The sequence below is a fragment of the Rhineura floridana genome, chromosome 17 (genome assembly GCF_030035675.1).
Source record: "Rhineura floridana isolate rRhiFlo1 chromosome 17, rRhiFlo1.hap2, whole genome shotgun sequence".
NCBI classification, from domain to species: Eukaryota; Metazoa; Chordata; class Lepidosauria; order Squamata; family Rhineuridae; genus Rhineura; species Rhineura floridana.
The window spans coordinates 13,553,262-13,605,216 of NC_084496.1; the positions used below are offsets into that span (position 1 = coordinate 13,553,262).

At 42.5% G+C, this 51,955-nt stretch overlaps 2 protein-coding genes and 1 long non-coding RNA gene across 5 annotated transcripts in view; 1 reads left to right on the forward strand and 2 right to left on the reverse strand.

Moving 5' to 3' along the window:
• GDE1 (glycerophosphodiester phosphodiesterase 1) overlaps positions 1 to 7,939 on the reverse strand; it is a 15,799-nt gene extending 7,860 nt beyond the window's left edge. Inside the window, exons 1-3 of the mRNA XM_061600300.1 lie at positions 7,571 to 7,939; positions 1,138 to 1,313; positions 369 to 468 (exon numbers count right to left, since the gene is read on the reverse strand). Coding sequence (XP_061456284.1) covers positions 369 to 468; positions 1,138 to 1,313; positions 7,571 to 7,825 — 531 coding nt within the window. The 5' untranslated portion in view covers positions 7,826 to 7,939. The remainder of the gene's footprint in view (positions 1 to 368; positions 469 to 1,137; positions 1,314 to 7,570) is intronic.
• Positions 7,940 to 17,169: 9,230 nt separating this feature from the next.
• Positions 17,170 to 48,741, forward strand: CCP110 (centriolar coiled-coil protein 110). 3 transcript variants are annotated; one of them, XM_061599183.1, is made up of 14 exons: positions 17,170 to 17,418; positions 23,596 to 23,785; positions 24,171 to 24,299; positions 26,385 to 28,011; positions 30,806 to 30,933; positions 32,837 to 33,020; positions 33,268 to 33,395; positions 34,154 to 34,270; positions 35,574 to 35,675; positions 37,611 to 37,727; positions 40,498 to 40,577; positions 41,948 to 42,007; positions 42,152 to 42,211; positions 46,489 to 48,741. In XM_061599183.1, exons 2-14 carry the CDS (start codon positions 23,645 to 23,647, stop codon positions 46,562 to 46,564), a joined length of 2,949 nt encoding a protein of 982 aa, XP_061455167.1. In that variant the 5' UTR covers positions 17,170 to 17,418; positions 23,596 to 23,644; the 3' UTR covers positions 46,565 to 48,741. The 3 variants fall into 3 exon arrangements, with proteins under 3 accessions (XP_061455167.1, XP_061455165.1, XP_061455166.1); XM_061599181.1 differs by having other exon boundaries at positions 17,171 to 17,418; positions 40,498 to 40,592; XM_061599182.1 differs by lacking the exon at positions 17,170 to 17,418 and adding an exon at positions 17,456 to 17,593 and having other exon boundaries at positions 40,498 to 40,592.
• LOC133371631 (uncharacterized) lies at positions 44,044 to 51,488 on the reverse strand. Its single transcript, XR_009759357.1, has 3 exons — positions 51,385 to 51,488; positions 50,643 to 50,759; positions 44,044 to 46,677 (listed from the first exon to the last, which is right to left on the reverse strand). It is a non-coding gene; the product is annotated as an uncharacterized LOC133371631 (long non-coding RNA).
• Between the last annotated feature and the right edge of the window lie 467 nt (positions 51,489 to 51,955).

Consider the following 51,955-nt stretch of genomic DNA (forward strand, 5'->3'; position numbering starts at 1 on the left):
TTGGTTCATGCATCACATTAAACCATAGTTGAACAAGCTATGGTTTAATGGAGAGGTGGGGAATCTTCTTCAGCTCAGGGGCCACATTCCCTTCTGGACACTAAATGCCAGAGGCACAAGTGGGTAGAACAATGAATGAATTTCATTTTTTACAGTAGGCTAGATTCTACACATGCTGACCCACCTCTTTGTCCTCCATTCAGGCAAGCAAGAGCAGAGTTCAAGGGCACATTCCATCCAGGCAAAAACACTTCAGAGTGTGAAGCACGGCCAGTGAAGGGTGTGGCCTGGGAAGAGTGTCACAAAGGCGGAGAGAGAAGCCTGGAGCTCTCAGACTTGAGATTCCTCATCTCTGGTTTATTGTGCACAAGCAGTGTGCTAATGCGTGCTGCTGAAAAGTTCTTGCTCCACTCCTCCTCTGCTCCCGTGCCACTAGGAAATAAGCCAAAAACTGGCTTGTCAGGATGCCTGTATCCAGCAGAAGCAGGGGAGGAATGGAGCAAAAACTTTTCAGCAGCGTGTACCAATACACAGTCTGTTCACATTAAATCATAGTTTGTTTTCAACTAAGGCTTAATGCGATGTGTGAACCAGGCTACAGAAATATAAGCACACAAATTTCTCATAAAGTTTTCAAGACAAGTACACAGTTTGGTCTGTGGATTGCGACTCACTATAGCAAAGAATGAAAATAGGAAAAAGGACATGTTTTTACCAAAATACTTGAACAGGCCTAGCTTAATAAATCCAGTGGTATTCTGCTGTGTGTGCAGACTCTAAAGCTACATTGTTATAGTTCCTTATTCTGGAATTATTCCACTGAGATCAGATCTGTTTATAAGAACTTTGCTCGTTTTCTCCAAGGTTCTCTCCTTGCACCCCTTTAACTTCACAACATTGTGAGAGGGTGCTTGAAGCCACGTCTCCTCAATCCATCATACATCAAACTGGCTCCACCAGGGCTGCAATTTTATACATGCTTACTTGGGAGTAAGTCCTATTGATTTCTGTGGCATTTATTTCCACACAAACATGCATAGAATCAGGCTGTAGGAGAGCTATGAGAAAATATTTAACTGTATAGAAATAATGTATTTTTGGATGCGAGTGGAGGTGTTCCACAGACCGCTCACTTACCATAATCTATGTTTAGCAGCCGGATTAAATTTTCTAATCTCAGCAAATGTCAAATCACGTAAACTTCCAGACCCATCAGTGGTCCTGTCTACTGTGTCGTCATGCATCAGGATAGGAATGCCATCAGCAGTGAATTCAAGGTCAAGTTCCACCCCTGTAGCGCCATTGTCAGCTGCCTTAATAAACAAATAAAAAACTACTTTAAAGAGGACATCAGACAACAATGCACATTTTGCATCTTAATGTGCATTTTGCAAACATTACATTCAAAATTGGAAAACTGAAACACATCCACCAACTACAACTTGATTTCTGATGGACCTTTCCTCAGCTTTCAGTATCACTGGCCATGGGATCTTTCTGAACCACCTGGCCAGGCTGGGGGATACAATTTTGTGCTGGTTCCTGCCTTACCTAGAGGGCAGTTTTCTGAAGGCGGTGCTCGGGGATTAGTGTTCATCTTCTTGGTCACTGGCCTATGGAATTTCCACAGGGCACCATCTTTCCCTCCATGCTGTTTAACATTTATTTATTAATTACTTTAAAAATATTTGTATATTGCTATTTCATTAAAAACATCAAAGCGGTTATAACATAAAACAACCACCACAATATAGGGTTTTTTTAAAAAAAAAAACACATTAAAAATACAATTAAAACAAAGGTCAGCTGTTGCAAAAAAAGCATGTTCATAATTGCCTGCATAAGCCTGGCGAAAGAGAAAGGTTTCCAGTAGGCGCTTAAAAGTTAAAACAGAAGGTGCCTGCTGAATCTCTGTTGGCAGAGCATTCCAGAGAACTGGGCCAATGACACTGAAGGCTTCATTTTGTGTCATTGTTAAATGAGCCTCACCAACTCAGGGAATGACCAAAGCCCCTCCTGCAGATGATCTCAGTGATTGAGCTGGGATGTTCACTAATAGGCAAAAAACCCTTGCAGTTTAAGAATGTACCTATGACCAAAATATATTTCTAGCAAACTTGAAAAAGCAGGGAAATTGGGCAGCTATAGTGAATGCACCAGGGGAGCAGGAGACCTGACCTCCTCTCTGAGATATTGGACTGCCCTACAAACCTGTAAAAATGCAAACACAATTTGGATTGGCCGTTCACAGTCCAATCCACTGTCTGTGTAGCTTGGAAGAATTTGGTAATGTGTGCCTCTGAACATACGGTGAGTGGTGGCAACACCTGCAATCAGCCCAGATAACAGAAACAAGACATAAGCTATGCTGATCTTGTTTTAGCAGGGAGGAAGCAACAATATTAAGACAGTTGATATCCTTCAGATAGTCACTTTAAATATGTTTGTTTTACTTTGCAATTTTAGTGAAGTTTCCTATAGGAAATCATTTTCTTTTCACTGTTTTGGTGAATATGTGAAGTACAGCAACACTTTGCATAATTTACACTAAAAAATCCTCCAAAAACAATTGTGGATAACGGCACTGACTATTCTGCAGAACAGTCTACAGTGGCCATGAGGAGTGTCTCAGTTTGCACAAGATAAAACAGTGGGAGGTGAAATCTAGCAAATTTCTAGATGTGCTCTACGTTTTTAAATGACCATGTCCGCCCTTCCTTCAGTTGAGTGATTTAAGAATAGCAGGCTGAAAACATGCATCTTGGGCAGACCACGTTTGTTCTTTCCAACAGCTAGATTAATTGCTGAAGTAGCAACATATTGTAATCTGTCTAACTTTATATCAAACTGCAGTTTCAGATTCAACTGTTAATGCATCCAAAATAGAAATAGAATATAACCTCCAGTTTGAAACACAAAAGGCTGTCTTTACTATCATATGACATTGACCAATAAGAAGGCTTTGAAATTAATAAAAAATAAATCTGGCACAGATCTCTAGGATGGATAATGAGAGAAATATACTTTTCCAGCTTAGATTCTATGTAGAAACAGTAGTAACACAGAAAAGAAGCAAAGTAAGAAGAACAGCAACAAACATACAAAAAAGTAATTCTCCATTTTTGGAAATGCAGTCCTGATTGCATGTGTTGCCACCACTCAGAGGCATGTTACTAAATTCTTCCAAGCTACGCCAGAAGTGGATTGGACTGTGAAAGGCCACCCCAAATGGTGTTTGCATTTTGACAAATGTGCAGGGCAGTCCAATATCTCAGAGAGGAGGTCAGGTCTCCTGCTTCCCTGGTGCATTCACTATAGCTGCCCAATTTCCCTGCTTTTTCAAGTTTGCTAGAAATATCTGTTGGTTAAAATACGTTCTTAAACTGCAAAGGTTTTTTGCCTTTTAGTGAATTTCTTTGCTTTTTCATTCGGGAGGTAAGAAATGGGATATTATGCAAGTTTGCTGAGAATGGATTGATCATCTGCATGTTTACTGAGTTCAGTGGGATTTACTCCTGTGCAATCATACTTAGGATAGGTGAAACTGACCATGGGGCAGAAGGAGCAAGGGATAGGGGAGGAAGGGCATATATGTCCTTTTGTTCCATTTTTTGATCTCCCACCCATCCTACTCCTTTGCTTTTGCTTATCTCAAGTACACACTACAAGTTCTGTGCAGTTATGCCTTCTCCTGTATATAACTGAATTTTCATTCAAACTTTGGTAACTTGGAAGGAGAAAAGTCTTCAGATTGTTAGCAAGAAAGAACAAACAATGAGGCAATCTATATCCCCCTCAGAGATGAGGAAAGAAGTCAGTCAGTGATCTGATTTGTAGAACTGATTAGGAAAAAATGGAACAGTAAACAGCCTCTGTCATAATTTCCCCCCTCACTGAGCTTGCTATGGATTGTCTTGGGAAGCAGAAGGTTACTATATTTACCAATAATGATTCACAAATATTTGCACATCATGTCCCTTGTTAGTTTGCTGACTCTGTTTAGGTTTAGATGATCTACATAATCCCTGTGGTTTCTTGATGCTTTAATCATTCCCATTAGTACAGCAAGTGAGGGTTCCTTTGTTTGTCACACATTTAATTGCAACTGCTATCTTCAGAACAGGTTCTAATCCTCAAAGGTTTATTCCAGCATTCTGCACAAGAGTTGGCACTAGAACACTAGTTTTAAATTATGTCTCTTATTCCAGAACTTCATAATCATTTTTAGGCTGCTTAAATCCTGTTAAAGCTCAATCAGATATACTATTTACACTTTAGAACATAAATTTAAAAATGTAACTTGTCCCTCAGATCCACTTCCATACCCAAGGATTGGAAAGTGGTCAATGTAACACTAACTTTTAAAAAGGGACCTGGGGGGATCCTGGAAATTACAGGCTGGTTAGCTTAACATCTGTTCGAGCAAAACTGGCGGAAAATATTGTTAAAGATAAAATAACGAAGAATATAGAAGAACAAGCCTTGCTGAAGCAGAACCAGCATGGCTTCTGCAAAGGCAAATCCTGTCTCACTAGCCTATTAGAGATCTTTGAGAGTGTCAACAAGGATATAGGTGATCCACTTGACATAGTGTACTTGGACTTTCAAAAGGTTTTCAACAAAGTACCTCATCTAAGACTCCCTACTGGGAGGAAGGCCGGGATATAAATGAAATAAATAATAAACAGTCCTCCTGCGGATCAGGAACAGGTTAAGTAACAGTAAGCAGAGAGTAGGAATAAGTAGACAATTCACCCAACGGAGGAACGCAGAAAGTGGAGTCCTCCAAGGATCAGTATTGGGACCTGTGCTTTTTCACTTGTTCATAAATGATCTAGAGTTAGGAGTGAACAGCGAGGTGGCCACGTTTGCTGATGATACTAAATTATTCAGGGTTGTTAAAACAAAAAGGTATTGTGAAGAGCTCCAAAAAACCCTCTCCAAACTGAGTGAACAGGCAGCAAAATGGCAAATACAATTCAATGTAAACAAATGCAAAGTGATGCATGTCGGAGCAAAACATCTTAATTTCACATACAGGCTCATGGGGTCTGAACTGCCAGGGATGAGACCTTCGGGTCATAGCGGATAGCTCAATGAAGATGTTGACCCAGTGTGCGGCAGCTGTGGAAAAGGCAAATTTCTTGCTAGGGATCATTAGGAAAGGAATTGAAAATAAAACTGCCAATATCATGATGCCATTATACAAATATATGGTGTGACAGCATTTGAGGCTTTTTAGTTTAGAGAAAAGGAAACTAAGAGGAAACATGACAGCAGTATATATCATTATGCATGGTATGGAGAAAGTGGATAGAGAAAAGTTTTTCTCCGTCTCATATAATACTAGAACTTGTGGACTTCCAATGAAGCTGAAAGTTGGAAATTTCAGGATAGACAAAAGGAAGCACTTCTTCACACAGAGCATAGCTAAACTATGGAATTCACTCCCACTGGAGGTGGTGATGACCACCAATAGATGGCCTTGAAAGACAGATACGTGGAGGGAAAATGGCTACTAGCCATGATGGCTATGTTCTGCCTCCATGGGAGAAGGCAGTATGCTTCTGAATATCAACTGCTGAAAACCACAGGAAGGGAGAGTGCTCTTGCGCTCAGGTCCAGCTTGCAGGCTTGCCAAAGTCATCTAGCTGGCTACTGTGAGAACAGGATGATGGACTAGATGGGCCATTGGCCTGATCCAGCAGCCTCTTCTTATGTTCTTAAAGTCGCCTAAATGAACTCAGGATAACAACCCATGAGAATCTGCTAGCAGTTGCCATACTCATCAAGCAGGCCATATTCAAACCACGTGAAAGGTTCCAAGATACAATAACCTGACTTATGAACACCTTAAGAATACAAGTTTGCTTGAAACTCTTAACTGTCCTCTCCCCCCCCTCCCCACTTTGCTCGATGAAAAATTCTGTAGAATTTAACATCTTGCCTATTATTGTGTGACATTTTGGTTGGACCTAATATATTGTGTCACTGTATATTTCAGGTGTCTTTTGGTATGTTTGATAATGCCTGAAAGTTTATAGTGCTATGAATTTTCATAGGCACCACACTACTTTATCAGATGTACTGTAAAAGGTGAAGACAAATGAGGTACCTGTGGGCCTTAATTCTAAATTCCCCGCCAAGAGGCAATCCTCTAGGATGGCCAAGTCAATATCTACCCATTGAAGAGAAGGATAGTGTCTGTTACTGCTCTGGGTCAAGAGAAAATCCAACCTGTTTTCTTTTTGCATGCTCCTAACAAGAGATGGACTCAATACTGTGCCCAGTTTTGGTCAGCACAACTCAAGAAGAATAGCGGAGAGCTGGAAAAGGTGCAGAAAAGGGCAACCAAAATGTTCATGAGGCTGGAGCAACTTACCTATGCTGCAACATTTGAGGCTATTTGGTCTAGAAAAAAGAAGAGTAAGGGGGAATATGATACATAACACATTGCATAATATGGAAAAAGTAGACAGCCAGTGTGGCATAGTGGTTAAAGTGTTGGACTATGACCTGGGAGACCAGGGTTTGAATCCCCACACAGCCATGAAGCTCACTGGGTGACCTTGGGCCAGTCACTGCCTCTCAGCCTCAGAGGAAGGCAATGGTAAACCACCTCTGCATAAGTCAGGATTGACTTGAAGGCAGCCCATTTCTATTTTTATTTCAAACTAAATCCTACTAAGAGTAGACCCACTGAAATGAATTAGTCATGCCCATTAATTTCAATGGATCTATGAGTAGAACTTAACTAAAGCCCCAGATTTTAAGTGTTGCATCCATAATTTGGTATTACATTATATCTGCTCAAATATGTTGCAATTTAAGAAGAGCAAGCTTTATCACACCAGGATTTAGTAAATATTGCCCAATCCTGTCTAAATCTATTTTATTCTGCCTTCCTTCTTCCACTCCTAATTTGTATGCTTCGCTTTCACCATAAACGCCTACATATTATGATTTTATTTCCTCACGCATACTTTTTTAAAAATAAAAACTATCAAGAAATTATTTTAGCCTAACCTACCTCACAGGACTGTTGCAAGGATACAATCAGAAGGTGGAGGACCCTGTTTGTATGCCACCTTGAGCTCCTTTGGGAAAAGGTGGGATATAAATATAATAATTATTTGTTTGTTTTTCCCCTCCCGGGCCTTTCCTGCTTTTGTTTTTATTTATTTAACAAAAATTATATACCACTTGAGTGTAGAAAACCTCTAAGTGGTTCGCAAACAAAAAAAACCTTTAAGTTTATCAATAAAAACAAGTCGTTGTAAGCGTTTTTAAAACAATTGAAACAGCATAGACTAAAAAGAGATGAAAACACACCAATGCGTCTTTTTACTCCCAAGGAGTAAATTCATAACTGAATTTGTTTTTTTTTAAGTCAATTTTATTTTTTTATTGTTTAACTTATTTTCTTTTAAAAAAAAAATCTTATATTCTATCTTTTTTTCTGTTTTAAGTTTAAACTTATATCCTCCACCCGCGAAGCCTCTTTGTTCGTTCCCCTCATCCCTAGCTGAGCGGATGGGTCGCCGCTGCTGCCGCCGCCTGCGGAGCTGACCTGTCTGATGGCAGCGAGCGTGTTCTCGGGCGCATCGTGCGCGCCGCCGCGATGGGCGATGCGCGAGGAGTTCCCGCGCGGCTGCACGACGAGCTGGGCTCGCTGAGGGGCGACGGGTTCGAGGCTCAAGAGGCGCAGCACCAAGTAGAGGCCGCCGGTCAGCAGGCAGGAGACCGCCGCACTCCGGGTCAGGGCCAGCGCCGCCACCAGCAAGGCCGAGAAGGCGGCCCCTAGCCCGTCTGGGTAGCAGAACATAGCAGCCGGCCGGCGGTAGAGGGGAGCCGCCCCCCACTCTGAGTGGCAGCAAAAGGACTCTCTGGCGGCCCTCACCTTGGTCTTGATCGCATAATCGCCAGGCGGGGCGCACTGGCTCCCAGCCAATCCGCGCCCAGTTTCACCGTGCTGTCGGCCAATGAAAATCTAAACATTGAGACTGGTCCAGGGCTGATTCGTGCGCTGCGCTTAGCCTGCACCCACTTGGCCGACCTGAACTCGAACCACCCTCTTCCCCTCCGTCTAGCTAACGCTTCCAGGGCAATGCAGTCGAGTACTGTATGTGTTTGTTTCTTTAGCCATTTCAGGGCGATGCAATAGGAGTTTTTGTTTTTCTCCCTTTCTCGTAATACTAGAACCCAGGGTTATTTCATAAAGCTGAATGGTGATAGATTCACAACAGTCGAAGTATTTCACACAGTGCGTAGTTAAACTATAAAATTTGCTTCCATAAGATGTGGTGATGGCTATCAACAGAGCTTTCAAAAGGGATTAGGAGAATAAGGTGGTAATAAAATATTAACAACAATAATAATATATGAACTAGTGACAAACAGTCCTATCACATGCAAAAAAAAATCCTGTGAATTCCACGGAATCACTTCCACGAAAGTATACATAGAACTGCAACTCTACGTCGCGTGCCATAACCTGTGTCATGCCAGTAATTCCAGCAACAGTGGTGTTGCCTGATCAAATTAGTTAAAACAAACTTGCAGCTGAATTTAATCACTCAATCAAACTAAAAGGCCAAAAATTGATAGATCCATCACAGATTTCCTATAATGTGTAGTATGGCCCTTACTCCCAAGTTAAGTATGCAAAGAATTGTATTCCTAATGTTCTATTGTTGTGCAGCAATACAATAAACCACAAGAGTGGTAAGGACTAAGAAAAGAGGGACAAAACATTATTTCAACAACCAAGCCACCCCAAACTAGCAAAAAACCTTGGGTCCAGTGCCTAGAAACTGCCCACTGACAATAAGAAAACGGTTGTACCCATCCAACACTGAGTGAATCTTGGCAGTGCAGCTCCACTTCCTGCGGTCCTCAGGAAGTTCTGTTACCTGGAAGGACATGCCCAAAATATGCCACCAAACAATGTTGACAAAGGAAGATCAAGGGCACAGAACTCTGCCGAAGCAATTCTCAAAAGCCACATTATTTCTGCTCCTGATACTCTTCTTTAATGTGATTTTATTGCAAGGATTGTTTTTGTAAGTAAGTCACTTTAAGGGCCTCTTGCAATAAAATCCTTTTGGGTCTATAAAGTGGGGTATAAATGTTTTCACACATGTAGAAATAAGTGTTGATTAAAGAAATCCTAGTCAATTAACTGAATGGATTAATTGATTAGTTACCAAGTCTGAATAAATGCACATGTGAGTCAAACAAAATATATACCATCTCTGGTTTTAGGTGGGTTTAAATAATTTTAAAAAATTAAGTGTAAAGCAAATGTATAGGGCAAAGGAGGCAGAAATATGGGACTGACCTTTCATTTGAGGCTCAGATAGCCTCAGTGGCACGGAATGCTTTCTACCATCTCCGATTGGTAGCCCAGCTACGTCCCTATCTGGACAGTGACGACCTCGCCTCAGTCGTTCATGCTCTGGTAACGTCTAGATTGGACTACTGCAATGCGCTCTACGTTGGGCTGCCCTTGAAGATAGTTCGGAAACTACAGTTAGTCCAGAATGCAGCGGCCAGATTGTTGACGCGGACCAGAAGGTCCGCTCATATAACACCTGTTTTGGCCCGTCTGCACTGGCTTCCTATTTGTTTCCGGGCTAAATTCAAAGTGCTGGTTTTGACCTATAAAGCCTTATACGGCATGGGACTGCAATACCTGGTGGAGCGCCTCTCCCAATATGAAACTACCCGTACACTGCGCTCAACATCTAAGGCCCTCCTCCGAGTACCATCCCATCAAGAAGCTCGGAGGATGGTGACTAGAAATAGGGCCTTTTCGGTCGTGGCTCCCGAACTGTGGAATGGTCTCCCCGATGAGGTGCGCCTTGCGCCGACGCTGCTATCTTTTCGGCGCCAGGTGAAAACCTTTTTATACTCCCAGGCATTTTAAAGTGTATTTTTATAGTATTTTATTACTATGTTGTATTCAGGATGTTGTTTGGTTCTTGTATTGTTTGTGTGTTTTTGTTTTTTGAGTTATGGTATTTATTGTATTTATATATTGTCCTTAGTTTTACCTTTTATGTACACCGCCCAGAGAGCCTTCGGGCTTCGGGCGGTATATAAATTAAATTAAATAAATAAATAAAATTTATTTACTATATGACCATTTTGCAACAATGGATCCTGCGCAGAAAAGAATTAAGATTACTGTTTCAAATGATACATGTCTATTTTACAGCATCATTCCCCCTTCTGCCCAAGAATAATAGTGGAATGTCTCTTTCAAGATGGATTTTAACTAAGACTGATAAATGGAGCCTCCAGGTTTAGTAGCAAGCATACCTCTTAAGCAGCAATCACAGGGGACAACTACTGCCTTCAACTCCTGCTTCTGGCAAGCAGGATGGTGGGCTAAATGAAGCTTTGGTCTGGTCCAGCCAGGGCTCTTTTGTTTAATAGCCTGCCCTACATCATTTGATCTCTGGACAGGGTACGTAGTTCATTTAAAATAATTCATCATTTAATATTTAAGAAATGGATCCCGGTATTAAACAACACATAAATGCTTGAATAAGTAACCACGTCTTAATTTTGTGCCAAAATGAAGCAGGCCTCAGAGGGGAGGGTGCTCTATGGCCAGGATGTCACACCAGAGAAGGCCTTCTCCAAATAATATATCGCTCCTAACAGTGGAATGTGGAGAAGAGCCTCTCCATCAGCTCTTAATGCTTGGTACACATTCCTTCAAGTCCCAAGTCGTTTAGGGCTGTAAAAGTCATCACTTTGAAATTGGACTGAAAACATATTGGCAGCCAAGCGCAATTCTTTTAAAACCATGGCTTCTCTATGCTGTTCTGCTTAGCACCCTAGCTGCAGCTTTGACCTCATCCCCAAGGGTAGTCCCACATATGTGAGGGATTAATGTTAAAATGGCGCTTGCCAATTTGCAAATGGCTTTTAAATGTGCTTACAACTAATTTGAATTTTGTTTTTACTGTTATGGCAATTTTTGCAAGCCACCATTGCAAGGCATCATCCTGAAACATAGGGTCTAAACACATAAAATAATAATGTGCTTTATTAATCATAGGAGGAGGAGGAGCACCTTTTACATTGGACAACAAAAGAGAAAGGTATTACACTCAATTAATGTAACATCCGCCAATTCATGCTGCTATCCTTTACCTGGAGTAAAGCCCCACAGAACACAGCAAGTAGACGTAGAGTTGTATCTAATTAAGTTCTACTCAGAGCAGATACACTTAAATTAACAGACCTAAATTAGTCATATCCACTCTTTTCAGTGTGTCTTAACTCAGAAGTAATGGTGCAAGCCTTAGCGTTTCATCCAACATCAATCAGATTCATCCAACATCAATTTCATCCAACATCAATCAGGTTAGAGTGTTGGACCTTGGAGACCAGGGTTCGAATCCCCACACAGCCATGAAGCTCACTGGGTGACCTTGGGAAGGTCACTGCTTTTCAGTCTCAGAGGAACGGGCGGAGGGGTCTCACGGGAGAAGACTTCTTGGATTGACGCCCTTCCCCCTCCAGCATCACACCATTAAGGTGGATTGATGGTGCTACAGAGGGACTAGTTCTCACTTGCTGATGAAGCACTTTTTTATATTAAGCGAGAGGTCAAGCTTTCCGTATGCTTCTGCAAAGATATTTAGGATAGTTTGAAGATATTCCTCTGAATGTGCGGAGACTACATTATCATCGGCATACTGAAGTTCTACGACAGAGGTTGTAATTACCTTACTTTTTGCTTTCAGCCTACTGAGATTAAAAAGCTTTCCATCTGTTCAATATGTGATTTCCACACCAGTGGGAAGTTTCCCCTCAACAATGTGCAGAATCATGGCAATGAAAATGGCAAATAAGGTCAGAGTAATGACACATCCCTGTTTTACGCCTGATCCCACTCTGAATGGATCGCTTTGACAGCCATTGTTATCCCAAATTTTTGTTGTCATGGAGGAGTCACAAAATATTCACAAATTTATCAGAGCACCCAATTTTCAGAAGGATGGTCCAGAGAGCAGTTTGATTTACAGTATCAAAGGCCTTAGTCAGATCAATAAATGCCATATATATAGGTCAGTTTTGCTCCTGGCATTTTTCTTGAAGCTGTCATGTGGTGAAGATCATGTCCACTGTCCCCCTGGAAGGGCAGAAACCATTTTGGGATTCGGGGAGGATGTCTTCTGAGATAGGTAGGAGGTGATTTGTGAGGATCCTTGCAAGGATTTTACCTGCAGTAGCAATAAGTTCCCTCGGTAGTTCCCAAAATCTGTTCTATCACCCTTCTTAAAAAGAATGATAATTATGGTGTCCCTAAGGTCTTCCGGGATCTCTTCCCTCATCCAGATCTTTTCAATGAGCTTATGAAGTTGTTGTGTAATTCAGGCCCATCTTCTTTAAAGACTTCAGCAGGAATCCCATCAGGTCCACTTGCTTTGTTATTCATTTGTTTGACGGTTTTACTGACTTCATCCAGATTTGGGATACTACTGCAAGCTTGTTTCTGGTTTGTTGCTGAGGAATTTGTGAGAAGACCTCATAAGCCACAATAGAGTTACAATTAAGAAGGTTGTGGTAATGCTCTTTCTAATGCAGTGCAATAGACTGTTTATCCTTAAGAAGTTTGGTACCATCCTTTTAGCGTAAGGGATTCATACCATGATTTGTTCGTCCATAGATGCCTTTGTGGCATTAAAAAAGCCCCGTATATCATGAGCATCTGTAAAATGCTGGATTTCTTGAGCTTTCTTTGTCCACCAGGCGTTATTAAGTTCTCTAGTTCTTCGTTGGACCTCAGCCTTTGCACTGGCATAGATTTCCTTTTTAGATATACAGTCAGTGTCGTTCTGCTGTATCCAGAAGGCCGTCCTGTTCTCGTTGATGATACATTCGATCTCAGTATCATTCTCATCAAACCAGTCCTGACGTTTCTCAGTTTGGTATCCAATTCGTTTGTTCACATGCTGCAATAATGGAAGTCTTCAGTTTAATCCAGTGTTTCTTGATGTTTTCAGGAATTTCCATAGGTAGATGTTTCTTAAGTGTTGGTTGAAAACAAGGTCGCTTAATAAAGTCTTGAAGGGCATGGGTGTTCATTTTATGCCTTGGTTTTCTTCCTTGGAGCCTACGTTGAGGAACAATATTAATGGCCATAGTGGATTGAATTAATCGGTGTCCAGCAGTAATCAGCACTCATGGCCCTAGTGAGGAATACATCATGACGATCTCTAGCACGGACAATTACGTAATCTAGGAGATGCCAGTGTTTTGACTGAGGGTGCTTCCATTATGTTTTAAATTTATTTTTCTCGTGATACAGTGTTTGCACATATAGTTAGAAGTAGAATTCCATTTAGCTTGCTGTTGCCAACTCCTTTCCCAATGGTTTCTGGCCGTAAATCAAAATCACGCCCAACTCTTGCACTGAAATCACCAAGGAGGATAATTTTAGGTATCTCTGATAAGATGGTGTCAAGCTGGGTATAAAATATTTCCTTGATGTCTTCATCAGCATCTAATGTTGGCGCATAAGCACTTGTAATAATTGCCTGCTGGTTTTTGGCAAGTTTTAACCAGAGAGTTGACAGCCTTTCGTTAATGCCAACAGGAACTTCTGACAAGAGCTTCACAATATTATTTTTAATAGCAAAGCCTACTCCATGTATTTGGCGTTCTTGTTCAGGCAGTCCTTTCCAGAAGAAGGTATAACCTCCTTTTTCTTCCTTCAATTGTCCTTCTCCGAGTTTCTTGGAGTGCTGCCATGTTGATGTTAAAACGTCTCAACTCCCTCGCAATGATCGCAGTCCTGCATTCAGGACATTTGCTATCCGCGTTGTCCAGCAATGTCTGTATGTTCCATGTTCCAAAATTCAGTTGTCTTTTGCAACTGCTAAGTGGTGACCCCACTGGATGCGGTAATCCAGTCAGGGAGAGATTAGGCAGACTATGTTTAGGGCATCTTTTCTAGCCCCTTCTCCATATGGGGTGAGCAGGGTGGATCCTGAATAGGGCTGCTCAGTCGTGGATACAGCTGCCGAACTACTCAACTGTCCTGGTCCTTGAGCCAGGATGACTGAATCTGTAACCACTGCCCATGTGCCGGTCCATGACCAGGGGCTTCTGGATTTCACAGTCCTGCCCCCGTCACCATTCGCCAATCGCCACGGGACTTTTGTTTTGTTGGAAGATGCCTGTGCATGAATTTGATTTATGTGGGGAGATCGGCGCACTACGATCAACACACAATCTTGACAGATTTTTTTTTGTCAAGACAATAAACAAACATCAGTTTGAATTGTATAAAAGAAATGTATAAAACAGGAGGATCAGAGAGTTCAGCAGTATCATTTCAATCAGGATCAGCAAAGAGGGGCCACGGGCCCTTTTCATTCCTGAGCATTCTCTTAAGACCCTTCTAGGCTTTTGGACCTTTGGCCAGCTTCTGTACATTCAGCTGGACATTTTAGTAGTATCTGCTTCTGCTGTTGTTTAGTGCAGTGGTTCCCAAACCTTTTATCTTCACAAACCACTTGAAAATTGCTGAAGAACTTGATGGACCACTTAATGTTATTTCCGCTTGTTGTAGCAATGGTAGTGTGACATGCTAGATGCAATGATTTTTAATTGTATTTCTGTTAATTCTTCCATTTTTACAGTGTATATTCAATGGAGACACACCACAGACCACCTGAATGAAGCTCGTGGACCACTGATGGCCCAACAACTACCATTTAGGAACCCCTGCTCTCATTTATTGTAATCCTAAGAGTTACTATAATCTGAAGAATCCTCTGATCCTAAGATTTAGCACCAGTATTGCCTATTACAGCAGATCAAATGTTATTGCTTTGATTGACTGTATATTTTCTTTTGTGTTAATATTCTGTTCACTTCTTTGGGGCCCTTTGGGCCAAAGAGCAGTATATAAATAAGTCAAATAAATAAATAAAGCATGTTACTGATATGGCAGCATTGTACCAGCCTGCTTGCCAGCCTGAATGCACCTAGTGTCGCAACATGGCTTCAGCAGGCTTAGGGATAAGGTCTCTACTTAAAACTCTTGTTGAATGAGGAAGGTCTTCAGTAGGTGACAAAAAGACAACAATGTACAATCTACTTGCGAGTAAGAGTCACATCCACACCATTCATTTAAAGCACCCTTATACCACTTTTAACTATCATGGCTTCCTTCAGAGAATTCTGGGAACTGTAGTTTTTTAAGGGTGCTTAAAGGTGTAGGATTGGAAACCCCTCACAGAGCTACAGTTCCCAGTACCCGTAACAAACTACAGTTCCCAGCATTGTTTAGGGGAAGCCATGACTGTCTTGAGTGGTATAAGAGTGCTTTAAACCAGCAGTAGCCAATGTAGTGCCCTCCAGATGACGTGGGACTACAAGTCCCATCATCTCCACTTAGCATGGCAATAGACAGGGATTTTTGGGAGTTGTAGTTCCACAACATGGGCTCCTACTGGGAGAAAGGGTGGTATATAAATATAATAATAACATCTGGAGGGCACTGTGATGTTCCTATATATTAGTGTATATATGGTAAGTGCTGGTTGTTTAGAGTATACATGGTAAGTAGTGAAAGAGGAGGGGGAGTGAATGGGCAATAGAATGCTTGATGATTGGCTGAATGTTTAAAATGGCTGACAGTATAAATGAAAGGATGACAGGTAAATCTGGGGGAATGTGAGGTGGTAAATTGTGGAATCTGGGGGGGAGAAGAGAAAGAGTGGATTGCTTGGTGGGGTTTAGAGAGTTGTTTACCAGGAGGGAGATGGAGTTCGGATTAGTATTGAGTAAAACCATATGCTTATGTGCCTTAAGAAGAAATCCTGTTAATCTTGTTAGTTTTGTTATCTGTAATAAATACTTAATTTGGTTTACCAAAGGCCTGATCCTTGGCTGGGGTTTCACAGACCAGAAGGGAGGGTAAGGTAATGACCAAGGCTGAAGGGGAACTGTAACAAATGGTGGCAGCGGTGAAGAGAATAACAATACCAGTATTCAGAGTCTCTGGGAATACTAGTATTGGGACGTTACTGGTGTTTGCCTAGCAGGGGGATCTGTTGAGATCTGTGCTAGAGCGGGGAGAGAAACCATAAGAGAGAGCGGTCCGGACTGGTGGAGTCCCTGGTGGTGCCTAGTGACAGGCAGTAGCCATGTGCAGGTAGGAACCTGACAGGGAGAGCCAGGGAAGGACGCCTCACAGGCACCACCTCAGCTACCCTGCTTCACAGGCCCGGTGCCAACAGGTAGCCAGGTTGGGCCTTGGCCGAGGGCTCCTGCGGCCCAGAGAGGCCTCTCCTTAGGGTAGTAGGATGAAGTTCCCACTCAGCAATCTGCTGCAGCATCGGGTTGCGGACTCAGTAACTCAACACTGCTGTTAATTGTAAGGGAGGAGCTCACATAAGCTCTCAGGGACCCAAATGATACAGGCAGTGCGGGCTTTAAAAAGCCCACCCCACCTACCTGTCACATCACATTGCTGCATGCATGTATGCTGTCATGCAAGATTGGGGGGTGGCCCTAAAGGGTTGATGCCCTGGGCATGCACACTGGCACAACAGGTGGATGGGATGGCTTATTTAAGCCCGCGTTGCCTATATGGGGTGGGGATGTTTGGCTTTACAGCACTGCAGGCCCGGGACAAGTTGGTCCCAAGGGCCCAGTCATGCCTGGCACCAGCCCTGCTGCTTCAGACATACGGTATGCATGTGACCCTAGCGCAGGGGTTCCCAAACTGCTGTCCATGGCCCACCAGTAGTCTACACACTTCATTCAGGTAGCTTGCGTCATGTATGCAAAAAGACAATTAAAAACCACACAACATCTAGCAGAGCGCGTTACAGTTGTGGCATTAGATAGACAAATTGTTAAGCGGTCTCCTCCAGCAATTTTCACGTGGTCCGGGGGCGGGTAGTTTGGGAGCTACTGCCCTAGTGAATTCAGGAAGGCAAATCCTTCCTTCGGACTCCTAGCGCAACACGCATAAATTCCAGCTCCAGACCTGCGGCCCGCGTGGACTACAATTCCCAGCGTGCAATAGCGCATAAATCCTGGCTGTAAAAAAAAAAGAGAACCAAACCACAGTAGGCCTTAAAAACTCCAACTCCCAGCATGCTACGCACAACCTTCCTTGTACTGAACCCCAGACTTGGCCTTTTGCTTTCTGGGTTTTGTAGTTTCCTTGTCTCCTTTCCCAGCGTGGTAACCTTAGAGACGCCGGTAGTGATGGTGGCGGCGGTTGTTACGGTTTCTTTCCCTCCGAAGCCGGAAGCGCCGTGAGGGAAGCTAGAAGGTGGTCTGGTCTCGGGGCGGCAGGCGGGAGCGGCGTTGCCAGGGGCTGGGCTGCGGCGGGCAGGACCGCGCTCCGCTCGGCGGCGGCGCACCTGGCTGGAGGTGAGCGCAGAAAGCGCGTATCTTGCGCTCATTGAGAGAGAAGGAGGGAGGGGCATTCTCGGGGCTCACAAAGCGGGAGGGTTGCCAACTGACCGAAGGGAAGGGGGGGACACAGTAAATCCCTCCAGCCTGCAGGACTTGAACTGACAGCGACTTGTTCTGCAGAAATCGGCAGGTAAAGCAATTGCTCCCTCCCTTTTCTTGGTTTTTTGTTAAGCGTATATTCCCGTTTCTTTGTTCGCATCTTGCAGGTTTCACGAGTGGTTTTTTTTTTTAAGAAAAATAAATGCCTACATATTACCAGCCTTCTGTCAGGTGAAATCTTTCTCCGTTTTGCAGAACGCTTCCGAGATATTTATTTATTATTTATTTATTTATTAAATTTCTATACCGCCCCATAGCCGAAGCTCTCTGGGCGGTTCACAACAGGATAAAACATCAGTATACAATTAAAACCACATATAGAATTCAAAAACACACAGGAATACTAAATATTAAAATATTAATATACTAAAATACTAAAATTATTAAATGTAAAAGTACAAAGATGTGATAATGTTACATGATTAAAATGCCTGAGAGAAGAGGAAGGTTTTAACCTGGCTCCGAAAAGATAACAACGTTAAAGTGAGCAAAGTCCTTCTGGTGACTGCAGGTGGAGAAAAGAGGACAGGGGAGTATGCAAGCCTGACACTTTCCTTGGGCTTGTTCCAACGTGCACATAGTGCTAAACCATGCTTTACATTATATAAGAATCAGCCCAATATGGGTTGTCAAAGGATGGTCCAGGAAAAAGCATACCAGCCTCTTCCAGCAAAGGTTTTTCCACTTCCAGTTTGGCACTTAATTGCCAAAAAATGTTCAAGAAGCTGCTGCATAAATAGTATTTAATAATGACGTTGGTTTAAAACTGTCTGAAAATATTTCCTGCCGCCTTTAAAGGCAAAGCCTTCTCCGGGCGGATTCCAAAATAAAAATGTGAAACGGTGTATATTAGACCTTTTTATTTACTCGGGTTTTTAAACTGTGTGCTAAGTTTGGGCTGGGAACTATTATATGCTGCATCTATTCAAGAAAGGTGATTTTGTTTGTCTCTGTTTTTAATCACTATATATTGTGTGTTTTAAAATATTTTGTTGTCAGTAACCCAGGGAATGTTTACTGATGGGTGGCTATATAAATGTAATTATTAAATTTAAGAATAATAAATGAAATACAATGATTAACTTAAACAAGAACATTAAAATAACTTTCTGAACAAATAAAGACATTAGTTAAAATTATATGTGTATACAATATAAGTATCACACACACACACATAAAATAAATTATCAGAGGAAGCTTATAATGGTGTGCTGGAGCCATACCTGCTCATGTCTAAAGCAGATTGGATTTCTGCTCTTAAAGGCATAGCTACGGGGTCCTTGGAAGAGTTGGCAACGTATGGAGGGGAAGAGGTGTCTTTCCCTGTTGGTGAGCCCCTTATTTGCTTGAGAGGAAAATTTGAGTAGAAACGCTTTCAAATTTGCAACAAGAACCTTGCATGGAAAAGCTTTTTGAATTTTATCGCTGTTTATTAATATTACAATTGATGTTACTTGCTTTTTTACTAATTTGTTTTTAACTTTGATTTCTTTAAAAAAAACTGTTGTATCTTCTTGTTTTACTGTATGTCGCTTTATAGTTGTTACAGAAAATGTGGGATGTAAATGTTACTGCTTTTTCCTTAATTCAGTGGTTCTTGGACAGAGTTGTGTGTGTAAGTATGTGTAACACCTGAAAGGTGACTGAAAATTTCTATGGAGGGGTCAGATTCTGAAGCGGAGGGAGCCCTTTGTTTCCTCACTACCTAAGTTATAGAGTGGGTTGTGTGTCCTCTGGTAGAGGATCCTTCACTGGTTCATCATGGATTTGTGCATACAGTACATTTCCCATCATCCTAAACTGATATCCTTCTGATGGTGTTTACCTATGTGTGGTTTTTAGGAGGGGGTGAAGAGAGCTTACTCTGTTTCCCTCTTTCTAATGCCAGTGTTGGCTTAATGCCCCTGTCCACATATCCTTGCATGCTGTGGCAAGCTTATGAGGATCTCTGTTTGTTCTCCTGTGGACCAGAGATTATTCTGGTTTGGGAGGGCCCCCAGAAGAAAAATTCATTTATAAAGGTGCGTGAGAGTTAAGGTTTGAGATAAACTGCTTTAATTATAATTTTGAGGGATGGAGTGCTGTTAATCAGTGGAGAAGTAAGGGTGCTCAGGACATGCTCAGAATTAGTTTTCTTAATTATGTATTTCATTTGTTTAAAGCCTTGATTGGAAAGACCATAGAAGTATGGTAGGGTTATGGAAGATGGCTACTGTTTGAGTGGTAGGATCCTGCTTTTGGGCAAAGACTTTGGGGTGGCATACAATCTTATTCATACTCAGAGTTAGACCCACTGAAATCAATGAAGCTGTTTAAGTACACTGATTTTAACTAGTACGACTAAAGTTGGATATTGTCCTGTATTGTTGCTAGAGAATATTCTGGCTTTGCCTGCCTTTCAATTTATGGTGGTGGTTCTTTTCTCCTGGACAATTTTCTACGTGATAGTGAATAGGATTTGCAAATGTGTCTGGGTCTGAAAGCATGAATTACGTGACCAAGGGAGGAAACATCAGGCTTGGGGGTTGAATGCGATGCTCCAGGCCCTCTGCTGTGGCTTTTGGAGCTCTCCCCAGACCACACCCCTCACTGGTCCTGCTTTACGCCACAAGTGTTTTTCCTGGCTAGAATGTGTAAGTGAACTCTGGTAATGCCTCTTCCTTGTCTGGTTGGAGGGTGGAGATGGGTATGTGAGTATGCATAGAAACCAGCCTCTTGTACAAACGTAACATTTGCATCAGTTGCTCCATTCAGTTTTGCCCTAACCCCATGCACCAGTGGCATGTGGCCCTTGGAAGGTTGTCCAGAAGCTAATGTGGTCCTTGGGTTGCAAAAGTTTCTGCACTCCCATTAGACTGATTAATTATTTGCAGGCTCATTTGTGGCTTCTTAATTAGAACTATACCTTTGGAAAGGTTCTTTGAAGCACAGATGTGACTGTTGGAAGGATTCTACACATGTCTTGATCTTCCAAAAGGTATTTTATTTATAGTAGATTAATAGAACCTGTGGGAAGGAATTTAATGTTTTTATTTTTTTATACCTTATTCTGATTTTATTATTCTGTTTGATTGGCGTTATAAGCCACATTAGATTGATTTGTATCCTTAAAGAGAAAATGTAAGGCATCCTAATAAACAAATCAATTGTGTGTTAATTAGGAGAAATGATTATCTTCAGTGAACGGCTTATTTCAAGACTTCACTGTTGTAGAGGTGCTGCCATAACTGAATGGTTAACTGACCATTTAAAAACAATACAATTGGTGTCTTTAAAAAAATCCGCAAAGAGTTAATATACTTTGTTTAAATAAATCCTTTCTGAAGGGACTGTGGATACCCCTTGATTGCTTGCATTCTCCTGGTATGGATGTTAACCTTGCATTGAAATGCCATCCTGGCCTAGTATGGCATATATAATCTGTGGCTAGAATGAAGTGTCATTTTGTCACATATGCTTGCACTTCACTCTAGCCATAGGTTATATATGCCACAATAGGCCATGGTGGTTTGTGTAATGTGTGAAGCTGCCCTTGTTGTGTGGCCTTAGGAAAGTCACTGTCTCTTGGCTTTAGTTTTCTATTTGTGTACTGAAAATTACCAAGACTTGGCGTAGATTGGCTGTGTGTGACTATGAAAGACGATGCAGGTGCAAGGCACTTTCCAAGTTTTTAAAAAAATCCAACATCTTCAAATCAGCATGCTGCTTAAAGTATCATAGTTCTCTTCCTACCAATTCCCAGAAATAATCTTCTGGTTGCTACGTACCCTTGTTGATGCCCTTTCTAAGAGAGGGTCTCCCACTCAGAAACTCAAGTCTATGGCGTAAAATAATGGGCATCTATTATTTCACAACGTTCCAGTTCCTTGACGCTCTGTAGAAGCTGCAGTTCTAGAGTGTTGGCTCTCATTGGAATTATCTCATCCTCCAGTGACTGGTAGGGACTATCACAGAAGAATAGTTCTGGTTAAAGGGGCAAAGAATGGCAATATAAAAAGCTGCCTTGCATCAGGCCAGGCTACTTGTCATCTGGGCTAGTACTGTTTACGCCAACGGTGGGTCTCCAGCAGAGGTCTTTTTTTTCACCAGCTGTCTGACCCTTCTTTGACTGGAGATGCCGGGGATTGAGCAGTGGGACCTTCCACATATTAAATCTGTACTCTGCCACTGATTTACGGTCCCTCTCCTGCATCATTTGTGTCTTGGAACTACAAGAGGTTAACATTCAGAGTGCATCAGAACTTCCAGCAGCATTGATGCTTTCTCTCTCTCCCTTTTTAATTAGCATAAGCTGCTTTTGTATACTTCAGTGTTTTTGTTTGCTTTTCTGTGTACACATATTGTGAAGAGTCGGGGTGCTTATTTGTATACATTTTAACTAAACTGAATTGTCACAGACAGTACTTTATGCATCTCGTTGCCATTTAACTCGTGTTTACATTTTCCTTTACACCCATGTACTTGCCTGCTGAGTTATGTATCTGATGGACTCTAATCCACAAATGCTTTTGCCATAATGAATATGTTCAAGAGTAAGTCCTATTGAATTCATTGGGGTTTGCTCCCAGGTAGGTGGGGTTAGGGCCAGGGCTGCGGAGTGGGAGTCGGAGTTGTGGAGTTGGAGTCGGGAGCAATTTTGGGTGGAGTCGGAGTCGGTAGAAATGTTCCGACTCCGACTCCTTCATAAATGGCAAATGTATATTAACTAGTAATAACACATTTACTGAAGTAAAATGGTAGCACAAGGCATTTCATCACTATCACGTGAATCCAGAGCTTGGAAAAGTTACTTTTTTGAACTACAACTCCCACGAGCCCAATCCCTGGGGCTGATGGCAATTGTAGTTTAAAAAAGTAACTTTTCCAAGCTCTAGATTCACGTGGTAGTGATGAAATGCCTTGTGCTACCATTTTACTACAGTAAATTTGTTATTACTAGTTAATGTACATTTGCCATTTATGAAGGAGTCGGAGTCGGAGTTGGAGTTGGAGTCGGACAGTAGAAAAACAGAGGAGTCGGAGTTGAAGGTCTGGCATACCGACTCCACAGCCCTGGTTAGGGCTGCAGATTTAGTTGCTGAGATTCCACAGGACTCTATGTTTTTGCTGGCACAAACCACCTCTCTAGGAAATGTAACCTTTGTCCATTTCTGTGCTCCCACATTGATGCCTTTCTAATGTGGTTCATGGATGGATGACAGTTTTGCTTTCTCAACAGAAAATACGTTATTTAAAAGAAATGTTTCACTTAATCTTCACAACAATAATCCCTCTACATCATGCAGACTGCTCTTGCCTGCACCATACTGCATATCCTAGGACAGGGGTTCCCAAACTTTTTGTCCTATGGACCACTTGAAAATTGCTGGTGTTCTTGGCGGACCACTTAATAATTTTTCTGCCTGTTGTAGCAACTGTATTATCCTGGGGTCCAGGAACCTTTTTTTGGCCTGGGGACACATTTGGTAATGTCAACTATCATGCATATAGAACTGACAAAGTGAGTTTATGAAGCCATGAACAAAGTAGAATCCAAAATCTGTCATCCAGGTGTGTAAGTCCCCTTTTCTAATTCAGTGAGGGTATCTTCATCATTTTATTTGTATGCTGCCTTTCCCCCTAAATTGTGCTCAATGTGGCTTACAACAAAGTGAGCAGAAATACATCTCAAAGTCAACAATTTTATGAACAATTTCATAATAAAAATAATAGAACATTAACATAACAGCCAAAATAACAACAGACAAAAACAACTTTTCAATATTATAAATATTGCAACATTACATCTCTTGGCTGGCGGCATTACTATATTGTTTCATAGCTCCTTTAGCTTTAAAGAAAGAGATGATCCTGTGGGCCACACCTGGCAGCGCATGACTGCATGCTGGTAGTAATGTTGATTGGAAGACTTGGTTTCCCAGCTCATGACCTGCTTCCCAGGAAACTACACAGCAACTGTGTAGTAGAGTCGGCTTACCAGTCTGAAGCTTACTGCTGTATGTATTCTGAGGTTGTTTTTCTTTATTTTGGAAGGACGGTATTTCTCTCTCTCTCTCTCTCTTACGAGCCCACTTGGATTAAGATGGAGGACTATGAGACATTCTGCAACAAGCAGCTTGCTAAATTCCAAGGAGACCTAGAGCAGAGGGAAGCCTCTCCTCCTGTTCGACACAAAAATATTTCACTTATTCAGTTCAATGGTGTTCCTGTGCTTTCTCCGCTGGTAAGATAACCTTTGTCCCTTCAACATGTTGTATATTTAAAAGGAAAAGAGTACATCTTATTTATGTTGGTAATCTTGGTAACTGGTATGTTACAATTCTTTTTTAAATTGTTTTGCGATCAAATCACTTTTTTGTGTACTGTTAAAAATGCAGGGTGAACTTAGGGATGCCCACACTGGAAATACTTTGTTACAGGTGGCCATGACCAGTGGCCTAAAGTTAGGTGGTTTTAGACTCTGAACCTTACTTACTGGGAGGGGGGGAATAGTAATTTCATTTGCTTTAAAATGCAGTAGGTCAGTGTTGTTGTTTTTTGGGGGGTGTCTTGCTCTACATTTGTAAATATTTATCTCCTTTCTTCCCTTCCCCCCCTTTGTTTTACAGCTTAGTCTTGAGAGAAAAAAGGAACTACAGCAAGACAGACAAAAAGCTCTGGATTTAGAACTCTGGCGACAGAATTCCAGGAAAAGAATCTTGTTGAATCGTGTTCAGGAGATTCTGGAAAATGTGCAGGTGAGGTTGAGAGGACTTTTTGGAAAGACAGTTACAACAATGGAGGGACTGTCTCATTTCAAAGCAGAAAGGTTCTATGTCTTGTTTGCTTAGTACTATCATCTCTGTGGCTACTTATATATTGAATAACTGGTAATGAGGTACAGTGAATAAAATGTAACCCAGTTAACTTGGACTTCCAACAAGACACGATCAGGATTGGGCTGTTACTATAAATACTGAGCACTGGTTATTTTTGCTTCTGTGTAAGAGACACACTGCCATTAATACAATACTAGCCAGTGCTATGAATGAAATCTTCACAGCCGTGACGGGCACAATGAAAGAATGTTTGAGTTTACCACAAAACTCTATAGCACTTGAATTAGCTCACTTGCTAAATGGACACTGTTTTCAGCTTGTTTTAGAGTAATAATAGGAACCAAACATGAGCTATTCAGTTTCATACTATGTTTATCATTGTGTGCATGGCAACCATTACCTGGCTTGGGATTTCAAAAACATGGCAGGAGTATGTGTCGAGGATAAAATACTAATCAGTTAGCTTTCTTCTAAACACCCTGCAGTTAATACAAGCATTTAAAACTTTGTTCCTCGTCCCCTAGCCAGCAAAGTGTAATTTCACTAAGGTGCGCCTGGCGCCAACACTGTTATCTTTTCGGCGCCAGGTCAAGACTTCCCTCTTCTCCCAGGCATTTTATCATGTGTTTTTAAATTGTTTTAAATTTTTTAATTGTGTTTTAAAAGATGTGTTTTAAATTTGTATATTTGTTTTTAATGTTTTTAGTTACTGTAAACCGCCCAGAGAGCTTTGGCTATGGGGCGGTATATAAATATAATTAATTAATTAATTAATTAAGGCTTGCAGCAGCACGCAGTGGCACCAGTCATGCTAAGCCAGACCACAGCATAGGGTGAAGGTGCTGGCTCCAAAAGATTGGAGCCACTTTGTTCCTCCCTGGTCTTTTAGGTCAGTGCGGCGCAGCAGCTAAGCCAAGGTTTGGTTTAGTGTATCATCCAAACCAGGGATCGTGGTTAAGGTCTCTCCTCTTTAACCACAGTCAATGTTTGTCCTATAGTAACAGGTCATGGTTAAAGAGAAGACACCGTGGCCATAATCCTGGGTTTGGATGACATGCTAAGCCAAAAGGTGGCTTAGCTGCCACCTCATACTCACCTAAAAAGCCAGGGGAGGAGCAAGATGAGTGCCAGCTTCTCTCTGTGAGCCAGCACATTCACATGATCGTGGTAAACTTGTGCCTGGCTTACAGTGATATGTGAGCCAGACTAATATTAAAAATGAGGTTAGCTGATTTAACTTCAGCTTCTTCTTTTGTTATAACCTTAAGAACATAAGAAGAGTCCTGCTGGATCAGGCTAAAGGCTAGTCCAGTATCCTCTTCTCACATTGGCCAGTCAGATTCCTCTGGAAAGTGCACAAGGAGGACCTGAGCACAACAGCACACTCCTTATGTGTCATTCCCTGTACCTGACATTTGGTGGCATAAATGCCTCTGACAGTGGAGACAGCTACTAGCCACAATGGCTGTGTTCTCATGATTGCTTCATCGTCTATACTTTGGCAGATAAAAGCTAGATGCTTATGCAAAGCGCTTGAATCTAGGGTTGCAGATACGTTTAACTGTTTGTATATACATAAATGACGACGAGAAGTCTAACATATTAGGTGGTTACATCTGCCATAAAAATGGCTTTCATTTGCTAAGTGAGCAGGTCACTTCATCAGAGTATTGGGATTCACAGAGCTGTTACAGGTTTGCATAGAGTCTTCTACATAACCAGTGAGATTTTTTTCCTTTTACCATCAAATGTCTTCAAAACCTGCTTTTGAAATTCTCCTTTGTTCTAAAAGCAGTTTGCCATGCTTTGTTTTTTGGGTGGAATGGGTTAAAAACTGCTGTTCCAAAAATATGAAAGCCCCCCTCAAATGTCTGGAATTGGGTGCATGTGCTTTGGATCCTGGCCTGCCTGCTACGTACATTTTTGTATGTGTTGTAGTAACCCCTGTTCACTTTATTTTCAGTGTCTGAACAGCCTATGTCAATTATTTGTTTTCCTTCACAGATGAAGAAATTGTCCAATCAAAGTGATTTAGATCAGTCTGAGACAGAGACTATTCATTCGGATTCAGTATCCAAAGTGTTGAATGGCTTTGTAATGCAATCAAACGGTGTTTTGCCAAGTCCTGTTGCTCTTGGTGAGTTTGTGGAACCCAGAAGGGCACTGGAGGATAAGCCAGCAGACGTACATGCCGTATCAAGTGGGAACTCTCTTGGAGAAAAGGAACAGTTCGACCCCCATGAACCAAAGGACGCTTCCTCCAGCCTGTCTGAAAAGAGACCTTGCCCAGAAGGTATATTTTCCAATCCAATAAACCTCCCTTCTTCAAATGATACTGGAAAGAAAGACAGCATTGAGATGGTGTGGCCTGATGCAGAAGGGCCAGATCATTATGTAATGAGTCTTCAGAACCTCTTGAAAAAATCCAAGGAGTACATGCAGAGAGAACAGACCAGGCGTAGCGTGCGAAGTACTTCAAAGAGAAGCGGTAGCAAAAGCCATTCGGACAAAGAGAATGATGCAGTGAAAATGAGCGACTCGGTGAAAGAAAGGGGGAAGTTAGTGGGCAGAAGTGGTATGGTCACGACATCTGATAAGCCAGGTCTTACTAAATCCAACACTTCTCTGCAAAGTACCTCAGTTCCTAAAAATAGTATAGCATCATCCAGTTTTTCTAAAGTGGATATACCAATGAGATCCGGAACGCCTCCTGTTTTGGATTCGGATTCAGACGAAGACTTTAAAAACACTGTTTTCTTTGAACATGACAGCAGCATTCTCAGAAGCCTCACAGGTTCTTACTCAAAGCTACCCAGCCCAGAGCCAAGCATGAGCCCCAAAATGCACAGAAGACGTCCAAGGCCTTCTTCAATGGGACAAATTGTCATTAGCCACCCTGTAAACGCCTGTGAATTAAGCCCTAAAGAAAAGGGAAGAGCAGCGGACTTGATCACCCAGGATGCTAGTGATAGGCAAATTGCATCTGATCCTATGCCAAAACGGACTCCAGAAGTTGCTCCCATTTGCTCTAGCAAAGTCCACGCTTTCCACAGGAGCTCTTCGGACATCTATGATGATTTGGTGGTCGGCAAACGAAATCAAGTGTGCCAGGTTTCTGTTGGTCAACGAGAGAACCAAACGCTCCCAGTCAGTGCCACAGTAGAAGGAGACATCATGTTAGATGGAGCTAGAGGATCAAGTACTTGCCTTTCAAACTCAAGTCCGCAGGAAGGGCATGCCATCAGCTGTCCCGTTATAATGCAAAACACCGCAAATGTCAGTGGAGCCAAGCAATTTGGCGTGCTAGACAAAGCCAAATGTAGCGCACCCACGGAACTCAATAAATCTTACGATGTTGACACGCCATCTCCTTTACTTATGCAAACGCAGCATAAACATCAGGTGGATACCCCAAACCTGTCTCCTGGAAATGATCAGACTTTAGAAAATGGGACTGAAAAGGTGAAATGTAGGCTTGAGTTGGATGCAGACAGCATGCAGAAGGAAAACACGCCTTGTGTTGCTACTACAGAAACCAGCGTAAGAGAGAGACGATGGCCACATGATCAAAGGTGTCCTGAGGGATCTGCACCTGGTACCAGGAATGAAATGCCAGAAAGACCTGTCAGTGGTGAGAGAATGCACTCTGTCGTAAGCCTGTGTTGGGTTGGCTAAGATTCCAAAATGTTCAGAGGGTATTTTTTTATGGCCCCAGCTGTGTTTGTAGGGAAGGCCAGTTCCAGGGTTGAAGGGGCTGTCATCAAAGTTCTTTCCGGTGGACCCCTCCTATGTCAGTGCCTCCCACCCCAGCTGCAAGCTTACCTGGTGGTAGCACCAAACACCCGAGAAGATGCCATTCTAAGTGTTTCACAGTGCCTTGGAGGGATGCTTTGCCAGATGTTCTGGGGCACTGGGAGAACGTTTAAATGGTGGCTCGTAGCTGTTTGATGTGGAGAGTGCCCAGAGCAAGTGTTGGCACCTAGGAGCCTAGCGATTGCCAAGAGCCCTGATGGTAGCCTTGTTCATAGACTTGTGTGCCTTTCCACCTTGCTCCAAAGTTTTTTTGGTGACTGTGAGTCCTATTGGTTTCAGTCGGAAATATGCCGGTTGCTGTGTGAATATTAATTGCAAAATATTGGAAGAAGCAAAAGATGCCAACCATAAAAGAATGTGGACCAGCAACCTGGCATAGGTTATTAACGTATAAAACCTCTTGTTATAAAAATTTTTGGGAAGGCATAATACGTGTACAAAAAGACCAACTCCCTCCAGGGCTGTTGTTACTTTCATATTGGTATGAAACCAAATATACAAATGTTTTGGATGAAATACAAATAGACAGTGAATTTGATGAATAAGATCTAATGATTCAAGGACATTCAAGGAATTGTCAGGTTGCAAATTTTTATTCATGGTGGTTACTACAATATCTTCCAGAATGTTGTATTTATCTGTCTTCCTGTGTTGTACATACACACACGAACATATGACACATGTTAGGAATATGCATTTATCAGTTGTATATTATTTAGAAATGATTATATATGCCAGTTTTCTATTATAATTTTGAACGCTAAACAGTTAAAAAATTGTCATCCTCTCTTCAAATTTGAGTCAGTCTAAAAAAATTGGTATATATATATATATATTTTTCAATAAGATTTTATTAGAATTTTTTTACTATAACACCATGGCCCTGTAAATATCTTTGACAAAAGGGTCAGTGAACCAACATTAACAATAAACGTTAAAGGAGTACATTATATCATATCACATGGGAGACAACATACTTATTTTATCAGCCAGTATTTTGCTTTGGGAAAAAAGGGAAAGGGAGGGAGTAAATACAGATGCATGTAAAATATTTCATAGAGAAACATCCCCTTGAAAACAAACGTAACCTCTCCATAGGAAGATACACTTTACTGAAGGAAGTACAACATTTGTATAACAAGGAGTTGGTAAATATGTATTGAAATGGTCTTATAGTTTAAACTTTTAAATATTTTCTCATTATTCTAAAAGGTTTGGGCATTTGTGAGTGCCTCTTGGTTGGGGGTTCATAAAATTTGCAACTGGTACTTCTAGTGATAATTATCTAGTAGTAATTGTTGTAGAATTTGCATCTGCCCTGTGGGTTGTGTTCAACGTAGCATTTCAGCTTGCCTGATGGAATGATCTCTCCTCTTCACCCCCATGTGCTGGTTTGGGGGTTCTCCCAACCCTCCAGAGCAGATTTGGGGAGGGTGCAGGAGGGATAAGAGGGAAGTCCCATTGCGCTAGCAGGGATCCTTGTGCTGGCTTCTGTTAGTGCAATGAGTTGTTGAATATGGCCCTATAGGTAGTAATTAGATATAGGTAGTAGTTAGAATAGTGCTTTCTAACCAGGCAGGTGCTGGTGCAGTGTATTTTGGAGTCAAGCTGTTGGTTTCAATCAAGTATCCTATGTTCTCCCTTTAGACTCAGGTGGGAGAACCTATTTCAGCCCAAGGGCCACATTCTCTTGCAGGCAGGGGTGTAGTTGTCCAGGGTCTCAAGGGGTCTTAGACCCCTTACGTTTTGGGGAGCTGGGTCCCAATGTCTCCAGCATCCTCCAAGCCAATCAGCATGAAATGGGAGTTTGTTGGCCACTGAGAAGAGTTTTCTAGCATGCTTCCTTCTCTTTTTCTGCTGACTGGAACCAATCGGAGTGAAAGGAGGTGAGTCAGCCACTAAGAAGACTCTTTTTCAGTAGCTAACACTCCCCTTTCATGCTTATTGGCTCCTAGGAACGTCTGTTGTTGTGGGAGAAGGCATTAACAAGGATTTCGTTCTCAATCCAGCAACAAAAGAAAAAAAGGGAGGAGGGGTGTAGCTGTGATTATCAGGAAGGGATCCTGCACTTCTGAATTTGCTACTATGTTACTGGCTGCAGGTCAGTAGTGGGTGGGGCCAGAGGTAAAAGTGGGCGGAGCAATAAATGCCAACCTTTGTACGCTAGGCTAGTTTCTTCACACGCGCGCATGCACCCCTTTCTGTCCCTCCTCTAGACAAATAAGGAGCATTATCAGATTTCAAGGATGCATTCCTGCCAGGCAAAAACAAATCAAGGAGGGTGCAAAGCCAGGCTGGTGAGGGCCATGGTTCATGAGGGAGAGTACCGAGGGCCATATAGAGAAGCCAAGAGGGCTGCAATTCAGACCCCAGGCCTGCGATTCCCCATCCCATAGGTGCACACACTTGGAAGTAAGTTCCCCTGATACCACTTGGATTTGCTCTCCGGGGTAGCAGCAAAGTTTCTGTAGCTCGAAACTGTCTACAGGTGGGGTGCACTATGGGGATGGTCAGAATTTGTTCATAAAAAGCTTTCGAAGGTGCTTTCTTGCCATGCAAGAAACCAGATTTCCTCTGCTATCCATCTTAACAATAGTGCTGCTTTTTTTTAGAAGAGGAAGCTCTAAAACAGAAAATGCTGGCCTTTGAAGAACTGAGGAGGAGACTGGAAGAGCAGCATGCTCAGCAACTCTCATTATTGATCGCTGAGCAAGAGAGAGAACAGGAAAGGCTGCAGAAGGTGAGAGGCCAAGTTAAAGTATGTTAAGTGGAGGACTTTGATTCTGGCCAGTGCAAGCTGATGATGTTTCTGTCTCTTGGTGCTGGATCCAAAGGAGCCACAAATCTGAACTGAGCGCCATTTGGGTGAGGAAAAACAACCTGCTTCCTGGCTTGTGTGTTTAGCCTCTAGGTAGAGCAGCCATTTCCCATCATGAAAACTCTGCACAATAAACATCAGGCCAGGTTGCTGGACTATTTTAATACCAAGATGGAAAGGGCCTTCCAGGAGGCTGTGGCATAATTAATGCCTGCTTTCAGAGCTGGGTCCAAGAGGCAGGAAAAAGCCACTGGGAGTTGTTCTGCTGCAAGAGGCAGACAATTACTACAGTCAGCATGCCTCAGCCGAACGTGTTTGTAAATGGAGAGACCGGAGGTCGCCATGAGATGGGTGAAATTGGGGATTGCAGCAGGTGGCGCCTACACGGTCTGGAACATTGTTTGAAGGTGCACAGTTCACTTGTCCTGCTGAAGCCAAGTGGGTCCAGCCCTATAAGTTTCCTGGATGAAAGGCTCCCTGTGCGCTGGCTGTAAGCTGCGCTGAGCTCTGTAATGTTCCTCCCACTGGCACCACCTGTCAGGCTCCCACCCATGGCTCCCACCAGGGAGAAACGTTTTTATTTTTCTTTAGCTCACTCTAGCACAGATTTCACAAGATCCCACTGCTAGGCAGCACCACCAGTCACTCCCTGTAAACAATACTGCTAGAGACTTCGCCTTAGTCTCCCTTCTGGCTTATTGCTACTTTGTGTCTGGGTGCACTTGCAGGCCACAACCCCCCTGTATCTTTGTGCCAATAAAGCATACAGCCCTGGGTTGCCCTGGATACTTGATGATACACTATCTCTTCCCCGCTGCCACCGTTTGATACTGTTTCTCCGCCTTGGTAAATACCCTGCCCACCCTTCTGGTCTGTGAAAGCCCCAGCCAAGGATCAGGCTTTGGTAAACCAATAAAATACTTATTTATAAACACCAGGAAATAACAAGATTATGTAAGGTATGTTTAACAAGCGTATGGTTTCATATAGTGTCACTCTTTATGTTTCTGGTCATACATATATTGCCTAAATATCAGCCAAATACAATCCAAGCCTCCCTCAGAACTCTGCCAACCGACCTCCTCAATAACAACTCCACCCCCCCCCGACTCAACTGTCATCCTCTCATTCATACCTTCAGCCGTTCAAACACTCAGCCAATCATCATACAGCATTCTCCAGCATTCTGGTACTCAGAAGCACGCTACCCCTCACCCTGGAGGTAGAACATAGCCATCAGCGCTAGTAGCTGTTGTTGCTTTTTAACTGGGCTCCTGCTGGGAGGAAGGGCGGGATATAAACCAAATAATAAATAAATAAACAAACAAACTGCTTGCTCCCATGGATCCTTTATGTGATGCCCAAAAAGCTTTTTATAACTCCTCAAAGCCTTTCCCAGATTTGTCCATTTCCCACTGTGGTACTAAAACAGTTTTTGTAGAACCCACCGGCCCCTGTAAAATTTCTTAATGTAAATTAATGTAATGAATGGCACAAAATTAGCTAAAATAGTGTAGAAGAGCTGATGGGAAAATCTTTTGGAAGGTAACTGCTGTGTTTTTGCACTTTGAGTGCATCCATTTTCACATGTGGTCCCCCGACAGTTGCATTAAAAAAACACCAAAGACTAGAGTCTACATAAAGGCTGCAAGAAAGTCAGCCAAGCAGAATGTCCAGGGGAGGGAATTCCACAGTCATAGGGCCACCACTGCATGTGGACAGAGTGAATGATTTGCAGCCATTTGGAATGTTATTTGTGAAGATCTTTAGAGAGGTGTGTCCATTTTTTTATTGTAACCCAGTCTCTGGTTTCTCCAACTGGCAGGAGATAGAAGAGCAGGAACGCAGATTTAAAGGGACGAAAATGGCAATTGCTGAAATGGACATTCCCCAAATTGCTGTTGGCAGTGGGATGGATTTGGAGTGGAGAAAGACCAGTGACCCTCGCTTGTTGCAATCTGTGCTGACTCGAGTGGAAACAATCCAGAGCATAAACTCTGAGAGTGCTGGTAAAAGGGGAATGTGTATTGATTTTCATATGTAGTCTAATTTAAAATAATCCATGAAGAATTTGCTATTTAGATGTGTTAATTTTTAATAGAATTTTATGTGCTGGATATATGGAGATTTTAGGAACAAAAAGTAATGATCTTTCCTTTCTCCTCCCTCCCTTTTTAATCAATGAGTTTAATGAACATAGGTATTTCTTCTGGATATTCAGTTGCTTAATCATGATTTCATTTTTTTTAAATACAGGTTTTGCCAATACCACCATACCTGGTTTGACCACTGAATCTCCATTCTACCTTTGGGAACCACCAGCAAGTGGAAAATCAGTTTTGGCATCCAGGTCTATTAGCAGGAGTAAAATGCGATGGTCTCAGGTAGGGAGCTGAACATTTACAGGAGTAAATATTATAGCTTTAGTGGCAAAACTAACCATTTCTTCACAGCTCTTTTATCAAAGGTCTATTAGTATTTGGCATATTGATTTTTTAAAATTTAAGTGGTAATTCCAACCGCCCTTTTTGATATGCCATTCTCCTATGGAGAATCATAGAATCATAGAATAGTAGAGTTGGGACCTATAAGGCCATCAAGTCCAACCCCCTGCTCAGTGCTGGAATCCAAATCAAAGCATTCCTGACAGGTGGCTGTCCAGCTGCCTCTTGAATGCCTTCAGTGTCGGAGAGCCCACTACCTCTCTAGGTCATGGGTTCCATTGTTGTATGGCTCTAACAGGAAGTTTTTCCTGATGTTCATTTGAAATCTGGCTTCCTGCAACTTGAGCCCATTATTCCATGTCCTGCGCTCTGGGACAATCAAAAAGAGATCCCGGCCCTCCTCTGTGTGGCAACCTTTTGTGTACTTGAAGAGTGCTGTCATATGTCCCCTCAGTCTTCTTTTCTCCAGGCTAAACATGCTCAGTTCTTTCATCGTTCTACTATACATAGAGCATTGTTGGACTTCCTCTCGTCAGTCTTGAATCTTCCAACATTCCATTTCATTGGATAACTCCTGGATTCTAGTATTAAGCAAGAGAGAAAAACCCTTCTCTTCGTTCTTGCTGTGCATAAATGTGGGGGGACGTGGACGTGTTGCCTTCTTGTTCAGTGGTGTCTTCTTTCTTTTTCTCCCTAAGGTGTACAGTTCTGAGATGAAAAGGAAACTAAACAGGATATCTGCTCTGGCAAAAGGATTTCTAACTCGTAGACTCTTGCAGACAGAGAAACTGAAACACCTTAGACAAACTGTGAAAGTAAGGAGCCTTCTGCCGTCCATGCATGTGTGTAATCGACACTGTGCATGCTGTTTTCCTTTTGTCTTCAACAGCTGCTGTTTAACAAACTCAGGATTCTTTTCAGACATTCAAGCCACTGCTGCTCCTCTATCTCCCGTGTTGACCAGCTGTTGTTCTCTAAGGCCCCTTCCCGGTCATCTTTCTTCTCTCAACGTCCGCTCCTCCTGTCTTTTCTCCTCCCCAACTCCTTCTCTTGTTCTCAGCTAACATACTTCATCCGCTAGTGTAGTCTGTGATTCCTCATCCCCCATCTCTGGAAGGCTGCAGGGTTTTTTTGACCACTGCTTCCTTCTTAGCACAACATCAGAGCAAGACTCCCTGGAGTAAAGGAAGTTTCTTGTCTCCTATGCAGGAGGTGCACCTGGATTGCTGGAGGGTCATGGACAGCTTCGGTACTATAGTTTGGCCATGCGTTTAGTCCAATGCATTAAAATAAATAAATGCAAGGATGTAGAGCTGAATACACAAGATTAGAAAGCCTCTAATAACACAGTTTCACTAAACGAGGGGTAGGGAATATGTGGTCCTCCAGATGTTCTTCAGCTCTAGCTCCAGCTGGCATGGCCAATGGTCAAGAGATGCTGGGAGTTGTAGTCCCAACAATATCTGGAAGGCCACAGGTTCTCCATCTCGGCACTAAATTTACAGTGCAGTTGTTGCATGTTTGCTCAGAAGTAGGTTTCACTGTCTTCGGTGGGACATTTCTAGGTTGGCACTTGTAGGACTGCAGATCCAGAGTTGTATACAGCAAAGTCCTTGCGCAAGTGGAATGGCTTGCGCTCACACATCAGAACTTCCCCATCTCGTGCTCCTGCAGCCTCGCCCCCCCCCCCAAATCTGCTCTGAGGGTTCCTCCAACCCTCTGGGGCAGAGGAGAGGGAGGGGAAGTTCCATCACACAAGTGGAAGTCACACAAGAATTTTGTTGAACTCAACCCCTAGTCTTGCAACTGTGAGCGTTTCAGTACAACTGTCCCAAGTGATTTTTGCCTAGATGCCGTTGGGAGACTAAAGGTAGTGCTGAACCCACTTTCCCTGTCGAGGTCATTCTGTGGCTGTTCTGTGTCCCTCTGTGAGAGCTGCTCTGTTGCCTTTCAAGGAACTGTTTCCTCAGCTGCTGGTGATGTGCCACCCTGGGCTCCTGCTGGGAGGAAGGGCGGGATATAAATCAAATAATAAACAAATAAATATTTGCTCTCGAATTCAATGTGAAATGATTTTTCCCCCTATTGTTAAGCCAGATGTATGTGGGTTTTTCTTAGGATACAATGGAATTCATTAAAAACTTCCAGTCAGAAGCTCCGTTAAAGAGAGGAGGCGTTTCAGCTCAAGATGCTAACCTGCAGGAGAGAGTGGCAGCTCAGGTGATACATGCATAGTCTGAAGCATACAGCGTTATGTGTTTATGCTGCTGAAATCTTAGGGTTGTATTCATGGAAGTCCTGCTCAGGGTAGACCCACTGAAATTAATGAAGCTAAATTAGTACACTAACATCAATGGGTTTACTCTGAGTAGGACTAGCACTGAATACCACTCTATTTATACTATTTCACTGTACTTTTGCCCTGCTTTTCAAACCATTATTGTCTCTCAAGACAGCTCACAACAATTAAAAAAAGGCAGGCCCTTCTATTGTTATGTACACCGCCCAGAGAGCCCCTGGGCTTAGGGCGGTATATAAATTAAACTAAATAAAACTAAATAAAAAATCAGTTTTACAACTAAAAAGAGATGAGACATACGGAAAGGGTAGAGGAGGGAGTTCAGCCAGAACAGACTGGTGAGCTATAAATGGGTGTATTTAGCCAGTATGAGCCCTGCTCACCTTCCCTTGCTGGTGTTCTTGCTTTTGTTGTTTTGGCCGATGATTGAGACCAGATTGTCTCAGTTATTCCCCCAAAGGGTCATAGCTCAGTGGTCGGTCATCTGCTCTGCATGCAGAAAGTCTCAGATTCAATCCCCAGCATGTAGGGCTGGGAGAGACTCCTGTCTGAAACCCTGGAGAGCCACTGCCAGTCAGTGTAGACTTTACTGAGCTAGATGGACCAATGGCCTGACGTGGTATAAAGCAGCTTCCTGTGTTCCTATTGTCTTGTTCCTTTGCATCTGCGGTCCCAGGGCAACTCTCAGAGCCAAGTGTTCTTTCAGGCAGGTGGGGGGATGCAAACTCCCTGTAATTTTTCTCTGTCTGGTTTTGATTTTGAATGTTGACTTTTGCACTGGGTCAGCATGCATCATGGGACAGGAGGAGTGGAAATCTCTTGGTGCAAAAAAGAAAAGGTTTATGAGGCTTAATACGTTTTCATTTCAGATACAGTCTTCATCAGGGTACTATAAAACAAAACATTGTTCTCTAAATGTTCTTTTACAAAGTGATTACAGTGTAATATACTGAGCCTAATAAATCATTTTTGAGCATCTGGAGCAGCCTTTCCCAACTAGTGGGCCACCAGATGTTGTTGGACCACAACTCCCATCTTTCCTGACCATTGGCAATGCTGGCTGAGGCTGATGGGAGTTGTGGTCCAACAACATCTGGAGGCACACTGGTTGGGAAAGGCTGATCTAGAGGTTTCCTCTTCTCCACTTTTGCATTATTGCTTCCCCTCCTTTTCTTTCCACAGTCATCATGCCAAGACACAGTTTAGAACTCCCAACAGTGGTTTAAGCTTCCAAAAGTACAACAGGCAATCCATGGTTTGGAGCTTCTTGTCTGATTAAAATAGTTCTTATGTCTGGCTACAGTGACCTACAGAGGTGGCGGATCATAACTGTGATTCAGACATCACACCAAACTATGGTTAGTGCAAACCAAGGTTTGCAAAACCCACTTCAAACCATATTTTCCCAATTATACTTTACTGGCTGATTGCAAACGATGTGCTGCAAATTCAGATGTCATGCCAAATCATAGTTGAGTTTCTTTCAACCCTGATTTGATAAGATGTCTAAATTGAGCCTCTTTTGTTGTAGTGATATGGATGTTGTGACATTTCAAAGATTTCTTCCATTAGACAGGTTATCCTTTCCCTTCTGTATAATCTGACCCTGGACGGCTTCCCAAAAGAGCCACAAGATTGTCTCCCCATCTTGTGCTCAGCTGATTAGGTCTTGACTTCTGGCAGTTCATGAAGTGATACCTCTTGAGGTAATGTTAGCTGTGCCTCAGTTTCTCCAGAAGTCACACACCCTGAGCCTTTTGAGATTCAGTCTATAATGGGGTCTAGTTGTTTCACAGAAATACTAAAGGGCACACCTTGAAATATTTGCTTACTGCATTTGATATTTTCCCTCCTAGCTGCGAGCTGCTTTGTATGACATTCACGACATCTTTTTCAAAATGGAAGTGTTTGAGAGAATGAGCATTCTGCGTCACGACCGAGAGGTCCGCAAAGAGAAAATGCTCCGGCAACTGGTGTGTTGTTGCGCCGCTTCATTTGAGTTATCTGTTCCTAGTAATATATTTTCTCTCGACCTTGAAAAGCTCATGTTATTAGTTGCTATCAGGTGAAAATCATTGGTCGGTGGTGTATGTATATGTGAGAGAGCTTTTTATTCCATCCTCCTTCCAAGGAAGTAGCCCCACTATTCTCCAGGCTACCACTAATACTACCTGTAGGAAAACGACTCCCTCTGATAATAATCTCAGCTGGTGAGTGCCAAAAGGACTGTAATCAAAATGGGCTACTGAGAAACAACAGGGAGGTGTCAGAATGAGCTGAAGGAGCCCCAAGGATTACCAGTCCAAAAAATTCTTTTGGGAGAAAAACCTACTCTCCCCCCTCCCCCCACTCAGCCCAGTGAAGACTGAGCATGTTTTGTGGCCGCAGAGGGCAGAGCGTTGTGTCTGCTAGGAATGCAATGTTCCTGAAAGAGAGATGGCCTCATTGGAACCCTGAAGCGGAACATACTGAATTGTTTTCTTTCTTTGTCTTGGGTCCTTCTTGCAACCAAACTCCATGCACCAAGTTACACTATGAAAATTCTAGCAGGGTATATCTCCATGCCACCAAACATTCTTTCCCTCTTACGCCACACAAGCAGTTTTGGGTGTTGGGGGAGTGAATCTCATCAGATCACATATGTGTAGGGCAGAACACTTCTTAACTCAGTTGTGACTAACAGAAATCCTTTTACAACATAACAGCATTTTTAAGAAGTAATATAACACATTGAAAAAAGATTTCTTTGGAGAGTCAAAACAAATGGATAAAAATGCATGAAACTGGAAAGTGCTTGATCTACAATATCATCTTAAATGTCTGTGCTCAAAAAAGTCCCACTGAATTCAATGGATATTGTTCCCCTAATACAGGGGTTCCCAGAGAGTGGTCCATGGACCACTAGTGGTCTGTGAGCTTCATTCATTAAGAAGTATTTCTAGCACCCAGAAGTGTTAAATAACTATCACCCAGCAGCAAATAGCACTTTTGGAGGGCAGAGTGCTCAAGAAACTAGTGGCGATCCAACTTCAGGCATGCTTGGAGGTGAATCTATTCAGTCTGGCTTTAGAACTGATCATGGCACTGAAACTGCCATGGTGGCCCTGGTTGATTGCATTTGTTGAGAGATAGATGGGGAGGGGACTCCAACCCTGCTAATTCTTATTGATCTCTCTGCAGCTTTTGATACCATTGACCATGATATGCGTCTGGAGCGGCTCAGGGAGGAGGGGCTTGGGAGCACTCCAGTGCTCCTGCCTCCAGGGATGTTTTCAGAAAGTGGTTATGGGAGGCTTCTGTTCGATGCCATGGTAGCTTTTCTGTGGTTTCCCACAGGGTTCCATCTTGCCCCCCCCCTTTGCTACTTAACATGGGAGTGGTCATGAGGATTTTTGGAGTGAGGTGTCGCCAATATGTGGATGACACTCAGCTCTATCTCTGTTCTGTCTGAATTGGGAGAGGCGGGAGAGGTGCTAGACCAGTGTTTGGAGGCAATGATGGGCTGGATGTAGGCCAACCAACAAACTGAATCCTGAAAAGATAGTCTTCCAGGTTTTTGTGTACAGGAGATGGGAAGATGGCCTGTTGCACTCCCTTGGAAGGAGCAGGTTCTCAGCTTAGGGGTACTCTTGGATCCAATATGATCACTTGAGACTCAGGTGGCCTCAGTGGTTAGCTGTGCTTGTTTTCAGCTCCAGCTGGTTTGCTAGCTACATCCCCTTTCGGATAGACAACTTGGCCACAGTACTCCATGCTCTGGTAACTTCCAGACTGGATTATTGCAGTGTGCCCTACGTGGGGCTGCCCTTGAAGACCACTCGGAAACCTCAACTGGTCCAAGCTGCAGCAGTCAGATTACTGGCTGGATTTGCTTTTAGAACTCAAATAACCCCTGTTCTAAAACAGTTGCATTGGTTACAGTTAGTTTCTGGGTCCAATTTAAGGTTCTCATGTTAGCGTTTAAAGCCCTAAATGATTTAGGCCCCAAGTATCTGAGAAGCCATCTCCTTCCCTACAGACCCTCTTGGATGTTCAGGTCAGCAGAGGGGTCCTTCTCAGTAGTTCCACCACCCTCAGAAGTTCAGGGGATGGTGGCCCGGGAGAGGGCTTTCCCTGTGGCAACCCCTAAGTTGTGGAATTCCATCCCTACAGAGGTGTATCTGTCACCTTCACTGTACAGTTTGTAGCAAATTCTAAAGATGCACCTCTTTACCCTGGCCTTCAGTACACCCTACGCCTGTGGTGTTATAACTCTTTTTAATGCTGTATTTTAAAATTCTGTAACCTACCCTGGGACCTACTGGTGAAGGGTGGGCAATAAATATAACAACAATAATAATAATAATAATTCAAGTCATCTGCGGCATGTATGTGTTAAATATATTGATTTTTAATTGTGTTTTTGCTTTTGTGTATTTTTGGATTACAGTTTGAATTCTATGAAATGCAAATTGTAATACAGTAACATACAGTATAAAAAATAAAAGAAGAAATAAAGATGCCATTAAAAATCATACAGAATCTAGCACAGGACATTGCAGTTGCTGCAACAGGGAGAAAAATCATGACATGGTTTGTCAAGACCCTTAGCAATTTTCAAGTGGTCTGTGGGGAAGAAAATTAGGGAACCACTTCCCTAGTACGTATATTTTAGATAGCAGCTTTAGAACATTATCTGTTCTGTTATGATGTTTGTTCTCAATTAAAAATTGTAATCCTAATACCTAGAATTTCCCTGTATAGGACAAAGCAAAGGCCCCAAGAGAGAGAGTGACACTTTCTACAGCCACACAGAAGTCTCTGGACAGGAGGAAATACATGACGTATGTGGGGAAACGGTAAAGGAATCACACCAGTGTATGCAGATGTGTGGGGCTAGATGTCTTGGCAAAATAGTCTGTTGTGTTAGTTGTTGTGAAAGGCAGGGAAACAATGAGGTAAGTTTTGGTCCAAACATTTTTCTGCTGAGTTTTTCTTTTAGTGATGTATCACGATCAGTGTCAACTTGGGAATCTCAGTTCTGAATTCCTGTTGACGACGGCATTATCTTGATTCAGGATGTTCCCCAGTCTAAAGAGCTGGAACGTAAAATCATTCAGAAATCCTTTCTTTGTGTTGCATCCAGCTAAGTTCAACTCAGAGTAGATGTGTTGTTTATTCACATCCATTAATTTCAGTGGGTCTACTCTGGGCATGACTAGCATGGGTGTGTGAGTATCTCCCAAATTTCTCAGATATATAAGAATCTATCATCTTATTTGGTAGCATGTTGAACATTCCTCCTCTGCTTTCATTCAGTTTATTCTGCTCTGATAACCAAGCGGGTTGGCTGCAGGTATTTGTTGACTTTCTGTAGAGTTGGACCTCTGCTTTCTCTCCTCTCTTGCACCTCTCTTCTTGCCCCCTTGCCCTTGCCATGCATACTGCCCTGTGGCATGGCTAGATAGCAATTGCTGGGGAGGAATGTATTCAAAGTTTGCCTGGCTTCTGGCTCACCATGTTGTGAAATAAAGTGACCTCTGAAGTGAGGGAGAGGCTGTCAGGGAGCCAAATATTTCATTTTAATGTTATATCCTGCCCTTCCTGCCAGAGGGAGCCCTTGTAAATAATGTACCAAGCACGTAGCAAAAAAGCTGTGAGCATATTGGATATGCTTGGCAGTGCTTCTTCAATGCAGATTGGGCTGGCTCTCTGCTAACCATGTTGAATGAATTGCCTGCTAGCCTTGAGAATACATGCTTCCTCCTTGGAGCAAATTTCCCCTTAGCTTAGGCAAATCAGTTCAGTGTAAAATTAACCATGGCTAAGACTAATCAGCATTTCCTTTTAACTAGCACCTGCAACTTGCCTGAAACAGAGTTTCAGATCATAGTTTCAAGGGAAAACCCTGGTTAGCCTTCACTATGGTTAATGTTGGTACCAGTGCTGAGCTTTGTTACCCTGATCCCAGCAAGACTATGGACCACTGAATGCTCTGGACCTCTTCCTCTCCACAGTTCAATATTCTGAACTGTATTCTGCATTGCCATATTGGCAGGGCACACTCTTTTGGAACGTTCATGAAGTCTGCATCGGTTTAGGTAGCTCGCTTATATGGGAAATACAGTCAAATATTTATTCGACTCCCCCCCCCCCCATTTCCAGTCGTTCTTTTGCATGCATGTCATACACGTCTTTTTTTTTTGTCTTTTAGGGCTTCTGACATGGGAATGCCAAATAAAAAAATTTTGAAACAAAAGACTCCAGAAAACAGGTTTGTGTAAAAAAAAAAAAAGTATTTTTTTCTGTACATTTTATAGCTACAGTTGGTTTTTGTCCCTTGACTTTTCTTGCTGTATCGGAACATAGCCTGGCTGATTGTAAAACATTCTTGATAACATGGTTTCTTTCTTTACAGAGTTCTTCAGCCAAACCAGGGTCAAAATGCTCCTGTTCAAAGACTCCTTTCTAGGCAAGGGTAAGAGTGCACTTGTTTTCTATAGCTGTAGTACTTTTATGATTTATTTCATTTATGAATTGTTTCCCATGAACTCCCCTAAAAGTGATTTAACAATAAAACATCAACTGTAAAAACATATTTGAAAACAATTTCAGGTCCAATACTGATACATAGTTCAGAGTTTAAAAACAAAAGCCAGGTTCCAAAGAACCACATCACTATTTCTGTGTTTCTAAGGCGGCTTTGCACTTGTGTTTCTCAAACAGCACCCAACCAGAATCTGGCTGCAGCTCAGTGTATGTTTGGAGGAGATGACTTGGGCTTTCAAAAGCCATTTGTGATAAAACATTTTTTAAAGAGGAGCAATTATTTAAAAGTAAAATTAATGGCATGCTCAGTACATATTGGGGATTAAAATCCACTTTGAGAAGGGCTGCTTGTGTTGGTCTCAAAGAAAAATGAATGTGATCTCCAAAGGGGTCAGATGGCACCTATTGTATCGGACTAATTCAGCACTGGAGAACCGTTGGCCATCCAACTCCCATCAGCCCCAGCCAACATCGCTAATGATCAGGGATAGTAGGAGTTGTAGTCCAACAACATGGGGAGAGCCAAAGGTTTCCATCACTGGACTAACTGATAGTAGCGTAGTAAGCAGAGCACTTGTGCCCAAAGAGGTGGTTTCTGCAATGTGTAAGCTTAGCCCTACCAGCCAATTCATGACAAAGGTGGGATACAGCCTGTTTGGGGAAATAATTCCAAGTCCTGCTGAGGACTGAAAAGCCATAACCACCTGAGCAAATATTTCCTGGATATGAAGTGCTAAGATTTTCTCTGCTGAGTCAGTCTTAACTTCTAGCATTCCTTACGGTGTATTTAGCAGTTGCTTGGGTTTGAATACTGCTTACCATGAAAACCCTATTCATAGGGTTGCCATAAGTCAAGATCGACTTGAAGGCAGTCCATTTGCATTAGTGTTAGACTAGGAAACCTGGGTTCATATTTCCATTCATCCATAAAGCTAGCTGCATTTCATACACTCTCAGCCAAACATATTTCAGTGAGTCTAGCCAGTGTGGGCTAGTGGTTAAAGTGTTGGACTATGACCTGGGAGACCAGGGTTCGAATCCCCACACAGCCAAGGGTTGTTCATTTTGTCTTTAATTTGCAGTCTTCGAGCTTCCTGAATTGTAATCTCAGTTCCATTACATTTTTCTTCCTTTAATTAAAATAGGCTTTGTTTATAAAAATCCTGTGGGCACCTTAGGGCAATATAAACAAAATGAGATATTCTTTAAAATTTACAAAATATACATGGTGGGCTGGTTCACATTCAGTGCCGTGTCATGGTTTGGCCTTGACACGAACATGCCTTCTGCTTGCAGACCCCTTCCTGAAAATGTTCTTAAATTGTCCCAACGGGCTAAAGGGTGGTGAAGGCTCAAGAGGCTAAAATCTGTTTGTAAATAGGGGCTTATAAGGCCATTGAGTCCAACTCCCTGCTTGATGCAGGAATCCAAATTAAAGCATACCCGACAGGTGGCTGTCCAGCTGCCTCTTGAATGCCTCCAGCATTGGAGAGCTCACCACCTCCCTAGGTCTTTGGTTCCATTGTCGTACTGCTCTAACAATTAGGAAGTTTTTCCTGATGTTCAGCCGAAATCTGGCTTGGACGATGGCTCTAACAGTTACACAGGACGATGGTGTCTTGACTGAACTATACATGCCCTGCAACATTCCTTAAATCCTCTGTGGCATGCAGAAGTTCTGTGTAGCGAGTGTGCAAGGACCCCTGCATAGGTTCCAGTGAGCAGTACGGATGCAGGCAGAGCCCCACCCCACCCCACCCTTCTTGCATTAACAGTGTTCTCCTTTGCCTGCTTTACCTTCCCTTCCCTAAAGGGGGGGAGGGAACACTGAGGTTTTTACTCCGTCTTTCCGATAAATCCCCAGGCAGCTCAGAAAAGCTAAAAATTCAGTTAAAATCAAACAATGTTAAAGTAAAGCAAAGTCTAAAAGCAGCATAAAAACTCTTAGATATTCAAGTGAGCAGATTGAGTTGGAAGGTGTAGGAAGACAAAGTTATTTGAATGGTGCATAAATGATGACAAGGCAGATTTCCGGCTTATCTTCCTGGGGAGAGCATTTCATAATTTGCTGTTCACCTCTGGAAAGGCCCGTAGCTCAAATGGCGGGGGCACCCAGAGAAGAGTCTCCATTGAAAATCTTGGGGTAGGGTAGCGTTCCCCTGCTTGGTGCCCTCCAAATGTTGCTGGACCCCCATAATCCCCAACTTTTGGCCATGCCAAATATAACTGAAGGGAATCAGATAGGAGGGAGGGTCTTTAAAGGTCAAAACTAGCACTGTGAATTGGGCCCAGAAATGGAGAGCTCTGCCAATGACAGAAGAGGCCAACCTCTGCCCTGTCACCCACTCCCCCTTTTCCTGATGTGAAGCCCCCCCAAAGAGAGAGTGGTAGCAACTGAGGTGGGCTGGCATCGTGCCCTCTGATCTTTTAGCTTTAACATTAATAGGGTGCCAGTGGTTTAGTGCTTGTCCATTGACAGTCTTGTGGCAAGCAAATTGATATGGAGAGGGTTCTCTGATGGCAGAATGTTATGGAAACCCACTGAACTGTGCCATATCCTTACCATTATTTCTTCTTTGAGCATCGTGTGTATTTCTTCATCGTTCTTTTTAACTCGTTTAATCATTTTTTTTTTCATATTTTTAATTGAAAGTTGGTAACCTTTATCTTCAAGCATTGTCTCTGGAAATTAGACCCAAGGCATAACATGCACAAATGATCCAAACTGGTAGGTACATTAGGGTGATTTTATGCCAAAGGCTGGACAAAAGGAACATCTGTTCCTTTTGTGAGTGTTTGGAATATAGGGAGTGGTCTTATTCCAGGTCAAGGCTATTGGGGGGGGGAAGGAGCTGTAGCTCAGGGGCAGAGCATCTCCTTGGCATGCAGAAGATCCCAGGTTCAATCCCTGGCATCTCCAGGTGGGGCTGAGAGGGAACCCTGTTTGAAATCCTGGAGAGCCACTGCCCGTCAGAGTGGATGATACTAAGCTAGATGGCCCAATGCTCCCATTCTGCATAAGCTTACTTCCTCTGTTCCATCTAGCCTAGCATTGTCTCCTTCTGCTGTCAGGCGGAAGTCTTTTCACATCGCTTTCTACTTGATCCCTTTTTTAACTAGAGCCGTCAGGAACTGAATGTGGGACCTTACCACTAAGCTTGGTTTCCTCCCCATTACTATGTTTTCCAAGTGAGAAAAAAGTAAAGATTCTTGGTGAACTTTGTTTTCAAAGATGTAACATACAAGATGCTTCCCTCCCAAAGGTCACGGGGGCTTTGACGACATGGGCTTATGGTCTCTTGTTACTCAAAAGTGGGCTTTCAACTCCTTGATCCATCCACTTTTGCCACAGCTTTCTGTTGTTTCAGTGTTGGGCAGCGAGAATTTCCTCAAAAGGATATTTCTGGAGCTGGATTTATTTTTGCAAGCTTACTATAGCTTCGTCAGGTACACTTAAGGTGAAGGCAGCAATCCCCTATAGCAATGACAGAATGCATTCCTGTCTAGGTAACCTTCAGAGGGCCACATGCCAGTAAAAGATGGGGCCAGGAGCCAAAATGGGTGGAGCAGCACATGTTAATTTACTCTCGCATCCCTCTCTAGCCTCCATCTAGGCAAGCAAGGAGCATTATCAGTTCAAAGGGACATTCTACCCAGGCAGGCAAAAAAACTCAAGGAAGAGGCAAAGCAGGGCCGATGAGAGCTATGGTCTGGGGAGAAGGGATGTGGCCTGGAGAGAGTCCCACGGGCCATGTAGAGACGTTTGGAGGGCTGCATTTGGCCCCTGGGCTTGAGATTCCTCATCCCTGTCCTATAGGCCATAGAAGGCCCTAGTTCAAAACATTCTTGTTGCCTGTTCTGTTAAGGCCACCTTGATGTGGACCTGCTCTGCTTCCTTGATGTTCAATTATTAAGCCCTCCCAGAAGCAGATACTACTTATGGCTGGCAATAGGAGAAGCTAAAAATGCCTCCTTTGTGTTGATTACTGTTGAGTGCCCTGCATTTGCACACAGCCTTGGTTTCTTTTTACAGGCATTTTCAAGGTGTTTATACAAGTACAATATTTTAAAGATACGGCTCTGCAAAGGGATAGTATACCTGCAGCTTCCCTGCGTCTGCATTGTTACTACTTGCTTGTAATGCACAACAGGCATTTTAAAGACATAACATTGTAATTAAAAAGTGATTCTTTGTTTTGGTTTTAGGAGTATATGCGGGAAGAATCCAAAAAAAGAAGCCAAATGTTGTGACAACTTAAGACGGCAGCATTCACTGGGCTAAAAGGCCGCTTTGATCTGTCTGTAAATGCTCTCCACTGGTTTGGATCTTCCTGCTGTTGCACATATTGATGGCTTGAATTGGCAAGCATACATTTTGTGATATTGCTTCGATTTCTAAGAGAGAGGGAATGGAATTAAAAGAGAAATGAACAGCACAACAAACTCTAAAAAAGAATGTATTCTGCATGTTTCAACCCTCTTGTGTATTTGTTGTTTGCTTATACTCAAAACAGTAATATGCATTGTACACCCTCAGGAAAATGTGTATATGGTGATTTAATGAGAACATTTTTGCAAATTTGAACCTGTACTGCACTCTTTATAGTGCAATAAATGAACTCAAAATGATGCTTCATATGTTCTGCATTAATAGTTGTCTATATCATTCTCTATATTTATATCACCAAGTCTAAGCCACTTCGGCCCCACTGAAATCAATGGATCTAATTCTGGCTTTCATGTTGGCTATGTTGGCTTTAACCCTTTGTGACTGACACTGTTAGCCTTCCAGCATAAATACCGATTGCTCCTTCCTGCTGCCATGCTATTGCTTCTAGTACACTCTGCAATATTACTTAAGAGGTATCCCAAAGTTTGATTTTTACAGTAAGCAAACTTGAAAGTGCAGTCAGCACCTCCATCTCTTGTCTGTGGATCAGCAGTCACCAAATCAGAGGGTTAAATTGCCAGTTCCCCTATACATACAAAGAGGACAAAGTCTACATAAATTGTAGCAACAGCAATTACTGTATATAGGGGGCTTCTTTTGCTACATGTTTGCCTCACTTTGTCTTGTATATATATTTTTCTGTAAACAAAATATTTTGAATTTTTAATGAAGAAAGGATACTCTTTTTTTTGCCATTTGGGACAGAACTGTAACAAAGTCCTTTTGGTTTCCAAGGGCTAATTATCCAAATTATATTTGCAATTATTTGTTATTTTGAATAAAAATGATGACTATTGACTAAATTTTGCAGAACTGCTTAAATCCTGTTACATTACCAGAAAGTTAAGCTCTTACATTACTAAAGCCATGTCTGAAAAAAGGGACTTATTTAAGTAAGCTATTCGTGCTTGTTGTTAGACAGAGATGAATTACTTAGATCTCAGCATGGCTATGAAATATCGAAGCAAAAAGGGTCAAGTGTTGAGAAATGTATAGATCTGATCTGCCAGCGGGCATTAGATAATCATACTGTATCTTCATAACATAGTCATGGCGTAGAGAACTATTAAACCTGGTTGCAGAAATATTAAATTGATACTAACATTACACTAATGTTCAAATTTCAGATCTGATACCATTATAGTTTTGCTTCAAAATATTCAACATAAATTGAAAAAAGATTCACTTAACAAACTGGGTGGACATTACATAGAGTAGCACATCTGTTTATATGGGGATGGCTATAAATTCATTATGTACATATTCTAATGCTCTTCTGTATCATGCAGTATTTTAAACTGATCTTGTTGAAGGCAACAGTGTCGATATAAAAGAAAATGGTAGAGATTTAACCAACTGTTCAGCCATCTTACAAGCATAGTCTGTCTCTTGCAGGCTATATGTTAAAAGGCTCCTGCTGGTTTAACACATGCAGCACAATGCAAGCATTTCTCATGGAACTAATTTATTGGATTCCTAAATAGTTTTTAGAGCTTACATTTGCTTCATAATGCCTTTTGCATGACTTGAATGTTTTCTTTAGAGGTGTGAAAAAAGTCAACAGATGACTTAACACGCTAAATGCATCTTAAGAATTGTGAATGTTGGCTTGAATATTAGAAATAGGCTGCAGTTTACTATATGACAGTGCTAAAAAAGTTGCTAAAGCTTGTTTGTTGTGTGCTGTGATGTTAATTTAGAAACAATATGTAAATAGAATCAAGTTTTAATACAGACCTATTGTTACTTTGTTCAGATATGCTAAGTACAATTTTTCTTTTCTTTTTTAATTTTAAGGTCTGCTAAAATGTCAATGTTTAACTGTCATAAGGCCTTCTACTTACAAGTGCCAGGATCTTTTTTGTAATTTGATATATTTTATATTTAATGTAATTTTCAGTTCACTTTTTAATTTTGAGTGGAACGTAATATAAAACATATTTTTGTACTTTTTGTTTTCACCTTTTTTCATAAGTGCATTGCACAATAAAACTTTTTTTATCTTTAAAGAGTATGTGTGTTTTCTTCATCAGATTTTTCTCTCCTCTTGCATTCCTATCTGTTGCACATGAAGAATTAATATGTGAAATTTAAAAATTATTCTAGTATTTTACACTTTGTAAAACCAGAAATAAAATGTTACTCTAGTGTTAGAGTTAGTGTTAATGCTAGTGTTAGATTAGAGAGCCAGTGTGATGTAGTGGTTAAGGTGTTGGACTATGACCTGGGAGACCAGGGTTTGAATCTCCACATAACCATGAAGCTCACTGGGTGACCTTGGGCCAGTCACTGCCTCAGCCTCATGAAACCCCTATTCATAGGGTCGCCGTAAGTCAGAATCGAATTGAAGGCAGTACATTTACGTTAGTGTTAGACTAGGAAACCTGGGTTCATATTTCCACTCATCCATAAAGCTAGCTGTTCCTGGGCAAGCCATACACTCTCAGCCAAACATATTTCAGTGGGTCTAGCCAGTGTGATCTAGTGGTTAAGGTGTTGGACTACGACCTGGGAGACCAGGGTTTGAATCCCCACACAGCCAAAAAGCTCACTGGGTGACCTTGGGCCAGTCACTGCCTCTCAGCCCCTATGGAGACCCTATTCATAGGGTCGCCATAAGTTGGAATCGACTTGAAGGCAGTACATTTGCTCTTGAGTATGACTTAGTTGAAAACAACTCTTTGGAAATTTTAGGCACTTTCAAATAAGTGATTATGATTATATTATGAATAGTGAATCAAGTGGTGCATCACACAGTTCAAATGCTAATGGAGACATACTAGTTTACCATTGTTAATTTGCCTTCAGTGTTCATTCACCCCAAGATAAGATGAGAAACTTCCTTTAGAAGCTGATAATGTATAGGACAATTACTTCAGCATATGGGACTTCACTTGCCTGAACACTTGCAGATAAGTGTTGATTTACTAGTGTACAAACTGTCACTAACTTGTGACAAAGGAGGTGCAATATTATAGTGCCTCTGTACTAAATTTCAAATTGTTCTTGGTAATTTTAAATGAATTGTATATCTGGCCTGAGGAGTCAGAAAAATATAGTGTGAGACTGGAACAGCCCCATCAGTACATTCAGAGCAAAAAATAGGATTTTTATCATTTATAAACAAGAGGCCCATCATTAGTGGTGGGGGGAGAAGTTTTGTATTTCCTTAGGCTTCAATGCACAGTGTGCACAGTAGTGTTTCCTCCTTGCATATACACATGCACTCTTCCAAGACTGCCCACCCAGTCTTGGGGGCAGGTTTGTCCTCATTATGGCAGCGTCCTAAAGTGGAGTGATTTATATTTCTTTCCCCCACCAGGAATGAATGTCAGCCAATCACTTTAAAAAGGCAAAGGAAAGGGGTGTGTGTAAGGCAGAAGCCGAAATGTTTTGGTAATACAATAAAAACCTCTGTTTTGTTAATCACAATTACGTGCATATATTTTTAGGCGATTAACGAAAACCTTATAGGGATCCAGAGCAAGCTTGGGTGTAGTTGTTTGTTGCTTTCAAGACTCTCCCTCTCAACCTTTTCATGCCCCGGCCAGTCATTACTACATTTGTATCCCCCCCCTCTTCTCCCAGAACAGCTGGTATAGCACAGTGGGGAGGACAGCCTGGCTGGGAGTCCAGAGTCTGTGAGTTCAAATCCCTGCTGGTGTCTCCTGGGTGTCAAGGGCCAGCTAAAGATCACCCCCACAGGGAGTGGCTCAGCAGTGACGTGCCCTGCCACCTGTGCAGCCGTGGGCAAGCTGCATAGTCCCAAGGAGCCCAGTTGCCCCCCAGCTGGCAGTTGTGGACAAGGAAGGGGCTGGCTTGTACAGCTGTGGCAAGCTGAGCAGGCCCTAGCCAGCTGGGGAGGACTAGCCTCGGAGGCAATGGTAAGCCCCCTCTGAATACCACTTACCATGAAATCCCTATTCATAGCGTAGCCATAAGTCAGGATCAACTTGAAGGCAGTCCATTTCCATTTCCCTCCTTCCAGGAGGAGCCCAGAGTGGCAAACAAAAACACTCTAAAACATCTTAAAAATGAAAGGCTTTAGAACAAAACATTTTTAAAAAGCTTCAAAAAGTCTTAAAAAGCAATTCCAACACAGACAGACTGGGATAAGGTCTCTTCTTAAAGGGCTTGTTGAAAGAGGAAGGTTTTTAATTGCTGAAAAGATAACAGAGATGGGGCCTGTCTGATATTTAAAGGGAGGAAATTCCAAAGGATCGGTGCCACTATACTAAAGGCCCTCTTCCTATGTTTGTGACTGAGGAATGGACCACCTGATAAGATGGTCTGTGCAGGCACCCAACTGTAGAGCGCAGTGATCGACTGGGTATATAAGAGATGAGACTATCAGTATCCTGGTGCCTAGCTGCATAGGGCTTTGTACACCAAAACCAGAACCTTGAACTTAAGACATGAGCATGCCCTCTAGCTGCATAGCCTCATCTTGCATTCTATTTTTTAGTTGCTCTAAAGTGGAGTGGGGACCTTGTGGACCTCCAGATGTTGCTTGACTACAACTCCATGAGTCTGTATAAGGCAGCATCCTACGTCGCTAGACAGAGGGATGGATGCCTGCCTGTACCTCTCCCTCCCTCCCTCCCAGCTCCATCGCCCAACCACCCCAAGTCCTTGCTTGGTTAGGAGCTCACCTGATCTCAGCCTAAAGACAAGATCTTTCCCATTCCCGAAGATGCAACCTAAAAATACAAAACCGTTAGAGTGTGTGTGTGACTGTCTCCTCCCCCTCCCCCCTTTTCCCCCCAAGAAGAGGCGGAGCAGGAAGCGACTCCAGGCTTAACCTCTCCCCATTCACAAACAAGCCTTTCTAGGAGTCGACTCGTTCTGCTTTGTCCTTAACCTTGCAGACAACCTGAACCGACTGGGAGACTGTGCTCAGCCCCATGGGAGAAACAAAGATGTGAAAAGAATGAGGGGGAAATGATGAAAGTTTTGTTGTTATGTGCCTTTAAGTTGATTGCGACTTATGGCGACCCTAGGAATCAGCGACCTCCAGTAGCATCTGTCATGAACCACCCTGTTCAGATCTTGTAAGTTCAGGTCTGTGGCTTCCTTTACGGAATCAATCCATCTCTTCTTTGGCCTTCCTCGTTTTCTGCTCTCTTCTGTTTTTCCCCAGCATCATTGTCTTTTCTAGTCCAGACTCTGTGAGTTCAAATCCCCGCTTGTGTCTCTTGGGTGTAAAGGCCCAGTTAAAGATCA

Excerpts from the sequence above, each read along its gene's own strand:
- CCP110 (XM_061599181.1), top strand. The coding sequence starts at position 23,645 with ATGGAGGACTATGAGACATTCTGCAACAAGCAGCTTGCTAAATTCCAA. Across the intron at positions 37,728-40,497 it reads AGAAAATGCTCCGGCAACTG|GACAAAGCAAAGGCCCCAAG; the intron begins GTGTGTTGTTGC and ends TTCCCTGTATAG. Across the intron at positions 40,593-41,947 it reads ATGACGTATGTGGGGAAACG|GGCTTCTGACATGGGAATGC; the intron begins GTAAAGGAATCA and ends TTTGTCTTTTAG.